Source organism: Anopheles coustani, chromosome 2 (assembly GCF_943734705.1).
Source record: "Anopheles coustani chromosome 2, idAnoCousDA_361_x.2, whole genome shotgun sequence".
Lineage (NCBI taxonomy): Eukaryota > Metazoa > Arthropoda > Insecta > Diptera > Culicidae > Anopheles > Anopheles coustani.
Genome location: NC_071289.1, coordinates 10,283,897 through 10,343,795, shown reverse-complemented (window position 1 = coordinate 10,343,795; position 59,899 = coordinate 10,283,897). Strand labels below are relative to the sequence as shown.

Sequence of the window (59,899 nt, the reverse complement as noted above, 5' to 3'; positions counted from 1 at the left end):
GTTTATACCGAAGGACCACTCAGTCCCGAACCGGAACGGGTACGAGAGCGTAAAATGCGCATCAAATAGAAGAAGAAACAATTCCACCACCAATTTCTCGCGATCGAAAGATGCGATCGACGCGCTGCTCCTTCGCCGCGAAGAAGCTAGCAGGAAGCTTTGTTAGTGTGAAGTGACGGTTCTAGAGCGACGAGAGCAAACTGTGGAAAAAAATTCACACGTTGTTCGACAAAGTGATATTCTCGAAGTGGCGCACAAAAACCGCGCGTACTGCAGCAGAGAGTGGGTGGTAGTGGTAGATTAAATTAGCGAATTTCATTAGCGCCAAGATGGACAGAACTGTAAGAGCTGTGATATTAGTCATTACGGGCGTCGGTATACTGAGCGTGCTCCAGAGTCCGGCGTTAGTTAGTGGTAAGTAGTGGGCCGTCCCGAACCCACAGGAACGTGCCTCGCAAGTATGCAAATTAACTCATTACTACAGTTCAAAGTACAATGAAATTAATTCTGAGGAAAGTTTTAAACTTTGCTTGAATCTTTATCAGTTTATACGCGGAGTAGTTTCTAAAAAAAATTTAAAAAATTTCAAACCTAGGTATACTTTTTTGTTCATTTTATATATTCACAATATTAAGAATCTCTGTTTCATATTTTATTAGATTTTACGATCAATCTTGAGTTAGTTAAGATCATCTCAAAAGTTCAAAAGTGTCCCTCGATAATTTACATAAATTTACAAATGTCAAAACAAAATCAATTTGTTAATTCTATTTGGTTGTTGTTGTCCAAAAATCGGAAATATAAAAAATCTCGGAAGCCAATGGAGGTATCGAATAATTTGGATATTATCTCAGCATAAATTAATTCACTATCTTGCCATTTGGAACTTGAAATACAATTTAATTGTTACATAGGAAAATATGTCTCGTTATCTTTATGATACCTCTAATGATACTTCCGAAGAGATTAGGCGTAACGTGTCCGGTTTGATTCGCTTTTTGCTCTTTTTGCTTTGGTGGAGCAATAGTCTACACTAACCGCGTCGTCAGTATGGCGCTCGGGGAGTGTTCTTAAATTTCACGCAAAACCGAGCGATCCGATGCAGAAGGGCACGCCACCAGTCCGCCACACGAGCGCACATCCGAACATCATCCATAAATCTCCAATTACCACCGGCGTGCAAAGCATCACTAGTTGCCCTAATTACATCACCTGAAGAAGTAATAAATAAGGCATAGCCATCCGTAAACCCCGACCGATAGGAGAGTATGCTGTTGGTTGCTTGGGTTTTATGTTTTCTTCTATTTTGCGTGGGGTTCAGATTTTGTGGCCAGCCACATCATGGGCTTCGGCGCGGCGTTTGGTCGAAGAAGCTCAAGCAATGCCAGCTGCTGCAGATGCTGGCGGAACACTCTCGAGCGTTGGCGGAACGTTGGCCGCCGGTTTGTGGCTTGTTGGAAAACGACCAGTCCATAGCAATCCGATCCCAAATAACCTCCATTCGATGGGAAGAAGACAAACTGTCTATGAACGCCCGGAGGAGGGCAAGGAACTTGCATGGTCGTCGCTGCAAGCAGTGTAAAGCGATCTGCACTGCAGCATATCTTCGCGCTGTGCTACAAGAAGCGGAAATAGAGAAAAATGATAAAAACGTGGTACGTGGAAGTGATAAAATCCCACTCCGCGTCCTCGACTTGGAAATGCATCGAATCTCCTCTTGGCCTGCCCGGGACGTCAACTAAATTCTCAACAACCCTCACACTCCGCAGACGACTAAATCCGAGCTGTTGAAATGTTTACAAACAAAACGCACTTATCGGCGAGCACTGCCGAGGAACGACTGGACTTCCTCCGGCACTAGAGCATAGTCAGTCAGTCTGTCCCTCGGTCGCTTGTATACGAATCACTTTCACTCAGAGGTCACATCCCAACGGGTTGAAAACATAACGGTTCTTTAGTATATGGGTTTGGAAAAATGAATGAATGATCAATGTTTTCTCTCACCCACGCAGCTTCCGACGATGAGCATGGCGCACCGGAAATTGAACCTGTCGACGAGACGATCTTGCTGTCGAAAGGTGCCGACATGAACTTCACCTGCAGGTCACACGAACCGATCGAGTGGACACACTACGCCTCGACGCATAATTGGGTAAGTCGATGGGAGGGTATTGCAAGAGCAATGAATATTGGTATACTTCCCAATACCCCTATCCCCAGGCACCGCCGTACGGAGTGGTTGACCAGTATGAGGCAGACGATCCAGATAAACCGTACGGAGCCGTACTGATGCTGACGAACGTGTCAGCCGTGACGGTAGGTCGCTACTACTGCGTGCACAAGAAGGCTTACAACGAAGAAGAAGTGGAAGAGCTCGAGGAAGGGCCCGGAGAGCCACGGGAGGACAGGTTGGACGAGCTTGTGGCCAACTACCAGGCCACGTCCGTTTATGTGTTCGTGAGCGACCCCGAGGAACCACTGGTTCCGATCGATCTGCCCGTGTTTCACGTCAACCAGTACGAAAGCTTCATCCTGCCCTGCAAACCGACGCATCCAGAAGTCGAGGTTGAGCTGTACAAGGATCTCGAGGGCGTAAGTTAAACTATCCACCACGCTGTTATTCGCACTTCATCTTCCCTCTTTTCCGGACGCCTTTTCCCGTCGCATTCGGAAAGCGCGAACAACTGTCTTTCACCGTTCGGACGCCTCTATCGAAATCTTTCTCCCTTCTTCTACCTTCCTTCTAGCGTGAAAGCTCTAGCCTCTTTAACACATCGTACGATCCGGCCAAGGGCGCTATAGTGCATAATCCTCAGTTCAATTCCGGCCATGTAGATTTATATTGCAGGGACATCAACGCGATCGCCAATCAGAGGATGGAAGTTTACGTCCAGCGTACGTTAAGTTGGGTTTTATACCTTCATTCCATCTCCGCTTGATCGAACCTCCCCCCCCCCCCGGGCGAAGTAAATAGAACAAACAGATCAACCAATATGTTCCTCTTTAAAAAACACGCCGTTTCCTTTCCATTTTCCTCAGTGTACAAAGTTTAAACAGCTCCCCCGTTCTTCTGTCGAGTAATACACTGAGCGGTGATCCTTTAAAATTATCTACACTAACGCAGCGCTTCTGTACATACATTCCCCGAGGAAGATCGGTAGTAGTACTATCCAGAGGAAGGCCGGGTTTGTTTTCTCCACAACTCGCCGTGTACAATGTGCAATGTGTACCTCGAAAACGCAATGATTTTTCTTAAAATAAAATTCTCTTCTTACCAGCAGAAACTCATTTCCTCCGACCCGAACGCCTGGCGGTTCAGGCCGGATAATCCGGGGGCCCAAATGATTTTGGCGTTCGTTGGGTTAATGATTTATGCACATGCAACCAACCCGACCGCATGTTGCGCGTCGACGGTCTTCTCTTGTGCGGCGTGTGGGACCGCGATGTGTTGTTTTTTGTTGTTGTGATCCCTAAAAAAAAAACAGGCTCGTAAACTATGCTGCAACAACAGCAGAGCATCGTTCTGCTAATGGGCTACAGAAGGGTGAGATTTTTCATCTTCTCGTCTTTGCCATTAATTAAGCTGAATGGGGTGTGCGTGTTTTCGGACGCAGCGTTCTCAGTCTTTGCATCTTTGTGCGCGTCAAGTTTAAGCATCAGTCAAGTCGTTTCCGTCGAGTGTTGCTTAAAATAAAGGCAAACGATATAATCAGTTGAGCAATTTTGTTAAGTTGAATGCATGTAAAAATGTATAAAGTTCAGATAATCCCTCGCCCGATCGTTGTGTAAATAAATGTAGGTGTATTTAAAAATTATCGCATTCGTAAATTGTCAACAATGTTTGAAACGCTTCGGCCCGATCGTCGATCCACGAAACCAACCTATCTTCTATCGTCTTCGCCTATCGATTTACTCCTTGGAAAATATGAACATTCTATCCAATACTTTCTATCACTTCAGGATTTGATTGACCAATATAAGTTCAGTTTCACGCAAGGATACGAACTAGAGTTTAACAGGCTGGAGGACGGCGGTTCCTATTACTGCCAGGCGAAAGGCCAACCCGAGCACCGCATCCACTTGCAGGTGACGATCAACGAACACTGTGAGTTTTCCATCCCGGGCGGCACCGAACGCCATGCGCACGGCGTTGTCGTAGCGCAGCGGGGCAACAATTCATTCGACGATGGTGATGGTGCAACACACGATGACGAACCGCATAACGACAGCACGACCGGCAACCGGGACGACAGGCAAGCGTTGTTGGACCACGTGGCGTTTTCCGAGGGGTGGCAAAATTCCGTACAATCCATATCGGATCTGGAAAGCAACGATCTCGTGGACGATGGAAAAATGTTGTCCCAAAAAATCATCGAAAAACGTTCAGTTACGCAAGACTTTGAGGTCAATTCCGAGAGCACCACGATTTCAATGGACCCATTCGAACAAACCGCCAGCGGAAGTAGTAACGCTACGGAAGCCCCAGGGACGGAACGGAATTTTTCCGACCCCTACGATTCGCTCGAAGACGCCAACGACACGGCCAATGCCACGGTTGCCGGGAGTAGCTCCCCTCGTTATGACCTCACAACCGAAGACCGCCACACGACTCCACCGAGTATCGCCAATGTCTATCCTCATAGCGAGAACTCGTCACATCTTCCATTGCCTTATCCACGTAATTACTCTCTCTCTCTTTCTCTCTATCTGTCTACTGTACTTTCTTTTCTAATCGTTTCGTCTGCACTCGTTGTCGGCTGTGACAAAGTCCGCTTGTGTTGTCTCCAATTAATGTTCTATCCTCTATCGTTTACTATTCGTTCGATTAATCTTTCTTTTTTATGAAACTATACTCACAATTATCGTTCGCTTTCGGTTCTTTTATAGCTGAGCCCTTCTTTAGCAATGTAATAGCATGCCGATCGCGAGATCGTGATGGAAAAACTACTTTCCACATTGTATCTTCTATCTATTGGCAAACCGTGTGTTTCAATGATTTTTCCATTTGCATTCCTTGCAATGTTATACAGTTGCTAGTAAATAATTTTCAAGCACAATCTAGCTGGGATCGAGTCAAAACTATCCCTTGCATGATGCAGTAGACTTTTTCCATTTACGTTTCTCTCACTTTTTAACTATAGCACAGCATAGTTCTTATGTCATATCTGAGAGTACTTCAAACAAGCGGCTTCGTCATTCGTTTTTGGTGTTGGGACGCAGAACTTTATCTATATCTTTCATCGTACGACCATTCGCTTCTAAATTGTTCTTTTGCGGAAAACAGAAATGGGGAAACAAACGTTAAATAATGATTTATTTTTATTTCTACCTTACATCGCAACATACATTTCTTATAAAAATAACCTCGATCCGTCGTGTGAACCGCCCCAAAAATGTCACAATAACGTGCTTCCTTCCTGTGTACCCGCGGTGTTCAGACGATTATGAAGAAGGTACGAGGTCTTCGAACTTACGCTTTAAATCTGTATTCTTTTTTTAAAAAAAGCTTATAATACACTCATTCACATCTCTAGAGATCGCTAACGAAAGCAATAAGCGACGTGCATCGGTGCCATGCACATACGCACACTCTTTTTCTAGATGATATAGGACTATCCCTCTTGTGGTTGTGTTTTCTGGGTTTTAGTGGTGCGCGCGTCTCCAATTGTTTTCATTCACCTGGTTTTCGTTTGTTTTCTTTATTAATCCTCACACATCCTCCTAATTTCACACACATCCTGACTTCCTGTGTCTTGTTTTGATTGTCCTTAAAAAAAAGTAATACCTTGGCTGCAATATTATCGTGGAACATTTCATCATTACAGCTAATGCGTGGTTTATCTAGAAATAGTGTAGCAGCTTGACTGAAAAGCAAACGAATGTACTTACCGGAAAGTTGATAAAATCCGTCGAAAAGCGTTGTAAAAATTGAGGCATTTATATTTTTTCTGAGTTGTAAAAATGGGCTCCACGTGGTCCATCAAATGAAGGGAAATTTATTATCTCTAAATTCATTGAGGGGGAAGAATTATTATCTCTAAATTCATTGATATGTATTCTCAATAGATGGAATATTTATTTACATACAAGAACAGTAATCAATGGTGTAATAGCTAGTCCAGTAGCTTAACTAAATATCATCGCCTCCAGGAAAATTAGATTTGCCAAAAACTAGTTAGTTATCCATCAAACACCGCTCCCTTCCCATCGGGTGATCGCTGGTGATTGGAAGTAAATTTTATGTGATCGTAAAACTCACTTTATGCGTCTGCCGTTGTGGTCAGCATGGACGCGTAATTGCATTGCAATTATCTCCGCCTGCTTCGATTGAGGGAGGAGTGGTTAAATGTTTCGCTTGGTCTACTACGCTACTACGAATGTGCCTGAACTGTTTTACTAGTTGTACCGTGGTTTGTTAAGCCATTTGTCCAAATATATAGGCGCATTCCGGGGACCCATTCTGGCTACCGTGTCCCATTGGCAATGGAAATCATTGAAACGGGTTTGTGTCTATTGGCGTCAGCAACTTGTGTCAATCGCATTGTTACTATCTGCATTTTTTTAGTTTCTAGTTGCATGTTTATCGCTTCGTGTAAACTCACGTATGCACCCTTTAATAATAATAATTTTTATAATATTAGCTCCCAACTAAAAACCTTCTTTCCGCTTGGTGTTTGTTTGTTGCCTGAAGTTAGTATGACAATTTCTTCTACCAACCCAACCGTTGAAAAACATTATAGTTTTTATTTTCATTTGTTTACGCATGGTTTTTCCTCGCACGATCACCTTATTTAAATGAGTGTGTTTTATTTGTTTGTGTGTATGCTTCTACAAGTTAGTTGAAGTCAATTTAATTGAAACATTTTTTTTCGACCACGTCCCGTTAGCCGTTTCCGAATACTTGTTGAAGCCCACCATTCACAGCGACACGAAAGATCATGTACCGCTCGGGAAGCGCATAAGGCTGGTGTGCCGAGTGAACATCCGTACTGGAGTTCGGTTCACGATGGAATGGGAGACTCCGGCGCCACAGGTAGGCGCGTCAATGTAACGGTTCTCGTTCAGAGATATGCTCAACTTTCAACCGTTTCTAGTTGCAGGATAACCGGATCGATATTAGACCGGTAAAGATGGAACCGGTGGAAAATGTCGATCATCGTGAGTACGGTTCTCGGGAGCTGATCATCGAAAAAGCAACGGCTGCCGACGACGGAACTTATAAGTGCGTGGTAAAAGATCATAACGACCATACGAGCAGCCACAGCTTCAAACTGAACGTGAGGAAAACACCCGAGGACTATGTGTTTCTGCGCGAGGAAAACAACCTCAACGATATCAACGTGAGACGGACGCCCAATGGACGCATATCACCGATTAACATCGTTATCGAGTACCGGTCGTTTCCAGCCAACATCTCCTACTACTGGTCAAAGGACTATGCATTGGAGATTTCAGAGGAGAACATCGGCATGTTTAAGGGCAAGTACGAAGTCAACCGTACAGATTCGTACGTTAAGCTGAAGATCAACAGTCCGATGGTTGAAGACACGGCAAACTACACGCTACACGTTATGGCCGGTAACGCAGAAAATACGCGGCGTATGGGTGTTTACGTTCACGGTAGGTTGTTAGAGAAACATATTTCGGAATATTTCCCTCCATAAAACAAAACCTAAAAATCTTATTCTTCCAGATAAACCGATTGTCTCGATGAATAGTATGTTTGTCAAATCGGGCGAAGACGTAACATTCAAATGCCGTGCCATCGGCTATCCACGTCCAGACATTTCTTTTATGTTTGTCCCGTGTCTCGAGTCGCCGTGGAAAAACTGCTCCATTGATGCCAGAAAGAAAAGTAGCAGTTGGGATGTAAGTACCTCGATTTTTAATCTCTACCATTGGAGAATGTTACAAGACGCCCAAATCGTGCATGTTGATCAGTTGCCCTTTATTTGCCCTTTATTTTACTTCTAATATTTCTGTTTGGCGTTGTGTTTGTCCATAGACTAAGAACTTAAGTTATCTGATTCTAATTTTTACCATCTCAAAAGAGGAAAAAAAGAGGTCAGTTTTTCAATAGAAATGTATTGTTCTAAAACACTAATCAAACTCGGTTGTTACCCCTCTACTGATTTTAAAGTATTATTAACTAATGGTTTAAGAGGAGCACGAAGGTAAGTAACACTAGAGATCACAGTGAATAAACTGGAAAGTCTTGTTAATTTAAGCAAATTATTTGAAACTTGACGTATTTAATTTTTTATGGCCTCCTCGAAGTCATGTTATAAAGTATCTTGAAGGAAGGAAACATACAGCTAAATAGTAAACATATTTGAAGCCTAAGTCTACTTCATACATGATCTCGATAAGATATTAAATTCTAAGAAAGCAGAATATGTTCTTCATAGTCCTCCTGCGAAGTAAAGGCACTGCCGGCATTGGCACGATTTGTTAGGATTTTGTAGCATGAAAGTGTACCGTGTGTTAATACTGTAAATTCTACGCTTGTCTCGTGCTTTGTGCTAACACTCCCGATTCCACTCGTTTCACTCTAGTCACCGAGCCCGGATAGCGTTTCGGAGCGAACTGCAAGAACGGTAAGACATTCTATGAACCTCTCCTTTGCTGCACTTCTAATTTTGTTAGTTATTTTTACTTGCTTCGATTTGCAAATATGGCGCAGAAAGTAGACGGGGTCAATAAGGCTAGTTGTGTTATTGAAGCCTCTTTTTTTGTCTTTCCCTCCCTACTTCAACAGCAACCAAGTGGAACGGGCGAATCGGTAGTCGCCAAATCCCGTACGTACTCCCTTAATGCTAATCAGCCCGGAGTTGTGTACTGTAGGGCCTCCAACTCGGAGGGTGATGTATTTACGCAGGCAGATCTGCTCGTCAGCCCCATGGAGGACGCGGTCACAATGAAACAGGTACGCCCAACGACTTCGGAGGTCACCGTTGGCGATCAGTTGATGATCATTTGCTCGGCACTCGTGTACAATCACACCAACGAGATCACGCTCGAGCTCAACGGCCGCGATTTACAAGAGTCGGACGGTGTGAAAATGGTGTACTCCGGTGAGTTGTATGCCTGGCAGGCTCAGCTCACGATCGATCACGCAGCGCACGAGCACTCCGGGGATCTGTACTGCAAGGTGAAGACTATGGAGAACAACTTCGAAACCAGGGTGTTCCATCTGGAGGTGCTCAATCCGGTGGCTCCGCAGCTACTGTCGGGAAAATCGAACGAAAGCATCTCGGTTGACCTCCACGATGCACTCCAGCTGGAGTGTGACATCGTCGGTACACCGAAACCAACCATCGTTTGGATGAAGGACGATGCACCGATTGTGTTGGAAGAAAATAGCAACCGGGTGCAGCTAACAAACACGACGCTGACCTTTGAGTACCTCAAGAACGAAGATTACGGTACATATGAGTGCCGAGCGGAGAATAAAATGGGCACGATCGAGAAGTACTGGAAGGTGGATATGCGCAGTAAGTAACCAACGATACCTTTCCCGTGGAGTTGTTTTGTGTTTAATAGTACCATGGTGGAATATTTAATTTGTTAAAACATCCTCCAACAGGTACCGTTGTAAGAAAATCTTTGCTTTACGCAACCGTGGGCCTACTATTGCTGCTAATCATTGCGATCGTGCTGGTATCACTGTTCTACTGCAAGAAAAAGAAGGAAGTGAAGGCCATGAAGGAGGCCGGAATCGTGAACTTCGAGGAGGGTAACCTTGGTGTTTACAACCCCGATCTGGCACTGGACGAACAGGCGGATCTACTACCGTACAACGCGGAGTACGAGTTTCCGAAGGATCGCCTCAAGCTCGGCAAACAGTTGGGAACCGGTGCGTTCGGTGTAGTGATGAAGGCCACCGCTACCCGCATAATGGTGAACGAGGACGAAACAACCGTCGCGGTGAAGATGGTTAAGAAGCAAACCGACAATGAAGTGATGCGAGCCTTGGTTTCCGAGCTCAAGATCATGGTTCACCTGGGACAGCACCTTAACGTGGTGAACCTACTTGGAGCGGTTACGAAAAACATTGCCAAACGTAAGTAAGCTACCGCTTAACCAAACGAAACAACCTACGCAACATTAACAATGTATGCGTCATTCGTTTTCAGGTGAACTTATGGTGATTGTGGAATACTGTCGATTCGGTAACATACAAAACTTCCTTCTGAAACACCGTCCCTACTTTATCGACCAGATAAACCAGGAAACGGGGGAAATTGATTCCTCCATCGATAAAAATCAGTTGCGCTGGTCAAAATGTGGCTACCAATACAACAGGTAAGCGTTACCGCTCTGTTTTGGGCCTTTTTCTTTGCTTGTCTAACGGGATAGGAAAGAGATTGTTTTAACAAAAAAGGACAGATTTGTTACTAAAACTGTTTTACCATATTTAAAATTAAGTTTTTATTATTTAGTTTAACTAAAATCGGTTAAAGGGAAACGTAACACTTGTTACACGAGTAACGTTACAGTTACGCTCGCGTCTAGGGTTAGTGTCTTGGCTGTGGTAACGCGTTATGATCGTTTTGAGGGTAACTACCAAAACTTTCGTATGATTTTATTAGATATCGAATTAGAAAAAGTACTTATTTTTCCCTATTATAAAACAAAATCTTCCAACAACAAACTAACCATGCATGAGCAGCACTTGCAACAACATATACGAAACGAAAGCAAATAGCACAAATATTTTTTGTACTAACAATAGTAACAACATGAGTAACAATGTCGTAATTCATTCTTCTTCTCTACTTTCTATAATCTCATTTACTCTTGTTTCATCCTCCGTGTTGTCTGTTCATGCAAATTGCTCGTACCTCTCTGCAAACGTGTTGTCTAACCTTACCCGGGTGGTCCGGCGGTATATTGCTTGGTGCTGGCTGGTTCAAAAATGGATCCTTTGCTGTTTTTGGTGTTTTGTGTGTGTGTTATGTGCTAACCTCTTTGTGGTAATGTAGTCAGGGCTTGAAATATGTAAATCTTTCGTTTTCCACCAACAATGTTAATCATCATCCGCTCCAACATCCGCCCGCTTTCTACCATAATCACATCGACAGCGGATCGACCCAGCAATACGTCGACCCGAAGAAGCATCTGAACTCGAAGGGCTACGTGCGCCACTCGGGACTACAGAACATGGCTATGGTGGACAGTTGCAACACGGAGGTGACCGCAATGACGTCGGTGGAAGGTAAGATGGGTTGCATTTTTCTCTGAAGAAAAAAAGGCTTATGACGCTGTGATTCGTATGTTTCCAGTGGAAGATCTGAACACTGCCAATTCGAACGAACCCCTGTGGCGGTCTAATTACGGCATGGATTACAAGGGTCCTGCTCGATCCGTCAACACGACCGATCTGGTCTGTTGGGCGTCACAGATCGCAAGCGGAATGGAATACCTTGCCTCGCGGAAGGTCCTGCACGGTGATCTGGCCGCCCGTAATATCCTGCTGTGCGATGACAATGTGGTAAAGATTTGCGACTTTGGACTGGCCCGGTCGATGTACAAGAGTGATAACTACAAGAAGAAGGGCGAGGCGCCACTACCCTTCAAGTGGCTCGCTCTGGAGTGCATCAGCGACAACGTGTTCAGCACGTATTCGGACGTCTGGGCGTACGGAATCGTGCTGTGGGAACTGTTCTCACTCGGGAAGGTGCCGTACCCGGGCATGGAGGCAAACCAGGAGCTATACAACAAACTGCGGGATGGGTACCGGATGGATAAGCCACAGTATTCGAATCAGGATATCTATGACATCATGCTGAACTGTTGGAACGTGAAGCCTGATTCGCGTCCATCGTTTAAGGATCTGAAGAGCCGTTTCAACGCAATGCTGCCCGACGAACTGCGGGATGTGAGTGATTTATCTAGGATTTTTATTAAACGATGGAGGTTAATTGTAAATGTTATCATTTTATCCTCAGCATTACATGGAACTAAACGAACCTTACCTGCAGATGAACGCAGAGAAAGTTGAACGTGGTGATACCGACTACCTAGCCAATCTGGGTCCTCCGGAAGAGCCAGCTCCAACAGCACCAAACTACGTGAATGGCATTATTTTACCGTTACCACCAAGTAAGTGCCTAACCTTAGGAAACTGGCGAGTTGAAACTATCCTTGTAATAATCAAATATCGTTTCTTTACAGTTTCAGAAATAAGAAATGAAAAAGATTACCTAAAAATGTCCCCCACCAAATCGGACTCGGACGAGGACCATTTCGATTTCACGAGGTTCAACAGCGAGCGCCATTCGCCCACCATTCGCAACAATCTCGACACTAGTCCACCGAACGGTAGCAAACGGCACAAAAAGCGTGGCCTCCCGGAAGAGATACCAATGCTGGAGGGGGGAGGCGGGGCGAATCGGCTCTCAGCGGTGGCCAACGGATTCAACTCCGACTCAGAAACGGAAGCCACCGTAGGCCCAAAGCCGCGGGAACGTACCAGCAAGCACAATCCCGAGCCGGAGTATATGAACGTGAAGAACCACAAATTTGGCGCTCGGGCGGGTAACGACGAGCCGACGGGTGCCAACCACGAAGCGATCAGTAATCCCGGATACATTGCATTAAGTATGGTCGACGAGAAACGCTGCTAGTAGTTAGAAGTATATTTACTTAAAAGGACAGATCGAAGCATGACGCGCTCCAAAATAGTCCACATGACTTTCGAACGATAACGTCGTGCCTGGTGTAGTAATGAGACTATTTTTGTATGGATGTTTCAGCTGTGTGTAGTATTTGTATGTGTAAATAATTTATATCCGGACAATGCTTTGAGCTTTTTTCAATTCGTTAAGCAATGGCCCATGCGCGTAGAACAAAAAAGCAACTTCCAACAATGGTTACGAATATTGTTAAGATTCGATAGAATAAACATTACTATTTTACAAACGTGCGTGTTGTTTTTTTTTACAAATTTGATAATTTAATAATATGTTAAATAGTTTTTGCTTTGTAAACGCCATCGGAATGTATATGAATCCTACGAAGGTTCCATATCCGCATAAATTGACGCAATCCTTCTCGAATATCCATATTGCATGATGGAGGCGCCTGGTGGCTGACATAAAATGTGGCGAGTTTCAACAAACGCACCAAATGAAAACTCATTTTGTTATTCTTTATACTGTAGGAATGTAGTATCGAATATATGCAAAGACGTTGAGGGCTAAACATTCGTAAAAAGAACAGATTTTGTACTAATTTTGTGCATTGTCTTGCCTTGTTAGTTTGATTTGTGCATTGTCTAGCCTTGTCAATTTGTTGTATATTTTCCTAGAACAATGAAGTATATTGAAGGTCCTTTTGCCTTTGAACGGATTTTTAAGGACGTTGGATAGGGAAAATTCGATTCGGGAACAAGCAGAATATGGAACATCAGTTGGGTTTGTTATTGTTTGACATCTGTTTTTGACAGTTCTCGTGTTGGTGCGTTTTGCGTTGTTTTTTTTTCTTGGTTGTGTAACGAATGTAAACACAAGGAATTTTAGAAACAGCGGTGTTTGTATCAATTTGTAGTGTAATATGAATTAATTATGGTTTTAACAAGTTACTCACCGATCCGAACACTGTGTAGAGTCCCGATACGGTAAGCATTGTTTGCCGCTTGATCCATTCGCTTCTAACATCGAACGACGCCTTGTTTGTAGATGGATGTTGAGCAGCTTTCGACACAACAAAATTCACAACTCCGCCAGTCATTTAGCAGAAGAGATCGAGTACGATGAAATTCCGGTTAGTCGAATACGTAACTTCAGTATAATTGCACACGTGGATCATGGCAAGAGTACCCTCGCCGATCGATTACTAGAGATTACCGGTACCATCGCCAAACATGCCGGCAACAAGCAGGTGCTGGACAGCTTGCAGGTCGAAAAGGAACGTGGCATCACGGTGAAGGCGCAGACCGCCTCCATCATCTACAAACGTGCGGGAGAGAATTATTTGCTTAATCTTATCGACACACCCGGTCATGTGGACTTCTCGAACGAGGTATCCCGCTCGTTGGCCGCCTGCAACGGCGTTATACTGCTGGTGGACGCAAACCAGGGCGTCCAGGCGCAGACAGTCGCCAACTACCATCTGGCCCGGTCGAAGAACCTCGTCATTGTGCCGGTCCTGAACAAGATTGACCTCAAAAATGCTCGTCCGGAAGCGGTATGTAACGAACTGCTCACCCTGTTCGACATCGATCCCGAGGAAGTGCTAAAGGTTTCGGCCAAGTTGGGTACTGGTTGCGACGAAGTACTGAGCAGTATCATCGATCGTCTTCCACCGCCGGTTGCCAACCGGAATGCACCATTCCGAGCGCTTATCTTTGATAGTTGGTTCGACAAGTACAGGGGTGCGCTTAATTTGATCTACGTGAAAGACGGGGAGGTGTGTACCGGCCAGGAGATAGTTCTATGCCACACGGGTCGCGCGTATGAGGTGAAAAGTTTGGCCCTCCTTCGACCGGATGAACGCAAAGTGGACCGTTTGGTGGCGGGACAGGTTGGGCTTCTCGGGTGCAACATGCGCACGAGCAAGGAGTCACAGATCGGCGACACAGTGTACCTCAAACGGGACAAAAGTTGTGTCCCACTGCCGGGTTTCAAACCCCAACAGCCAATGGTGTTTGCTGGTGTGTATCCACCGGATCAAACCCAGCATCCGGTGCTGAAGGGAGCGATAGAAAAGCTGGTGCTCAATGATTCCGCCGTCACCGTAATGCCGGATTCTAGTCCCGCGCTCGGACAAGGCTGGCGGCTGGGGTTCCTTGGACTGCTCCATCTGGATGTTTTCAGTCAGCGACTTCAGCAGGAGTACGATGCTGAACCGGTCCTTACGGCACCCTCGGTTACGTACAAGATCAAACTGAAGGGTACCAAGGCTATCGCGGCACACGGTGGCAACGAAACGGTGTTCATCAGCAACCCGGCACTCCTGCCCGACCCGACGTTCGTGGAAGAGTACCACGAGCCGTACGTCCTCGGCACAATCATTGCTCCGACGGAGTGTGTCGGGGCGATCATTGGCTTGTGCGTGGAACGACGCGCCGTCCAGAAGACATCCCTTAACATCGACAACGAGCGCATCATGACCACGTACCTCATGCCGTTGAACGAGATTGTGCTGGATTTTCACGATCAGCTGAAATCGCTCAGCTCCGGTTACGCCAGTTTCGACTACGAGGATTACGGGTACGTGGAAACAAGCATCGTGCGCATGGACGTGCTTCTAAACGGCCAGCTGGTGGAGGAACTGTGCACCATCACGCACTCGAGCAAAGCGCAGAACCATGCGCGAGAGCTGGTGCTAAAGCTGAAGGAACTAATCCCCCGGCAGATGGTGCAGATTGCCATTCAAGCGGTGGTCGGGGGAAAGATTTTGGCCCGAGAAACTATCAAAGCCTACCGGAAGGATGTTACGGCCAAATTGGTAAGTTCTAGGAGTCAGTACGCGCCATATTTGAAGTTTTAAAACCTCCTTTTCTTTGGCCAATTTTCTTTCTAGTACGGTGGGGATGTTACGAGACGGATGAAGCTGTTGAAACAACAATCAGATGGAAAGAAAAAGATGCGATCGATTGCAAACATAAATGTGCCGAGAGATACCTTTATAAAAGTGTTAAAACGATAGAAAAACTCAGCTGGAAGCCATTAAATTTCAACCGCACCTGAATGGCTAAATTAAAATTGCTTCAGCGAAATATTATGGTCCTGGAAAGAAAGTCAAACAAAAGACATAATTTGGAGTTTTACAAACCCACTTTCTCCCCCATCACAACTTAAAGCAGGTACGTTATTTTAAGTATCATTTATTTTTACTCTCTTTTTCATTTTGTATCAACACAACCATGTAAGATGAATGTTTGTTTCACTTTCGATTACTCCTTGCAAATCTCTCTGTCTCACTAAACAACTACTTTAAATGGTGATAGAACGATAGGAATCATCATGATCGGATCGACTCGGACGCTGTAATAACATCCAGCATTCGATCCTATAATAAGGGAGGGAGTTCCTCTTCTCTCGCCGTGCGTCTCTTCCGTTCCAATAGAGAAAGTATTCAACTACCTATTCGGCACGCTGGTCTGTTTTTTAACCGCCTCGTAACTTTTTCCGCTAGGAAGCCGAATGAATGAAAAATGAAGGAACAGAATGTGCTGGATCATAACCCGATTCAAAAATGCTTCAATGGTTGGTTTTTCCTGGTATTGAACCCATAAATGTGCTAAGTGTATCAAAAGCGGCATCGTAAAAAAAACATGAACGGTATAGATTTTGTTTGGCCACGTTCCGCACGCACTACATCTTCTTGGCACCTACTCGTCACCGGGTAACTTACACGGACCGGTCGTTCAAGACTAAACGTTAACTAGAAAATCTCTAATGCTCGAAAGGTTGATCGATTCATAGAAGAGGCATTGTTGCAAGATGCGTTGGTAGGTTAAACTTGTGGGTTATTTTTAGTGGATCTGTGTGTTTTAAGAGAGGAACTGTAATCGCAAAGTGCGAATGAAAGGCTCGAAACAGGAGTGAACCGCTACGCGAACATTAGCTACGCTACCGAAAAAGTTTAGTGTATAATGATGTGTATAATTCGTATGAACTGGAGGAAAAATACTTGTAATGCAAATATGCTTATCATACGCAGTAAATCGACGGAACGGAACGGAATCGTATCGTGATATGGATAAATGATCGTTTTCGCTCAAAGCTGTGAGCCTACTGCGATGTTCCTAATGTGTTGATGCTTCCATACCAATATACGATGTGCGAAACGAGGAAAATAATGCATTGGATCCACTACTCTCGGTGGCCACTCTCTGGTTTGCACGCTGCCCCACTTGCCTGTTGCCAATTGAGGTGTGAAAAATAATACCGATAGCATTAAGCTACGCCCGGGTGCTGATAATAACTAACACAAATATAAACACACCTTCGAAAACCGTTTGCTCTACTTCATGTGCTAATAATATGCCATCCTGATTCGCTCTTTACGTTCACTGGCTTCTTTAAAATGATTTATTTAATTTTTTGTTTTGCTAAAACTTTCGTTACCATTTTCTTTTGTCTCCTGTTTTGCTTGCATTTATATTCTGTTGCTAACGTGTTGCTTCTCGTGTGGAGAGTAGCATGCCTTGCTTTTGCTCTTCGGAAAAAAGTGTCCCCTGTTTTCGTCCGTCGTTGTCATAACTTCCCCTCCTTTCATTTTGCTAGCCAAAATGGCGTGCTAACCCTCTAGACCAGTAACTTCATCAGCAAACCGGAGTCGTACCACACGAGAAAGAAGAAACTGGACGAGGTGTGCGACAGCAGCTAACAGTGGCTGATGCCGTTGGTATTAACGATCTCGCTAGCGGTACCGGGAGCGGTATGGCCATTATCGGCCAGCGCCGTTGGTGGAGGTCGAAGAAGATCACAGTACTGCAGGAGCGCTTCACGCAGCGACCGGGACACTTCCGCCGAGCTGGTGGTTGTACAGTCCACCAGGTAAGGGTAGAGGTTGATCAGCTGCTCCCAGGCGGTGGTACCCACTTGGAGGAGGAGAAAGATAAAGAAAGTGTTATCCACGTTGTCGAAAGTGGAATACGAATGTGTTACCTTTGGCCGGTGGTGCTTTCTTCATCGATATCACAAGGGTGGCGACGGCCTTTAGCACGAAGGAAATTTCCGAAAGTCGATACCTGTAAGAAACATGGAAAATCCATTAATTAACCTTCCCGAAAACGGACACACAAAACACCGTCACACTGTGGCATACCTTGGCAACGGAAACTTTCCACTCAATCTTTCATCTTCGTTGAACTTTCGCAGCACCTCCTCGAAGCGATGCAACAGTGCCGTAATGGCCAGCTGTCCCGCAATGCCTCCCTCCGTCGTCGTGGCGCTGGTGTTGTTGTTGTTGGCCACATTGCTATCCTTTGCATCGCCGGCTCCCGTGACCGCGGCCGCCGCAGCCGCCGCATGCGATCCGACCCGATCGTCCAGCAGCGAAAACTGTAGTAACGTTTCGAAGCACGTCTTGGCAAACTCCTCGCGCAGCTTCAGCTCGGTTTCGCAACCCGCGAACGGTGTGCTGCCGGTGGTGGCCGAGTGGATTGAACCCTTGTTCAAGATTACCACCGCGTCCAGGATGAACTGCTGCGGGATCTCTTGGCTGAATGGGAGAATTTCGTCGCGTATCAACTCGATCACCTGACAGTCGATCGTTTCGTCGAGGATCAGCTCGTCCAGGCCACGATCTTCCACAATGCAGACACTGTTTTGGGGGGCGAGAAGGGGGGAATCAGTTTGAATTTGAATATTTTAAGGACCTGCTAGGATTTGCCAACAACAATCTAATGCCGATCTGATAAAGCTGGGTCATTTTTATAGAAGCTTCCATCATCTACCTTTGCTTCCAGAGAGTTTCCTACAAAAACAAGATATCTTCATGATTCAAGGAACGGGATTTTTCTTCGAGATAATGTTGTTTTCCCCAAAAGAACTACTTTGTATATATAATAATCGCGATCTCGCTATCAAAACAACATAAAATTAAATGTAGTACCTCTTGGTGAACAGGAACTGATCCAACGTGTCGGCCAAATCCTTCCACATTGGGGCGAACGGTTTTGGGTGCTTCCGTGCCACAGGCAACCCGGTATGCAGCACGCTGATTAAGCTCGAAATGGCCAACTTCCACGTGCTCGACGACATGCACTTGTACTTGAGCGACAGCGGTAGATGAAGCGCCCGGATGATCTCGTGCAAAATCTGCCCATCGATTACTGCCACGTCGTTGGCCGTCTGCTGGTAGAGCTTTACCGCCACCGTGAGCGCTTTCTCGCCGAACGGAATGTAGTTCATGCTGACCCACTCGACGCCGTTCGTGTTGGAGGACACGACGGGATGAACCAGACCGCCACCGGTGTTGCTTCCAGCGTTCGTACTCGCTCCTACACTGCCAGTGCGGGATGATTTCAACGGTCTAAGCGGGAAGATATAGAGAAAATTACCTCGACTGGACATGCCGGGCACTGGAGTAACGTTGCTCACCTCGTTTCGACCCGATCGAAGCTCGGTGGGGCGCAGGCAAACTTGCTGAAACTTAACAACTGCTTAAAGATGGCCGATATCATACTCTTCAGCCCACCATTGCCACCTCCACCGATCGCTTCCTTCTGCAGCAGCTCCATGCAGTCGAGTACGCCGTCGTGCAGGGGCGTTAGCAGTGAGTCCGAGATCGTGGACATAATGTAAGGCGTCGAATCGCTGTGCACCGGAACGGCCACGGCGTTCATCAGCACGGCACACAGTTGCGTCAGATCCTTGCTGTTGAAGCGTGCCCGGATGTGCTGGAACAGCGCCGGAAAGATGTGCACCAGTGCGGTCAGGAAGGCCTGGCTGGGAATGTACAGATCCTCACCGCCACCGCCACCACTACCACCACCAACGCCACCCTTATCGGACAGTTCACCCACCGATGGGGGTTTCGTGCTTTCCGCACCAATGTTTAACCATACGCGCCACGCAACATTCCAAATGTCGGCCTCGGACGTTTGGCCATCGGACCGCCGGGCAGGTTCGTCACCCGTCGGCCCCGTCGATGCGGACGAGGGGGCTGGCTGCGGTGCGGGGCGGTTGTAGAGGATTTCCTGGAACGATTTCAGTGCCGCCAGCGAAACCTCGTTACTTTTGCTAAGCGCCGAATTTTCAATGAACTCCAGCAGGAGTGCCCAGGCACGAGGAAAGTCTCCCAGCAGCTGCAGGAGGGCACGCTTGTTGTTGAAAACCTAAGGGAATAGAGATCGAGATTAATAAAATGCCATTCTGTTCCAAACACTTGCGTACATGGACTTACCCTCGAAACACCGGACAGTGTTAGCACCTGCGTTTCGGCCCACTGCTTCTGGGCGGTGTTTCGCGAATGGTGTATCAGGATGTTCCCGCTAGTGTCCACCTTCTCGTTGCTGGCGCAGCTCGATAGCGCCCTTACCTTGTCGAGCAGCGGGAACAGTACCTGCCACAGGACGGCCTGCCAGGTGGGCGGATTCAGCAGCCCACCGTGCGCGGAAATGGTGGAGAAAAGTGTCTGCCCGGCGGACTTTCGGACGGCCGGTCGCGGATCCACGCACAGATCGCCGAGTCGCGCATATAAACACATCCACAGCCGGTCGAAGTGGGGCATGTTGAGCGTGCCGGGGAAGTCGGGCAGCACCGACATGTCGTCGCAGACGGTTTGCGACAGTTTCTCCTGGTTTTGATTGAAATAGTCCGAAATGTTCCACTACAAAATGAAATCATAAAGAAATCAAATATAATTAAAAGGGAACGTAAAATAAAACCAGCATGTTTTTAACTGCGTTATGCGATTTGCAAAAATATATATAACTTGGAACCACTTGAAGGACAAAATATTGTGAAATCAAGCTGCGGAAACACCACGATCTCATCAACGATTCCTACTACTTTTCGTGAAGGTTTCGAAACAAGTTATTCGCCCCATTCTACAAAAAGGTTGATTTATCCTATCTATAAGATTTTATCCAAAAGTTCCCTCCACCCTTCGACCACTTACCATCAACCCGACGGCCGTCAGCGAGATGTTGAGTTCCTGCGTTTGCGAGCCAAACTTTGCCGCCGTATTGACGCACAGTGGTAGGCAACGCCAGGGCATGACCGGCAGAAAGTCGGTCACGACCAGCTGCAAGCACTGGAATGCAATACGGATTAGCGATTCTCCGTGATGGTCGCTCACCGCACCAATGATGCCGAGCACTAGTGGCCAACCGTGGGAGAGCGTTTCACCGGCACCGTTCAGTACGAGCAGCACGCAGTCGAGCTGACGCTGCCGGACATCGCCGTGCGGTACGGAGGAAAGTTCTGCCAGTGGACCGAGGAGCAAGGTTTGCAGTTTAAGGTTCTCCTTAAGCGGACGCTCGTACTTGTACTGTAGGGCGGCTTTCACCAGGTACGTGATCGCTTCGACGCCCCACTCGCGCATGCGGATGTGTGGATGCTGACAAATCTCCAGCAGGTGGTTGGTGAGGGGCCGCCAGAGCACTTCGATGCGCGCTAAGTTTACCAACCCGGTCTCGAGGAGCTTGGCCACGGCGAAGAGCGACGGTTCGCGATTGTTGTACGCCAGCTCCATCGCCTCGTGGGACAGCTTGCACAGCGCGTCGATAAGGTGGTGCAGGGCGACATCGTCCAGGTACTGGCTGGACTCGAACAGCTGGCTGAGCATGGTCGAGAGCACGGGCAGGTCGGTCATGACCTGCGTGATGGAGTTCGCGTCGGTCGGTGGCTTCTGGACGGCCTGCAGGCTGCCGCCGGTCGATGGCTTCAGCCCGAGAATCCACGCCAGGTGCTGCAGCGTGGTGAGCACGATGTGCCACGAGCTGCCCAGTATGCTGCCGTGGCAGTGCGCCAGATGCAGCACCGAGCGCATGCACTGCAGATTCTTGGCCGTCAGCAGCACCGGTCCCTGGTGGGCACCGACGGGCAGCGAGGAGGTCGGCAGCGGCGTCCCAACGGCCACCACCGGGTGCCGCTGCTGCTGCTGCTGGTCGATCTCCGCGTACGATGCTCCGTGCCCACCACCGTGGAAGCCACCGGCCCCCATACCACCCATGTCTGGCCCGCCGCCGCCGCCCAGGCCGCGCATATGCGCCGGCTTGAAGCCCGCCGTGCCCTGATAGTTCACGTTCAGCACCGATAAGGCATAGTGGGGAGGTAGCGAGGCGCGGCACAGTGCCGTGATGAAGGCGTCGCGAGGCGTATGCAGCTCCAGCAGCCCGCACAGGGCCGCATAGTTTTGAATCGCCTTCAGTACACTCTCGGTCGAGGACTCGTCCGTGGCGGCATCGATCAGCGGCCCGAGTGCCGTCAACAGTCCCAGCCAGCTCGAGTGGATGAGCTGGATGTGCAGTGCCTTGTCGGCGTCGCTGACCCGCTGCCCGTACGGGACCGGTTTCTCTTCGCCCAACTGCGACGGACCCTGGATCGAGAGTGAAATCGAGCGCACGATATCGAGCAGGCAGGCGTACGCCACCGAAATGCCGTACCCATCCGGGATGGGCGGCGGTTCCATCTTGTCCAGCATCTCCAGGAACGTGGACTTTGACTGCCCGCTTGGGAATGTCACCACCAGCGGAAGGAAAACTCCACGAAAGATGAAACCGGGCTGTGGAGAAATACCCGGCCCGACCGGCATTCCACCCATCAACTGCGATTGCTGCCCCGAAGCTCCTCCCGAACCTCCACCTCCACCTCCGCTGCCTCCACCACCTCCCCCACCGCCTCCTGCCGCGCCACCAGCACCCATCGACGCGCTGAGCAGCTGCGGGTTGATGAACAAACTTTGCACGTACGTCCCGAGCGAGTTGATAATGTCCTGGAAGATGTTGGTGGCGTGATCCTTCAGGTCGTAGCACCGGCAGAACGATATCAGCAGCTCCGGCTGTATGGTCATCTTGTGCAGCACCTCTAGGGCGAGCGACCGCTGCCAGGCCGGTTTGTCCGGATCGAGGAATTTCACGATCAGCGAGAGAAAGATCTCACACTCCGTCACCAGGAGGCCGTGGTAGCGTTGGATCAGTATCGAGACGACACGCAACAGGCGCATGCTGATCGGGAAGTAGGGTTTATCGTGCGGTGCGCCACCCCCGGGCCCTTGCACTCCCCCACCTCCGACACCGCCCGGTCCTTGCTGTGGAGCCACCGTGCGGTATTTGATGTTGGGAGAAAACAGCTTAATGACGAGTGCGCACACCCGTTCCTTCAGGAGGAAGCTGAACTCCGGATTCCGGTAGAACACCGACGTGTACTGCGTCAGCACGGACTCGAGCAGCTCCAGCCCGAACGTGCGTGTCATCTCCGTCATGCCGAGCAGCCAGTACGGCTGGTCGGCGTTCACCAGCTGCACCAGATCCTGAAACAACAGAAACGCATCGGCCGCACACGGCAGCAGGCCCTTCGGTGCGACGCCCGTCGCCAGCTTCAGCTCTTCCAGGTTCACCTCCCGACGCTCCCCCCCTGGTTCCTGGTTCGCATCGGCCGCCGCCACCGCCGCCGCTTCCGCCTCCTCGGCAACCACCCGCTCGAACACGAGCGACACCAGCTGGCGCACCGTCGCCCCGGCCGTATTGATCGTCGTCGAGTCCTTGGTGAAGTGCAGCCGAAAGCAGAGCACCAACGTTTTGGCCAGCGTTTCCCCGTGCACGACCGCGTTCGTTGTCAGCAGCAGCGTGACGCTCTGCAGCACCTTCACCTCCTCGGTGCCGTTCTCCATCAGCATCCAGAGCGTGTCGGTGATGTAGCGGGCCCCCTTCTGGTCCACCACCTGCTGCGTGATCAGCCGTTGCATCATGCCGAGGCAGAACTTTATTATCTTCACGTCCTTCGACTCGCAGCCCTGCACCAGCGGGTACAGGATCTGGTTGACCACATAGTAGACCGGTGTCTGCGGATTAGCGCCGGCCGCCTTCAGCTTTAGGATTGCTTCCTCGCACGACTGCAAAAAAGAAAAACCACGGAGTGGAAAAAAAGATGGAATTAAAAAACGATCAACAACTGAGGAAAACGAATCATAAACCACCATCGGGATGGGATAAAAAAAAACCCCAAAAAGGGGACAAATGTACAAACAAATCCGATAGAAAAATAAACAGCGCCAAAAATGGACACGGAAGCTACCCGATAAAACTGTCACAAACTGTCCGCGCCCCGTGTGAACGGTGGACAAATCTCGGGGACAGCTAGGAGCTCGAGAACGCTGGCAACAATGGCATAGCCGAGATTAGGGACGCCAGCTTAATTAGCATACAACACGATTTTCACCCCGTTTTTCTAGCGTGCAATAGAAGAACGAGAACCAAAAGAGAGAAAAAAAAGCGGCATCCCCAGCATAATGTGGCAGTAAAGGCAAAACCAATAGGGCGAAAAACCCACCCTCGCTTTTTCCTGGAAGGAAAAACAAAAGCACCTATCTACGGTTCGGAAAACAAACCACGTCCCGAAAACCGGTGCGCCGGTTGGATGGATTTACAGGTTAGCGCGCGCTGGGGCATGGGTGGCATTCCGTGTTCCGGGATGGATCGTCTCACTTGCGGACGAAGAAATGTTGCTGCCATTGTTTTGCACCTCATAAACCCCCACCGCCATCATACCCTCTTGGCAGTGATTCAAATCTGCAAGTGAGCATACATCACACACAAACACACAATTGGGGCAGCGCCGTTTTGTTTCTGTTTGACAATGTTTCCGCCGCCGAGCGCTCGTTTACCGCTTTTAGTCAGGATCGCGGTTCCGATCCGGTGGCAAAATCCGGCCGAAACGGACGGAGGGAAAACCCCGTTCGACGAGTTTTCCGTTTACTGAGCCCATTGTGTGGTGGAAAGCGGTTGAAAAGGTTAATTCAGCGTGTTGTTCAAAGTGGAGGCGGTTAGAGAATGGAATGCGAGAATTGTTCTTCCCATTGTTGTGGTTAATGTGAAAAAGATGGTGCATTTTAATTTCACACCTTCACACACACACACAGTAGGAAGAGTTTTTTGTGACGCAGATTTTGTTTTGTGTATTGCAGAAAGTTAAAAATAAATTAATCGAAACATCTAAATCCCGGAAGTTATAAATCATCTTCGATGGATGGATAGAAAGATTAACACTTTGTTTGTGTACATGTTCGTAGCAAGCGCACACAGTAGGCAGAGATTAGAGCAACTAGATACACGCATACTTTGATTCAGGTGACTGCAGCATATTTCTCCCATAAAGCGCCTGTCAACAAAGTTTTTCTTTCAATCAACTGATGTGGACTAAAATCAGAAATAATTTAATGCAGAATTTATGCAAGTTAAAATTTTCATGCGCGCAAAATCTTGGCCTACGAGCTCATTTTGTGCATATTGGGGAAATTCATCCAGTTGAAATATTTAAAAAATATTTGATTACACCCATCAATGGGCAATTTAAAAAAAAGCTCTGAACACTGAAGAAATATGGCTGCCTGTAAACCATACTATTTATCATCCTTCAGCTTGCGGAGAAAGGATCATTTGTTATGCAGCGGAAAGATTAACAACCCAAACAACTGCGCCAGGATTCACACCCACCGCACGTTGTCTTTGTGCAGATAAGGGAAAAACGAACCAATACAACAAAAAACAAACAAACAAGCTAGAATGTAGTGAGCATAACCTAAGACATACAAAACACTGCATTTTTCTTCGGTATGGTATTTATGTCCTTGCAAGTAAAACACCGAATGATAAAGCACGGGCTAATGGTACCGAGAGAGACCGAGGCCGACGTTCGTTCGCAGGGAAATAAATCGAGCGTAGGCTACAACAACAACAACAACAACCAGAGCGCGCCCCGGCTTGGTATGACAAATTTGAAAGTACATTTCCCGCCCCTTTCTGTAGCCCTCGTGTCTCGTCCGGAAGTGAGGGCAATTATTCTTCGACATTTTCCACCCACACGGTAGAAAGGGGAGGGGAAAGGGAGTCAGTGGGAACGGATGGAGGCGAGCAGTACCTTTGCAATCCCGTTTCGGTGCAGGTGTATTTAAATATAGATCCCGCAGCAGCAAGGTCTCAAGCAATGCAGCAACTTCCTGCCGATTTGCGGTGGACCAATAAATCATTTATTTATGGTCGTACGAAATGCATTCCCCGTCCGATTGGTGAAGAGTTGGTGGGAGGGGTTTTCCCCCCGGCCGGTGCACCGTCGTGTCGAAGATCTTCCGGTAAGCTGTGAAAATCGGTGCATTATGGAGTGAGCACTTTTAAAATCGAACAGAGTGCACACGTACACGAGTGTGCGTGTATCCGCAAGCAAAGGAGGATAAGGGAAAACCTTATCCACGGACAAAACATACTTTCCCAAAGCATTTGGCGAATGTGGTGCGCTAGCACACCGTTCAAGATTTACCTGGCAAACAAAGTTTCTTGAGTTCCCTTGTAGGAATAGAAAGCTAGCGGGAAAAGCGGAAAAGTGGACGAAGTTTTTAATGATCCTTACAAGTGGTGCACGATACAGGGCCAGCCTCCCCTTATCGTGGTTTGTGTGGTGTGAAGGTTTTCGGGCCCAGATTCGCCGGTACGACGTCTAATTCGCCCAACCACTTAATGCATGATCACGTTTCCGCATCTTGAACGGTACCGGCGTTCGGTAATCCTTAAGCAGCATCTCATTAGAAACCCCTCCCTCGGGTTGATTCTCAAGTGTGGTCTCGTTTTAATTACTTCAACCCTTTGCAATTCCATCGAAACAGGGCAGAAAACCCCAAACCCAGCGTGTGTGAGAGGGGGGTTTTCCAATAAAAAACGGATCGATTGTGACCGTCGTCGTTCCGCTAACATAACAATCTCTACGTACAACCGATTCAATTCAATGTAAAGCTCACCTAATTGAGATCGACGCAAGAAGGTGATTTAAAACGTGGTAAAACCGACAAATCCAAATATGTATAATTTTAACCAACGAGTGGAAAGAGTTCTGGTAATGATGACTTTCAATTAGCATCAATTGAGTTGCTACATACCACAAGTTTCGATGTTTAATTTCTATTTTAAAATAAATACTGTAATCTACAAAAAGGTTGGGGTAGATATTGAATGATTTTAAGTATTGCACAAAATTTTTAATAATCAATCAAAACTATACAAAGTTCCTCGAAGAATTTCTTATATGCTATATCTTTTATGTACTAAATTTTATGTATGTTTCATATTAACCAACGAGTGGAAAGAGTTCTGGTAACGATGACTTTCAATTAGCATTTATTTAATACCACGAGTTTCGATGTCGATTTTCTATTTTAAAATAAATACTGTATTCTGCATAAAGGTTGGGGCAGATATTTAATTAGTTTTGTGTTTCAAGTCAAATTCGACGAAGAATTTCTTAAATGCCATGTCTTTTTAAGTAGTTAATGTTATATTAAAATGGATGGCTGATTATTTATAATTTTGATAAGAATATCAAATATAATTTTCACACGTGTTTGATTGATTATAAATTCAAATTAAAACAATTTTACAATGCTGCAAATAAAATAATCAGCATTAGTAGAAAAAAAACAATCGAATAATTGGAAAACTCTCCACAAAGAATCTCAATTCCTATGACATCGAAACCAACCGACAAGGATACCGAAGGACGCACACGATGTGCAAAAACACGTCGTCACACTACTCATTCGGCTTCCTTTCCGGTGAAGTGGCGATAAACTCATTCGTTACGATAAAATCGTCCACTGACATGCGGATCCTTCACTCGTCCGTCGAGGTTAGCCTTCCCACTAGTGGCGATATATGCGTGATGATTATGATTTTTCCGTGCGCATTATCGTGCTGCACCTACGGGGGGTGGTGGCCAGCCTCGAGCTAGACAATGGGTACCCACACCCAGCTGGCCAGCTTCTCCGGGTTTGCGGTTTCAAGAGCCATTTACCATCGTCACTACTACAACGCATCGCATCGCTTCGTTTCGCAACCGGAAGCCACCGATGGGCCTCTCCTTGGGAGGTTAATGAAACCGATTCGTACGTCATCCGACGGAAAAGAGGTGGGAAAACGAACTCCTAGGCTACGTACTGTCGACATGCACGCGCACCTAATTTATTGCTTACCGGACAAAAACGGCCCGGGACAGTTTGTTTCAAACCAATCCCAACCCGGTTCTCGTCCGTCGTCGGTCGGATTTGCTTTGGTGGTCGTCTAGCACCTAATCTAATGCTTTTCACTTCCGTCGTCCATCTCGAAACGATGGAAACAGGTCCATCAACTAGACCGGGGGACCGGACCGTTGGGTTGTAATTAAGATTTCCACCGAAGAAGGGTTTTCCTCTCGAGAATGGAGGCTAGGAATTGGGACGTAAAGAAAAGCGCAATAAACCATTCGTGCTATTCCAGCCGGAACGGGCCCGAAAGTGGCACTTCCGTGGTGCTTTGTGTTCTTTCGAATTTAGAACTCTACATGCAACAACTCGTACGCCATCGTCATGTAACGAGTGTGTAATTAAACATTCCACAGAGGAACAGGTCGTCCGGTATTTAAAGCATCTCTGTTTTGGTTTGTGGAAAATTTTAATCAACACACGTTTACGAATTATGTTTTGTGAAACATATTGTTAACACTGTGTTTACCCATTGAACGAAATTCGGTTTCCAAGAGCCGAGGATACTTTTCAAAAGCTCTTCGCCACCAACTTGTCTCCTATCCGTGGATTAAAGTTTACAAAGGAAAGGATTCGCCAAAGGACACGCGCGTCGCAGGAGGACTGTCTAAACATTTTAATTAATTGCGTGAAACTTTTTCAATTTTCCTCCCAAACACACAAAACACCACCAGCGAGCGGCGTTACGACGAGGTGGATATTTTAAGCCCCCATTGTTTTGCGCGTCCCGTTAAAAAGCACGTTAAACCAATCCTTAAGCTTGGGCGCTCCACGGTCCAACGGTCGGTGGTTTTTGGGAACGGCCAATATCATAATCGTTTCATGATACCGAAAGCCTATCGTACCCACCAGGCCCGCGCGGAATTATGCCAGAACCTCAACAGGACCTCCAGGTGTTCCGGGTCCCCCCCCGGGGCCATGTTTTGTGGCTTTCGGGTTGGAGGCTTATTTTGCAGGGCGGACTTACACGGACAGGCTCTAAGCTCTCTCTCTTCGACGGTGTACGTTCACTGTAACGTCGGGAATTAGCCGGCGCATCATGGGTGCCATCTAATTAAACGCTAGTACGACCCGCAAAGGCTGCTCCAACGATGGGCGGTTTGGGTCAACCTCCCACCCCCTTAGTGACTAGTGTTTGTTGATGATGGAGACTGAAGGTATGATGATTGCAGTACGTCGCTCCAACGTACCCTTTCACCAGTATCGACATGATGTGTGGCAATTCGGTTTGGGAACGTTCGAATAAGCGGTTCCAACGAGCGACAGGATGGACGATAGGGCCACGTGTACCTCCGTTATAACTCATCGGGCGACGTACGCCCCCAGGGATTTTCTTCGGGAAATTTGTTTGCAACCGTGGGCGCGTTTTGATAAACGGGCTTTTCACCTCTATTGCCAATAACACATACAGACACTCGTAGAACTGAGTAAGGGTAGGATGAGTGATGGTGTACTGCGGTGGAATTAGCTGAGTCAACCGAAAGATGTTACGGCGGTAGGCCGCATATGTGCGGTTTCGGTTGGGATCAATTAACAGATCAACACGGTCCCCGGGCCGCTGGTGCTTTGAAGCCATTTTAATTGACAGTATTGTTTTTGATGTGTACGGTATACCGTGAACCGGTGGGTTGTTTGAGTTGGAAATTTAAAATTCCGGAAATACGGAAAAATATAACTTTAAAATGAAATTAAATAAAAATAGTGCAGTTATGAAATCTTAAGAGAATTTGTTAAACAAGTCAAGTTTGAACGATACAAACATTAATTATTTTTAAGACACACACAATACACATGCACTAAAACAGACGTTAAAATTCGCAGATTACAGCATGATCTGGTACAGCAATTTTAAGTGAATGTGAAATATTCATGGATGGATGGAGATATGTAATAAATAAATAAAGAAATGTCCCCGATTCACACACAAAACTGTATTTTTTTTTCGAAAAATTTTATCAGTGAATATGAAAAACAAAAATACGAAGCGGAAAAGAAAGGACTCGTTAGAACAAGAAAATTTCCTTCTACCAAGTTTTCCAAACGTTAATGAAGTACGGTTCAATAAATGAATGAATTGGAAAACAATATTGCGCATAATCAGATTTTTTGTCCCGTTTTTCTCAACACTTGCATCGCTTCATTTCATTCGTATCCGAAATGACTGCAGAGGGATGCGAAAATAAGTTGAACTGGTGAAGCTGTCATAATTTTTTACAATCTGGTCAAATAAAAAACATTACAACTCCCCGAACATGATAGCATACTCGGACATTCCTGCACAAAGCAAATTTGCATAAAAAGGTCGCAAAAAAGACCTTTTTTACGACTGTAAATGTTTTGCCAATCCTCCTTTTTTGTGGTGGTTTTAGTATTTTGACTATTTGCCAAACATAAGTGATGACAATTTTTTTAGTATTAGAAAATGTATGAGGATTGTTTTAAAATTTGAAACACCGGTTTTTCAATGATGAAACGCTGGTACAATCGAAATGAAAAGGGTACCAACTGTTTACGCATAAAAATGAATTGCTTCCATCAATTTGAAGTATCGTACGCGGGGTACAGCGCCCAGGAATGTAATTTACATTTTAAATATGATTATTTGTTGTAAACTGCTTTGCACGATTTGCCCGGGCTCATATCACTAGCTCTTGCATCTTTTATCACGCTGCATACATTACTCGGCGTGTGCTAGGTAGGATAAATGAATCCCCGGGGGTAATTATAATTTAATATTAATTACCGGCTCTGTCTCTCTTGAGTCCACCCTTGCCGAGTTTGCTTGCTTTTCCAAATCCAAAACGCCACCCCCTTCCCGAAAGAGCAACGGCAGAACGATATTGGGATGTGCTTCCGTGCTAATCTCGGCTCGGTTCGGAACAGAAAGCTAAAACATGTAAATCAGCTCAGCCGTAAAATCCTTTTACACTCATCATAGGGGCATCTCGCCCATCGCGTGGGCGTCCAACAGTGTTGCCCCACTGCGGAAAAACCTCACCCTTCCTACTCCACCAGCGAGTGTCTCAGTGTGGCCCCAAAACCCACATTTCCCCCGAAAACTGGAGAGAAGGTTGGTTGGTTACAAAAGGGTACACGAAGGGTATGTGTGATCTAAATCTCACCCCAAAAAGTCGGAAAAGGGCAGTAAAGATTTTCCACCGTCAGCTGAACAACACTAGAATGATGGCGGTGGTGGGGGTGGCGCTGGACGTTCCATCCCGTCCGTTCGGAGTGGAATCGGGCCATCTTCTTCGCGCGGGGATTTGCGGGGATTTTATGTGATATACATTCACGTCTTTCTTCCACCCCCCTCCTTGACGATCACCACCAGGACACGGAACCGAAAAGCCATTCACTATCAGCATCCCGAGCGTTCGTTGGCTCCAAACGTGTCTTTTCTTGGATTTCACTCCCACCCTCCCTGGTTCTAGTCGGCCGGACGGAAGAAGGACACGGGAAAAACTGGATTCCGTTCCGAAGGAAATAATAATGCCGGCGGTGGAATCAAATCTGATTAAATAAAAGAGGATGGCGCCGTGTCTTGAGTTTCGGTTCGTAGCTGTTGTGGTCCGGTTCTTTCTATCGATGTCAGTGTGTTTGCGGCAGCAGGATTTCTATTTATATTGTGCTTTATCACTATTTTATACGCCGGGCCAGGACCGACAGTTTCGGGAGGCCAGCGTACCAACAAAACACGGAAATAAAATTTACTTGAAACTAGAGTAAAACGAAAGAAGGAGCAGCAGCAGTGGCTGGGAATTCCAAGATCTTTTATGTCCCCACAAAACTCCTCGCCCAGTTGTGGTGGTGGTTGTTACACTGGAATTGTGTAACGTGCAACCAAATAAATGGCACCATAAAGTTCCGGTGCGATTGTGCCCTTTTGCAAGAAAACGACCAACGTCGCCGGGATCTAAAGGCATGCACTTTTCAATAAAGGACTTTCCCATGGGCTTTCCCAGTGCTTCTTCTTGCAAGGGCGGTAAAAACAACTTCATCCACCGGGACCCTGGCGAAAACCTAGTGCGCATCCTTTGCTAATGGTGTGGTAGTCCGTTGGCTCGCCCGTTCATTACGAGGTGCATTTAAAGTTTCAATGACTGTACACAACACTTGCTCCTGCTGTTTTGGGCGGGCCGTTGGTTTCAATTGGGCATGTTGTTTGGGGTTATTTTTTTCACCTCCCCAAACTACTTTCTTCTGCAACACAGTCTGCCAACAGTTGTAATACGTTTCATTGATAGCTACGATAAAATAGTTAAACAAAGTAGAGGGAGAGAGTACACTCAAACTTTCACTAACAAGGAAACGTACCGGCAACGTACGCCGGAGTGTTTAAATAATTAATTATAATTAAATTGTAGCAAACGGTAGAACGCTTCTGGGAAGACCAACCGAACCGAACCGAACCGAACCGAAATGGGGGAAATGTGTTTGGGTGTCCTCTTTAGTAGCTAAAAAGTCAACGAGTTATCACATCTCGTCGGGACGTGATAGAATCCTTCGCTCCGGTTCTGCTGCCTCTGGGGCTGCAGTGCGGATGCTCGAGAACTTTGCCAGCAAAGGATAGTTTGCCCAACTTTGCCGCCCTCCCCTCCCCCCGGAGGTCATTCTGATCAATTAGGTTCGGCATCCAACGTTCGGTAGGAAGTTTCGGTAGTCCCGCGGGGAACGGAGCGAACATATCGTTTAGGGTGTTTTATTTTTGTTTGAAATGGTATGTAGTCCTATACGCCTCCTTCTTTTATGTCTACGTGGGATCGTCTGGCTAAGATGATCTTTCGTGAGTTTTCAGTTTTTGATCCAGCCTGTCTTTACAATCCCTTTTCTGGAGAGAACTTTTCCCCCACAGGAGCCATTTTTTAACTCTTCCAAATTAGACAAAAGGTCACGAAAAGAACACGACGGGATATTCCGCCGACTGACACAATGGGTCTGGCTTTCTGTTTGACGGATAAATATTGAATTAGCAACAGCCGGTTGCCTTCGGGCCGGTGCAGACAGATCCTTGCGGAGGCTGCGGTTAGTTCCCCCAACGGGGGAAATGGCGCTAGGAAGCTCTACTAACTAGTTTACAGGCTACGGCAACACATTTTCCATTTTCTGCTAGACTAATTTGTTAAACTGCTAAAAAAGGGGGTTGTTTTCTGGGCTTTCCGTGCGGGAACGGACACAGAGCCCGGAGATAAGCGGTCTCAGGCGTGAAATGGACGCTCGGTGCTTCCAGGGAAATCTAATTTATAATGCTCGACAATGTTCCTATTATTTGCATCCTTCGCATCTACTCCCTCCTCCCTCTCTCGGCCATATGAACTCGCCAGGGGTTTCCGGTGGAGGGGGCGGGTGAAGTGTCCGAACTGGAACGAAAGCTTACGAGGGTGAGCGAGAGTTGTGTTTTAAATATTTTAACAGAAATAATCATTTTAATTAACCGCACACGCCATTTGCCGGGGCAGGATTGTAATGGAAAAAGGACCAGCGCGGCCAGTTTGCATGGCATACAAAATTCCCATTACACCGGACCGCCCAGGACCCACAACACCACCAAAGCAAGCCCTCTGTCCGAGTGTGGTTTTAAATTCGATTAAATTTCTTCATACACTACATCCACGCTTAAACCGATGGGGGCTTTATCTGCCACCCCATGGTGTGAGGTGTCCCAAGGGGAAGGAAAACTCCGTGAAAAATCCCCTTCCAAAGCCAGACACACGAAAAAAAAAGACCGGGGGAGAAAATCAACCATCATTAAACGATCGCTAGAGCTCAGCAGGCCGCGTCATCGCAGTAAACGCTTTCTTTCGTGGAGGAAAAGAAGATCGTAATCCAAGCCGAAAGCAAATTTGCACAAATGATTTAAGGCGCCTTGGCCTGTGCGACCCAAGACGGCCACTTGGCGGACTTGGCGACTGGTGGTTGTAAATTTTGTGTTCGTGGTTTTGTTTATCCACTGTTGTTTGCCTTACGATACTGTTCTACCATGTGATAAATTTCCTTCGACAGAAAAGTTTTTTCCTGAGTTTCCCAAAAAAGTTTTGTTGGTGTTTTTCTTTCTGTATACAAATATTTCAGCGAATAAACAATAAGATGAAAGAATGATAAATATCGGAAAAACGTTTTTTGTAATACGAAGAAGCTAGAATTTCCAAAACGAATAAATGTGGAGCTATGAAACATAGAAAATAAATAATTCGAAAGTCTTCCTCACTTTCACCACTCTTTCTTATGGCCACAAGCGAACGCCACCAGCGCACAGCTGTGCCACCGTATGCGCCGTATCATTTTATCAGATGACTCAAGTGTCGTGTACGAGTGATTAATAATGGATCGCAACGACCATCGAATTTTGGGAGGCATTCGTCAACCGGCACCAGCAGAGTGGGCTGATAAATGGTATGTGTGGTTATTTGTGTCGCATAAAATATACCTTTTCCATTCAGCTACCAATCTTCCGCGGTGTCCAAGGGGGACTGTATTACTTATTCTGTCACGTTTGCGTGGCCCTTGGCTAGGCGAGAACGTCCCCTCCTCTTCAACCCACCACCCTGCCGGGGCTATGGAGCCCTGCCAACAACGTACCTCTTTGATTTGTGGATATTTCTTCTTCGTCTCCAGCGAAAGGTTACGAAAATCATTCTGCAGCACCTCGAGAAACTTTTGTGCCGCCTCGGTGTCGGTCGTACCGCTGACAAACGACATTCTTGCGGCGTTCCCGGTGTCTCCGGTATGTTTTTTTTACCCCAAAGCGGACCACGAAGTTCACGGAAAGGTTGCTCTACCAAAGGGGTGATGGACGAGATATCTCGACGTCTTGTGTGGGGGAATGTGAACTCCTCAATATTGCACCTTTCGTGTTACACTGGCACACCTTACGTAAGGGTTTTCCCCCAATGCACTGCACTTGCTTAACGCCCACTGACTTTCTATGCACTGCACACGATGGGGGAGGCGATGCACTTTTGATTATTATTATCCAACAGTCAGGATGAGATAACCTTCATCACACAACCGCATCTTCCTTGCACAGCACCTCCATCGGGTTACGCACGAAAACAAACATCCCCTTTCTTGGCCCGTGGTTAGGTTGGGCGAATTTCATTCATAAGACACTATCGGGGCGATGTTTACTATGATTTGCCGAAGGAGGAGATGAACGTAGGGCCAAGCTTATCACCCGTAGTACTCGGTGACCCGTATTACTTTCGGATGAGGTACTTCCCCCGTTGCCACACGCAAACGTTTGCGTGCTCCGGATTGTGCATACGTTGCAATCCGTCGCACCAGCAATTATTAGGGCCAACTACACACGGGTACTACGGGAGCACGAAGTAATGGAAAGCACATCCAAACAACCGGGAACTAAGGACGACAGAAACCCGAAATACAATATTGCAGCAGCTTACGACGGGGTGAACTATTTTCACTGCGCGCTGCGCTGCAAATGGTTAATTATGTTCTGACACATTCACCGTCCCGCAAAGATTTTCACGATTTTTCTCGGGGATGATGTGTTTTTTCATCGCTGTCAAACAACATTCCGTCGTGTCGAGAATTTCGAACTGCTGGGTTCGTTCGGTTTTTGGAACTGTGACTTCGTGGACCCAGTAAGTTCAATCAATCCACAAATTTAGGAAGAGTTTTTGCGTAACATTTTATGTTGTGATTATAAAAGTACGACTTAAAATATTTCATGAATGGCAAGTCCATTTTAGTATGTTCCCAGAGGCAGCATTTAATTTAAAAAATATATTATTTCCATCTGGGTGCACCATTCCAATTAGTAGAGATGGAACTAATCTGTCAGGTGCATATCAAGAGACCCACCACTAGTCAACTTATACAACAGGCAAGTCCAAGATAGACGAGAAGATTGTTGCGGAATTGTGTGAGAAAAAGTTTTAATAAAATAACCTTTCAACCGCAACGATCGACGTTTGACTGTTTGCAAGCGCTTGCATCATTCCCGTCCGTGTGGTAAAAGTGCGTTCGACGTGCGCTCGGGGTCATTTCTAGCAGGCAGCATCCGAATTGATAACGCAACCATCCTGTGAGGATGTTTACCGTAAACACACATCAGCACGTAAGTATGGTGGTTAAATATCGAACGAGATTTCGCAAATCCGCGTAACGACTACGTCAGCCAAAACCAGATCGAACGTTCTACCCCTTATTGATCGCGAGTTTTGGTTTGTGTTTTCCCACCTCGCAGCAACTGTGGTTCCATCTATCGCAAATAACGCCACGACACAGTCACATCGCGTTCAAGAAGCAACACAAACACCACCAGCATCAACAGCAGCGGCAAGGAAAGGAGACCGTATCTCAGCTCGCCCAGCAGCAGGACTTTGTGCCCCGGTTGAAGCAATCGCTCGTACAGCTGTACACCGATGCGTTCCGGAGCACGGTCGAACCGTCGGCTGCGGCCCAGACGGTGCCTGCGGAGGAACTGTACCGGCTGAAGCTGCCCCGGCGGCTGGAGCGAAACCTGCTGAAGCACTTTAGCCAGGTGGAACTGCTCGGTAGTATACGAGAGAACACTCCGTGGAGTCTGAACGTAACACCGCGCGTCAAGAAGGGCAAAAATGTGGCCACGTCGACGGAGAAACTGTTCTTCAGCGGGGAAGCGGTACAAAAGCTCGTGCATGGATTACTGTCGCACAACACGTCCTGGAACTTTGCCCAGCAGCGAGGGTTCAAGACAGTCCGATCGATAAGCGCCGAACTGAAACGTAATCCGGCGTTGTACACGCGTATGAGGGATGCCTTGGGTAAGTGGCCGTAGGGCATTGAAATCGAACAAACGCTATAACTAGTGTATTTTTTTTAGGAACTCCACCGCCACCAATTGCTCACAAGTACGACCCGGTGGCGTACTCTGCACAATCCCACGTCAGTTCACAGCCGCACGGTGAACCGCTGAACAAACTGTTGGCAGACGATCCGACGCTCTCGGACGAGCAGCGCCAACGGCTGAAGATTGCGTTCGCCGAGGGCTACCTGACCGCGTCGCATCCGGACAGCCAGAACCGCTCGAGCAAGGCAATGAAATATTTAAAGTTTTTCCAACAACTGCTCATCATCGTCGTGTTCATTGGCATCTTCATTAGCATGTTCGCATCACCGAATGGGTCCGTCTTTAGGTAAGACCGAACGACAGTGAACCTTTCTTTCCTACCTTCGTGCGTTGGCACGCTCCCTTCCCTTCCGCTTTGGGTCAATTCAAACTGACCAGCGCTTGATGCTTGCTTCCCTTTAGTAGAATACAAATCGGCAACCAGGTGGAGGTCGACCCGGAGGACATCACCGTGACGTTCGAGGATGTGAAGGGATGCGACGAGGCGAAGCAGGAGCTGAAGGAGGTGGTTGAGTTCCTGAAGAACCCGGGCAAGTTTAGCAACCTCGGTGGAAAGCTGCCGAAGGGTGTGCTGTTGGTCGGACCGCCCGGTACGGGCAAGACATTGCTCGCACGTGCCGTCGCTGGGGAGGCCGGTGTGCCGTTCTTCCATGCTGCCGGGCCGGAGTTTGACGAGGTGCTCGTTGGCCAGGGTGCCCGTCGTGTACGGGATCTGTTCAGTAAGTAGCGGGAAGTGGGAGAGCCAACGAACAATTAAGGAATTTTCATACTTAAACGAACCGATCACTCGATTCCCTTTTTCAGAGGCCGCTAAAGAACGTGCACCGTGCGTTATATTCATCGATGAAATCGACTCGGTTGGCGCGAAGCGTACCAACTCCGTGCTGCATCCGTACGCGAACCAGACGATCAATCAGCTGCTGTCGGAAATGGATGGTTTCCAGCAGAACGAGGGAGTGATCGTGCTCGGTGCGACCAATCGGCGCGACGATCTCGATCAGGCGCTCCTGCGCCCCGGACGCTTCGACGTAGAAGTGGTCGTTCCGACGCCCGACTTTACCGGCAGGAAAGAAATTCTTACGTACTATTTGGGCAAGATTCTAAGCAGAGAAATCAACATCGATCAACTGGCCCGGGGGACGACGGGATTCACCGGGGCGGACATTGAAAACATGGTCAATCAGGCTGCCTTGCGGTAAGCCCATGGAAACACCCGGAGGCAGTACAGTTGCGTGATTAAAAATCTTTTTATTCGCAGTGCGGCCATCGATGGAGCCGAAACGGTCACGATGAAACACCTGGAGAACGCACGCGACAAAGTACTTATGGGACCGGAGCGGAAGTCGCGGCTTCCGGATGAGGAAGCGAACAAAATTACCGCCTACCACGAGGGTGGACATGCCATAGTTGCTTACTATACAAAGGTCAGTTGAAGGTGACCAACGGTTTACGAGAGGGATTGGTTCAGTTTAACATAATTTTCATTTCCGTTTCATGTGCCCAGGAATCGCACCCACTTCACAAAGTAACAATCATGCCGCGGGGTCCATCGCTAGGCCATACGGCGTACATCCCGGAGAAGGAACGCTATCACGTGACCAAGCAGCAACTGCTCGCCATGATGGACACCATGATGGGGGGGCGAGCGGCAGAGGAATTGATTTTCGGTGCAGATAAAATCACGTCCGGTAAGTGAGGCAGAGAGAAATGTTATTCACGAAGCATTGGGAGGTATCAATTTTTTAAATGGAAATTTTTACTTTTCTTTGACTTATAGGTGCCAGCAGTGATCTGAAGCAGGCCACCTCGATTGCGGCGCACATGGTCAAGGAGTGGGGCATGTCGGAGCGGGTCGGCCTCCGGACGATCGAGGGCCCGAAAGGGTTCGGCCAGAATGAGGTCCTCTCGCCGTCGACAGTCGAGAGCGTCGACAATGAGATCAAAAAGTTGCTCCAGGAAAGCTACGACCGCGCTAAGGCCATTCTCAAGCAGCACGCCAAGGAGCACAAGGCACTGGCGGAGGCACTGCTGAAGTACGAAACGCTCGACGCGGAGGACATCAAGGCGATCATGGGCGGGGAGAAGCTAGCGGCGGAGGAAAACTAAAGCGAAGCGAGCGAATCCCTGCCGAAACAAAGTAAACAAAGGAACGTAAAGGCTTAAACTTAGCTGTAAGCATACGCCGACGTTCCGAGGACGATAGTTTTACGAATGTAGGATTATACTACACCTACGGCACTCCCTTACTTCCTTCCTTCCTTCCCCTAAGCCTTGCATAATCGAACTAAAACTTTGCTACAGTGAGCGTGGTGGCAAAACGTGGAAGGGTTTCTACAATGCGAAAACTGAGTCAAAATGTTATCCAATCTTTATGAATTTATAAAAGTTCATACCACTATATATATATTTTTAAATGAATTCCTTTGGTTACTTACATACGCAACACCCATGCGTTCGCTCGCATGGAATTCTACTTGCCGAAGAACCCAGCGCTGGTGGAAATGGTGTTGGTGTGGAAATTGTATGTATGCATCCATGCATTGATCAGGCACGCTTCAGTATCGCATAAACGAATGAAAATAAATTAACTGTTATTGCTATTAAAATTAAAAATTGTTAAATTTGTTACTTTATGGTCGATTAGCACAAATTAAATTTAGTTAATAATGAAGTCAACAAATAACTGAACCAAAGTTGACTCGATGGCAATGGACCCGAGGTATTTCATCATACATTTCGTCATATGGCCATGGGAATCATTGAGCGCTCATCACATATTTCATCTCTTTCACAAAGGTTAATGTGTTAATTTATTCAAGAACATTTCTCCAACAGCAAGTTGTACAACACTGTCATTCAAACAAATCGTTGCAGTGTCAGAAATACATAAAATTTTATTCACTAGCAGCTCCTTTGACAAATGAAAAAGAAACGCTCGGTTCAGCTTCAGGTCTGCCCCTACTCGGCATCACGCTTATCCACGATGCAATCCGATAGCTCCTGCTCGCGATCGATCAGGCCCTCGTCGAGCTCGCGCGTTCCCTCGTTGCCGCAGTCACCGTTGCTGTTCTCCTTCTTGCACTCCGCGTAGGACTTTTCCGATTCCTTCACCAGCCCTTGGACGTCTTTTTCCAGCGAGCTGAAGCACGATTTGATCTGAAACGCACAAACACTCAATGTAGTCATGGCACCCATCATCATCATCCCGGCAGCGCTTACCTTCGAGTACTTTTCGATCGTGTTGACCAGATCGATCGTCGGGTTCATCAAACGCTCCTGCAGGCGGCCTACGACGTACGATTTAAGATATTTGTCCTTCATGTCCACCTTCATGATCTTCTTCAGCAGCTTGTGCACCTGGCGGTAGGTGTTCCGGGCCGTTTCCTTAGCACCTGTATGTTAAAAGGGTACGTATGGATTTTATATCGCATGATCGTTTCTGCGTTTCCGGCATTTTCCAGAAAACTTACCACCTTCTCGGCCTTCTTCGCCGTCACCGCCCTCTCCATCCTCACCACCCTCTTCACCATCTCCAGCCTCACCACCCTCTTCACCATCTCCAGCCTCTCCATCCTCACTGCCCTCATCACCCTCGGCAGCATCACCATCTCCTTCGGCATCGTCTCCACCTTCATCCGTGGCATCATCAGCTCCTTCGGTATCGCCAGTTCCTTCGCCATCCTCTGTTTCCTGGTCCCCGTCCGTTTCAGTATCGTCTCCAGCTGCCGCTTCATCATCGCCCTCTTGCGCACCCGCATCTGCTGGAACGTCGAAATGGAAAGGATTTAGTAAATCGATCAACGATGCCACAAAATTGCCAAAAAATTAGTAAACCTCACCATCACCTACGTCCGTTCCGGTCCCCTGATCGGCTTCCTCGTCCGCTGGTCGGGCGGATACGATCAGCGCTACGCAGAGCACACCGGCCAGCACTAGCAGGAACTTCATTTTAGCGGGTGGTAGGAACTAGCGGTCACTTTGGAGACAGTTTTGCAGAGATGAACAAAGTGTGATTCCAACTGATGATCTTTGCCATCCAACCGAACCACTTTTATATCACTTGCTGTTACCAGTCGGATGGAATCAATCCAATGGCCATCGGCATGTTGATTCAGCTTGCCGTTACAGTGCAAGCAAACGTTAGCCTTCGTGTGCAAACCATGGCACAAGCAAATATGCTTTCCTCGAGTGTGGTGCAATGGATGGGACAGATTTTTAATTCTTACTAGTGATCGTACGCATATTTACCTTTCATTATACAATGTCGTCACCGAAGGATGTAAGTTACTTGATGATTAAATGATTAAAGAAGACGGTAATTTTTGGTAAAATTTCAGCATGACTATAACGTGCATGAGTGTTCAAATTATTTTCAACTATATGTTTTGAAAAATATTTAGTAAACCATGAAAGAAATTAACAAGAAATTGCCGTTATAGTATTTTTTCTTTCATCACGAGTTACGGACAGATTAATCCTGAAAAATAGGCATAACACGTTTGCTTCCTTCTTTTATGGGTGCGTTTATTCGTTACAAGTTCCTATGGATTTGTTGTTTTCATTTTAAAATACAACCACGCGGGTGGTGAAGGGAGGGAGGGGGGGGGGGGGGGGTCACAATGCGGACGTACATAAATAAACAGTAAAACGCTAAAAACGGGCCCCTATGCTATCATGCACAGATAAAATACTTTTCCGTCATCAAACTCACCATTCGCACACTTTTGTAATCTACAATATATAGTACGGTTTTTGTTTCTTTATGCTACACTCGTAGAAGTCTCATTAGTTTACAATCGCTTTTACCTAAAACCTTTTTTCCGAACAAAATTTACTCATACTGATACTCATTGATAGCGGCATCACTGTTAACGTCACAGTTTTTTCTCGCAAGCATATGTCCTTATCATTCTATTTTGGCTTAAATCGTAGCAAAGTGGTGGGGTTAGTTACCGTTTAACAAAACAACCAAAAATACTCAAATAATACCGGTACAGGCGACAAAACGTAGGCAAATTTCTCCGTTGCACTTGCTTAACCATAACTACGGCATTACCCTAAGGCCTTAAATAGCAGCCGCGTCACGTTTTGGCGAATTTAAAACGAAACATCAAGTAATACAAACACATACAAAATAGTTAGCCTAAATCTATCTTACTATTGATCGCTAGCTAATAAACACTATCATCTCTGGTCAGTTAATTAGTTTCACTTTCGTAAAGAATTGGTTTGTCGCGCGAATGTGGGCTCCAACCAGCCACCGGCATGCACCTATCAGCTTTTGTCGTCGTCGAGACCCTATAACTTAAGGCACATTTGTTCTATCCTACCTAGCTCAGATATAATGTATTTGTTCCTTGCATCGCTTTTTCCGTTTTTTCCGTTTGTATAATTTATCATTTTCTAATGGAAAATTTTAAAAGATTGCTTTATGCCGTAACGTGATTAGTTTGATTTGTTGCTAAAACGGAGGATGATCCCGAAGGTTTCCGATCCCTCGAAGATATGTTAACTAGCCTTTCAAAATTCCGTAGCACCTTCCACGTATCCACCATAATAATAGCATTCGTCCGTGATTTAGATCAGTCTGTTTTGCTTCAAATAGTGTATTAACAGGGCGTGGATGAACTTGTACTGCGCGAGCGATGGTATGATGTTGTCACGCTGCTGCCGAATTTGTCCAATCAACCGGGGGATGTCGATGTCCTGTAGAAATGTAAACACAACATGGGTTTAATTAAAGCGCTCTTCTCATAGCAAACGAAAGGTTTGAATAATTCGTACCTGATTATGATCGAGCGTGTATAGCAGCAAGTCCGCGACGAGGGTGACTCCCGTACGGCCTCCACCTTCGTTGCAGTGTATTAACACCGGGGGATTGGTATTGTGGGACGGTGGTACTTCCGCGATCGATGCCAAACGAACGGAGTTCAGCTCCTCTAGGAAACCTAACGAGGGGCAGTAGAAATAACGAAACAAGATCGATTAAAAATGCCATTCTACACGCTGTGAGTTGTGTTTCTGTTACCCAAAAAATGTCCAACTTCGCCGGGACAGTTCTGATCGGCCCACTCGGTGTAGGACAGATGCCACACGGACCGGTAGCGGCGACTTTGTGTGTGGTAGACCCGCAGCTTGCTCGTCGTACATCGGTCGGTTTCTTGAGAGAATTCGCGCCACACTTGATACTGTTTGTGGAGGGAAATTAAACCTGTTATCTCCGTCTACTCTTGTGCCGTGCGCTATTTCTCCGTTACATACCTGTCCGTACTCCAGGCACCGTTCACTGGTCTGGGGAATATAGTTGAGCTCTTTGGATAGTTGCACCAGCAGGTAGACGTCCGCTTCCCAAACGCACTGCCAGAAAATGTGCGTCGTCAGCGTGTCGTTGGGACTTTCGGCCACGATGTAGAACCGTTGCTTATTGCCAACCGTACTCTAAAAAGGTAGAATGAAATGGGAGTAATTTTTTGAGAATTTGCATTCCTTTATTTAAATGGATGTTCTTCTAGGCATAACGACCATCTTGGTCATGCCTGCCCGTTAAGAGCTTGCAAGACTGTTTCCCTTTGTGTACGTGGATAGTCAGTCCCCTCTTTCAGGGGGGTCCCATCTCGGTTGGGATTCGAGAACCCACGCCAAAAAGTCTTGAGGGTTTGAAGAGTCAGAAAGCGAAGTTGGGATTTACCGCCCGAGATAACATAATCAGTTCACGCTCTTGCCTCAGTTTGTTGTACGAGCTAATGTGTACCATAAAGTTAAAGGTCACCCAGAAAAACCAGATTTTTCAAAAATATGTTCGCGATTAATTGGCTTAGTGTTGGTGATAATTGTGCACGCGTTATCACTCAGAACACATTATCAGAATTAGATCTTTGTATTTCTTGTCTTTCCGAGCCAAAAGTATCCGCACGATCCTCAGTCGCGTTACATCTTTCGTTCTCAGCCTATGTGTTTAAGTACTTCAAACCAATTTAATCGTCATGACTAATAGTAGATACATATTGGTGCTGTGTTTTGGTGTTGTTTTATCAGCCCGGCTGACGATGGCAATAGGAGGTTTCGAGATGGAGCTTTTAATGACAAAGCTCGATTACTTGCAAGATAAACTGCAAGAGGTGGAACACACTATGAAGACAGCTATGGAGAGTTCGCTGAAGGTGAATCTAAATCCCCAGCACAAGTTAAGTGAAAACACGATGTTAATGGAGAAAAATGTCAACTCTTTGTAGGAAACGGAGCTTCGCCTACAAGAGAAGCTTGAAAAACACGAAAAGAAAATCAACGAAAAGATCGAGAAGATCCAGGCCAAGATGAATGCAATCAACCCGTTTGAACCAAACACGATGGTTTCCGAAGCGGCGACTAAAATACCTGTGTCAAATGTAATGAAGTGGTCCTTCATGAACATGTTCATGCATCAAAGCTTATCTAGTCTACCAATCTTTCAGGAACTCGTAGTTTATGGCTTAGCCTGGGTTAAAGCCTCAAATGGAAATGTTCCTTCCGGAGCAGTAGTAGGTGGACGGACTTCGCTGGGTGAAAATCTTTACATTGGACGTGTTAACCATGATGGCGATCTAATTCCCGGAAAAGTTCATCCGAGTCTCAAAAGGCTATACGTTTCTTTTGGTAAAGAAGAGCACTATTACAATAACTACGAAGTACTTGTCGAAGTTCGACGTGGATTCCGAATGGATTAAGGGCATCAGTGAAAAACAAAACCAGGAAAACGTTCCATGCATCGAAAAGTAGCATATCGGCTATTACTGTAATAAAGCTCAAATAATCATTCTTGCACATATTGTTCGATTTGTTTGAGATGTGTAGTTGTAATCACTTAGACCAGACGTCTTCAAAGTCCGGCCCGCGGGCCAAATCCGCCCGGCCAGCTGATTTTCTCAGGCCCGTAAGAAATGTTCTGTGCTACATACGAAAACCATGCCATTTATCCATGCCAAGTTCATAAAAAAATATAATCTAGGATGAGTAAAACTGTAAACTTGTAGTATTTGTAAATCTAAAAGAGGTCTTTTTCTTCTTGGCGCAATGACCGTGTGGTCATGCCTGCCCGCGCCGTTAAGGGCTTACAACAAGACGTTTCCCATTGTGTACGTGGACAGTCATGACCTATGGTAGGGTCACCCAGAAAGAACAATTTTTTTGCCAAAATTATGTTCAGAATTAATTGGCGCAGTGTTGCTGAAAATCGAGCACGCGTTATCGCTCAGAACACATTATCAGAATTAGTTTGTTGTATTTTTTGCCTTTCCGAGCCAAACGAATCCGCACGATCTTCAGTCGTGTTTCATATTTCGTTCTGACTGTGCGTTAAAGTGCTTTAAATAACAGCAATTTTAGAGTCATGAATAAATGTAGTTGTATACTGGTTTTGAGTTTTAGTGTAGTTTTCTCAGCCCGGCTAACGATGGCGATAGGAGGTTTTGAGATGGAGGTTTTGATGACAAAGCTGGACTTCTTGCAATACAAACTGCAAGAGGTGGAACACACTATGAAGACAGCTATGGAGAGTTCGCTGAAGGTGAATCTATATTCCCAGCAAAAGTTAAGTGAAAACACGTTGATAAAAATATCGACTATTTGTAGGGAACGGAGTATCGTCTACAGCAGAAGCTAACCAAGCACGAAAATAATATGAACAATAAGATCGAGACGATCGAGGCCAAAATGAGTGCAATGGAAGACTCTTTGAAAAAGGTAAGGACTAGTGTTGTGCTTAATGAATCTTTCGATGAGATTCATTCATATGAATCTTCTGCAATGAGTGATTCGATTCACGAACCGAATCTTGAATGAAAGAATCTCCACGATTCATGAACCTCTACGATTCACGATTCTCCTCGATTCTTCGGCGAGGCGTTGATAATGTGACAAAAAAAAAAAAAAGGGGTCCTACCCACTTTTGACTGATGAGTTTGCCTTACTTTGTGTGTCTTCTGATTCATGAATCTTACACAACTTTAGTGCCCTCTCATTTCCTTCACGTTTGTTTTCAAGCTTCAAGCAAAGCCGGGTTTCTTTAATCTTGGAGATTCGTGAATCGTGAATCTCTAACATGGAGATTCATATTCATCGATTCTTTTCAAAGATTCATGAAGATTCGTGAATCTTAATCTGATTCGCACAACACTAGTAAGGACGCATGCGTTGGTGTTACAATCCTGACAATCATACCAGATCAATTTTGTGAAATTAATGTTTGCTTCTTTTGTAGAGTGTGGAGGCATCCGAAGAGAAGACACGGACTAAATTGGAAGAATTTAAGAATCAGTTGATTTCCAGAATTGACAATAAGCAGCTACAAATGACGACTGAAACAAAAACCATCCAGGAAAAAAGCCAAACTGAGCTCAAGCAGCTTGGAGAGAACAAAAAAACTCCTGACATCTTGACACATTCGGTACGAAATATTAGTATTCAAGGAAAACACAACACTAAGTTGCTTAACTTTTTGCATCCAGTGAGTTCATGTCGGCACGCTCTTAGTGTATCGGATAATTACATGATCAAAACTGGGGTGAATAGCGAACCATTCAAAGTATTTTGCGAACAACATAAGTTTGATGGCGGCTGGATTGTGATCCAGCACAGGTTCAACGGTTCAGCCGATTTTTATCGGAACTGGACGGAGTACCGTAACGGATTCGGGAATTTGGATGGCGAATTCTGGCTCGGGCTAGAATACGTGCATCAAATTACCAAAAACCGGCCGCATGAACTGCTGGTGGAGGTGAAAGATTTCTATGGAAACTACGGGTACGCTAAGTATGGAGAGTTTGAGATAGGGAACGAATCGGAGTTGTATGTGTTGAAGAAGTTAGGGACATACTCAGGGACTGCAGGAGATTCGATGAAGAACCACAAGAATCAAAAGTTTAGCACATTCGATCGTGACAATGACGAATCGAATAGCATTAATTGTGCTAAGAAATATCACGGAGCCTGGTGGTACCGTAGCTGTCTCCATTCCAATTTGAACGGGCGTTATAAGAACACAACAGATAATTATAGTGCGATGCTGTGGTACAATTTCAAGAACGACAAGCGTGGTTTGTCTTACTCGCGAATGATGATTCGCAATATCATTAATTAACGCAAACATAAAGCGATTACCTCATCAGTGAAGATGTTCATTACCTGCAGCATCTTTGTTCCCTCTCTCTCTTCTCTTCTACCAAATTAAAGTAATAACAGAAAATTTGATACAAGCACAGCAATTGCTTTTCAATAAAAACAGATCGTTTGATATCCAAATTTTCGTTTTCATTCAAATAGAAAAAAGAACAAAAAAGAAAGAAACAAGGGTGAAATAGATTCAACCAAATAAAACCTTCGACCGTCTTGGTCATGCCTGCCCCTTAAGGGCTTACTAAACTTAAATGGATATGGAAGGGAATTAAAGTTGTTGCCAGTAAGCTTTATCTCGAAAGCGGTTGGTGTTTGCTCGAAGGTATCAAACATTGTAGTAACTCATTTACTTTAGTCACTAAGCCATCTGGTTGTGCCTCATGGTCGTCTACTTTTGTCTCTAGACCAAAACAAGCAAAGGAAACAGGTAATCGTGGTTTACTCGTAGTAATACTTTACGCATAAAAACTAACTTGTGCCGATCATCTTGATTTATTGTTAACCGTTTACCGAGTACTTTTGATTGTCCATTTTAAAATCCACACAGAGGCGGTGAATTCGGAAGTATAAATGTATTTTCTCAGGTGTACATAATGTTTAAATTTTGCGTATGAGTAAGAGGCAAACCCAAGTACGTTAGAGGCGGGAGTGTATGAGCTAGTTCAAACCATAATGGCTTAGAGACAAAAGGTTGATCCGCTACTTCAATCATGGGTGAGGTAAGAGGCAAAGACACCTGGATTCGAGAGTAAAGTAGCAGAAACATATTTTCTTGCAACTCCATCCATGTAAGAAAATATTTTTTGAATTGAAAGAATACCCACCGTTATGTGCGACGCATTGACGTATCCCATCCGGTTATCTCGCGTCGGCGTAAGTCGCACCCGATTATTATCGTACGGCAGGAACGTAGGATCGAAGTTCTTGTTCTTGTTGTCCTCCGCCAGGGCACAGCTGTACGTCGCACTGTCGCTACGTTTCGGGATCCGCTCGAACTCACAGTACAGTTGCGGATCGGCCAGCTTCGATTCTAACAGCGAGCACTACGGACAGAGAGATCAGAAAAACAGGTCAGATTAATTAAATCACCCTCTCTGCTCAAATTGGCACGAGCGCTTACCAATTTCTCCTTGCTTATGTTCGCCGGCAGTGGCTGAAGCCGTGGAAGTCCCGTCGACCATCGGTGCCTCAGCTGCCCGCCGTTTGCACCCTCGTTGAGCGAAGAATTTGCACTACCACCGCTACCCCCACTACCACCCGTACCACCCAGGGCACCACCAACGTCGTTGCCCTTCTTTTTGCGATCCTTCTCTCGACCAAGGGTGGCACTCTTCTGCTTGTCCGACGACTGCTTCGACCGTCCACCCAGGATTTCCCAGATACGGCGCCGTTTCGTTTCCTTCACCGACGAGGTCGACGTCGCCGATACGGTGGTTGAGTTGGCTGGCGACGAAGACGAAGCGTAAGGAGCGGTCATTGCAGAAGCAGCAACGTTTGGTTGATGACGACTGGCTGTGCTGCCTCCAACGCTACCGCCCAGGTTGGTCGATCCGGTGATCGAGCTAATGCCGGAGTCATTGTGCCCGTTTCGAACACTACCTCCCCCCACGGTGCCACCGGCACTTTGGCCGGTTTCGTTCAGCGTGAGGTTGGAATACTGTGACGCTTCGAGCACGTTGTTAGACGAAAGTGACCGATTGATGGGCGTCGGAGGTGAGGGATCCTTGGCCACCGACGACACCGTGGAGGTGCTACTATTGAGTGAATTTTCCACCCCACCCACGGTTAGCTTTGCCGACAGTTTACCTGCACCGCCGTCGCTCTGACCCGGTGCCGAATCGGTCGACGTTCGAGCGGACGGTGAAGGCCCGGGTGGTGGTGCCATATCGACCACTCGCGCCTGTTGTTGCAACTTCTTGTGCTCCCTTACCATTGCCGTCGGGGGACCAGTAACTTCCTGTTGGTTTAACGCGCTAAACGACATCGCCGGTGCGTTGGTGTTCGTTGGCGTTTGTGGCTGTGGAGGGGATGGGGTCGCAGGTATTGGCCGCATCGCTGGCTGCTGCACACCGGGTGCCGATTGCACACTGGCAGTCCGATTCCGTATCTCCCCGAGCATCGTCGCATCACCTTCACTCTTCCACGGTAGGGGCACATTTTCGTAGATCGGTTCGATCGATCCGTTAATGTGTTGCGACGATCGATGCAGATGCTTCGTCGCCAGTCCGAGTGCGTGCCCGTTGGCCGTGTTGTGGTGATAGGACGAAGGACTGTCACTGCCAGAGTTGGTGTTTGCATTCGCACCGCTGCTAATAAGCAGATGTTCGACACCTCCCGGCACGTAGTAGTAAACACTTCCGGCCGGTTGCATACCCGTCGGTTTCGTCGGTTCGATGAAGTTTAGATTCTCGTACGTCCCGTGTGGCAGCATCGTTTGCGAGTGATGGAGCTGTTGCTGCTGGGGATGGTGCTGTGGGTTGTACGCGAACAATTGGCCACTCTGGGAGAGGTGGTGCGCGATCGGGTGTTGCGCGTGGTGTTGCTGCTGGTGCGCATGATGCTGCAGATGGTGCAGATGGGGGTGATGGGCTAGCAGGGGGCGGGACGAAACCAGGTCCGGGCTAGAGCCGGACACCTGTGCACTGCGCAACCCAAGCAGCGCCCGATGGGACGCCAAATCCGGTGTCGAAGTCGAGCTGAGCCGGTTCGCCGGATACGGAGGGGGAGGTTTCGGTAGGCGCATCATTTTAAACCGATGTGTCATACCGTACTCGGACGCATCGGAGTAGTGCGGACCGATGATGTGCGTCGTCGTGTGGTGCGTCACATCCGGGTACGGTTGCTGGTGAACTTGTTGTTGTGGTTGTTGCTGCTGTTGCGATTGCTGCAAATGTTGTCCATAGTATGAAACGTCCGGCTGGCTGCCGGTAATACTGTACTCGAGATGATGAGGTGCCGTCTGCTGGTGCTGCTCCTGCGCGTTGGCCAGCATTTGAGACGCGGAGAGGTGCAGCAAACTCCCGTTCACGAGCCGCACGTCGTTGCTGCTCGAGCGGTACTTCTGCTGTATGGCCGTTTCATAGTCCGGCGCTGGCCGGTACGTCGGCAGAAGCGCCTTCAGCCGATCCCGATCCGGAGTCAGGTTGTTATTGCTCAGGTCCAAGCAGGACGAACTTTGAGCACGATTTATAAGCGACGCGTTCGAACCGGCCGGATGCAAACCCCAGCTGGAACCGAGCCCGGAGCTGGCGTACTCCAATGGCACCGCGTTGTTGTTGTTGGTGGATGAGTTCAGGTTGATGTCCAGCCCGGAGGATGCCTGCTGCAGGGACGACCGGGACGACTGCATGATACTGTTCGCGTTGAGATTGTTGCTGCTTCCACCTCCGGCACCGGTTGCAATCGTCGCATTGCTGGAGGAAAGGTGACCCCCACCGCCTGGTTGCGTGTCCACCATCGCGTTGTTCCACATGTTCGCCGAGTGCGCCGCTAGTTCGTGCGTACTTGGCCAGCTCGTAGTCGACGGTGCCAGCTGGTTTGTGCTTCCCTGGTACGGATGTTGTGATCCTCCGGGTGATGGACTTGGCTGGTGTTGTTGCTGCTGCTGCTGTTGCTGCTGGCCATGCACGTACTGCTGTTCGTTGAGCAGATCGTCCCGACTGTCGTTCAGATTGTCGGCCATATTTTGGAACAGATTGAGGTTCATCTCGCTCGCCTGAATCTGGTTCTGCTCGTAGGTGACGAAGAACCGATGCTGCAGGGCGCACAGCTTCCAGATGTACCGCCCGGTTGCGACGTCCGCCACCGTAAACCCGGCACTCTCCTGCGCCACCGTGCACTCGATGTTGAACGCTCGCTTGTGGTTCACGACGTTCGTGATGTCGCGCCAAGGGTAAAACTTGTTCGTGTCGCTCGCCACGATGATGCCCGACACTGAGATTCCTAGCATTACCTCCAGCCCCGTCTCGTTTTTGGCCGTAAACGTCTCCTGCCCGTACCCGTCCAGCTGCTGGCAGGCCGAGATGTACAAGCTCTCCGCATCGCCCTGCGTGACGTTGTGCAGTTCGTGGGCCTGCTGGATGACCTGCTCGGTCAGCGCCTCGAGCAGATTCGCCCGCACCATCTCGTGCGGAAAGGCGAGCAGCGTCTTCAGGTACTCGACCGTATGCCGATCCTGATGATTGCCGTACTCCGCCTGCCGGCTGTAGTTGGCCAGGATGACGGCCTGCCGCGGATCGCAGCTTATCCGGCCCTCCACCACGTCGTGCTTGAGCTGCAGAAAGTAGTAGTTGCGCGTGCCCTCATCCTGGATCAAACTCACGCCCGACAGCACGTAGTACATGACCCGCAGGTGGAGCACCTTCGAGTTGGCGGAGTACTTCTCCAGCTGCCGGCTAAGTGGCCGCTCCAGATCGACCCAGCGCATCTCATCGTTCGTGCCCTTGACGACGTACCGCAGGCCGAAGAACTCCGGCTGCTGGATCGAGATCCGCTGGCATACATTGTCCAGACACTCCTGGCCGGTGCTCTCCGAGCTGAGCGTGCAATCGATCTTCGTCGAGGAGTCTAAAACGAGTTGGAGAAAGGGAAAGGAAGATAAATATCTAGCGCATAAGAAGAAATAATCTATCCACAAAAACAGTGATGTAACAATATACTTTCGTATGAACCTTAAATCATCCGATCACCTCCCAAGAAGAGAATCATTTCTTATCAATACGACCAACCAACAGAATAAGTAAGAGATTTGAAGCACCTGCGAAATTTGGCGCCAGATGTCCCTTGCACATACTGTTATCTTAACAAGTGAGTGTAATAAGCCTCGTCAAAATGAGGAAGAGAAAAAATAAACGAAGCAATTGACAACATTACGAGCATTGATGGATAAATCAACGTGATCGACAGGATGTCAACGAGGCTATATAATTAAAGTAACACAGTGATAAGAAAATTAAACCGACTGGCAGTTATCAAACATATCTGTTCATAAGCTTTGATGTTTTCTTTTGTGTTCTTTTATTAGAAATGCGTAAATTGAAAACTCTCGACTGCGAGGCGTAATTGAACGTTGCTTGAACGTCTTGGATTGCTGGCGCTTCTTAGGAATCTCGCGAATCGACCTTCCCGTACCGCTGTGCCACAATCGCGACCGAAAAACAAAAGACTCATTGTTGTGACTCGGTTTTATGACACTGCAATGACAAATCCCGCGCGTATCATCCAATTTGTGTGACGCTTCCGAACGCCACAAATACGTGATGATGGCATTCGTCGTCAATGCAACCGCATCGATTAAGCCCACCGACACTGGCTCACGGACCGGAAGACCAACTCGTGTTGTGTTTAGTCTTGCCCGTTCAAGGGCAACACTTTGCCGGCAGCAGCCCTCTTTTGTGATCTTTTCCGATCGGGCGGTTGTAGACTTTAGTCGATGCGCAAGGGTAACAATTAACGAGTGATTGTGCTTAATCGTACCGCGTACGTGCGTCTCGACAATTGCCGGGCCCCGGGGCGGTTTGCGGCAGGGAAAAGGGAACAAGGGAGGGGTTTATCCTCAACGTGGCCACTTTGTCGTGACGAACAACCGAATCACCAAAACGGCCTATCTGTGGAGTGTGCATGACAAAACGTGGCAAGTGAACCTTTTTGGGTCGGTTGATATTATCCGAGGAAGCGTTATAGTTTTGGTATTTTGGAAAATGTCCTATTCACGGAGTGTGTTTGAAAAATACGATAAACATTCAGCTGGTTTGGAACTTATTCTTTTAAAAGTTTACGGTAAGCAAAAACAATTGATAAATCAAATAGGCAAAATTTGAAAGACAAATCGCATAAAGAAAAAGCCATCATTTTGCTGACTTTGGACTATTTCTAGATTATTAACTAATATACCACATAAAAAAAATAAGAAAATCAAAAACATATTTCAGTTTTTCTATAATAAACAACATTTACAAAAAAATGATTATATTGTTTGTGGTATTTCTGAAAACTATTTCTAATATTATTGCTAAGTTATCTAGGTTAGGTAGTTTTCATCGTTTGCTAAAAACATTGATGATGAAATGTAAACTTTCATGTAGCAGTATACATACCAATTGATACCAAAACCTTAAAGGTTTGGAAGAATGCTAAGTTCACTAATTTTCCTTAACAAAAACAGCATTACCCCAAATAGGGCATAGATATTCACGCATTCCCTATGCGCGTAAGTTTATGGTACAGCTCGGGAGTCGATGGCCACGTGCACAGTCCGAGAGGGTGAGTACCGTTCAGTTTTACCGGTACCGAGCCATTCAAACATTCCCCCCCTCTTGGCACCGATCGTTCCCTTTTTTCCTTACCACAGTCACGATGATCTTCAGACCGGGAGAAGAAGTTAGTTGTACTATGTACCGAAAAAGCTGTGCACGGGAAAGATTTCCTTTGCCATCATACCGTTTATCGTGCCGGTTTTGCGTTGATATAAAAACGAGCACAAACACACAGTGTTGGGAGCCGAAAACAGTTCGGCCAAGAAATTAGCCACCCCGCCGGGGCCCTATGGGTAGAGCTTCTTATCATCGCATTCCAGTTCGGGAAAAAGAAAAACATACCAATAAACAGACAAAGAGACCCATACACATATGTGGGACACACAGCGAACCTCCTCTCAAGTCACAATCAGGCGGCAGTGTCAGTTTAGCGGGGGTTGTAAATTTGAATAATCTAAAGACGAGGCATAGGACGTAGGGTTTCGTGGGGGGGCGGAGACGGTTTGGGGCGAGAGCATCTTATTTGTCTTGGGAAGCGGGGAAGGAATGTTGTTTGACGCCCGCGATAAATGCAGCACAGGTTGGGGTTGTAAAATCACCACCACCATGGTATGTTAAATCTCTGTAGCTTTGACTAACGTTTTAATGATATTGACTCTCCGCAGTAAAGGAACGGGGAACCGTACGCACGCACGATCCGGAGGACACTGTAAAGTGAATTGCTCGCGACGGTTTCACGTAGGTTGGATCAACTTACTCAACACGGACACTGTTAACTGGAGCATGCTGACTGGTGGAAGGATGGTGGAATCACACGGCTCACATCAGAACAAGTTCTAAACTTTGCGTGAGTCCGAAGATAGTTCTCGTCCGACTGGATCGTGTAGGAATCCTCGTCGATCCACCTTACACACGGCGATCACGTTTCACGATCGCACTCCGGAGTGTATAACAAACCCGATTCTGGCTGTTCGATTATTGGCGTCGCTGCTCAATCACAATGACATCATCACCGGGCAGACCCGGTACCTTAGGCCGCGTATGGAACGACGATCATTAGCATCTCCACCGGCGACTTGGCTTATACGGCGCGAAGGATATGGCAACCGGGCCCGAGCGCGACTCGGGCTGGTTCCACGTGAGAATTATTCACCCACTTGAACCGGGGCGGGGAAAAAGAAACAAAATTCCTCCCCAACCACTTGCCACTTAACCAGCGCACCACTACCAACGACACCCTCCGCCACGGAATCACTGAGCTGCTGATCGCCGATCCGCGGTTCGGGAAGATGTGGCCACCCACTACACCAAACGGGACTGTGTTTGGATTGCACGTAGATCGTATATGTTATAAAAAGAAGCTAGTCGCGTCCGGTGGCTCGCTGGTCTGCTCGGGACTAACTACGACCTCACGCACATTCACGCTGGCAGCAACCCTCCGCGCAACGGAACGAACGAAGTTTGCCGGGGCGGATTGAGCTTGTGGGCGGCGTCGTCGGTGTCCAGTTGCGGCGGGTAGTGATGAGTTTGATTGAAAAGTTTCCCACCAACATCTTATGTATCATTAAAATAACAGAAATTTCATGGTATTTTTGGAGGTAGCATCTGATTTGCCATAGATTTCATTGCAGATTAACATGAATTGAATAATTTTTAAAAACATAATTGCATTGCATCGAATATTGCAGAAAATTGGGGAAAAAACCTTCCCAAAGCAAAAGCCAAAAGCTTCCTCCTGTAACACAACTGCAGAAAATTACGTTATTGTTTATAGGTGGTTTTTTTTATTTCAAATATTTAATATCAACATATCCAAATAAATATTAAAGAATTATATCATGACATTAATCACCCTATCTAAAAGAACCAAACCTACCATGGTAAGATCATATGATTATCACATCATCAACATTCTCTGATTTATTTAAAAAATTGAAATTGATTTAAAATGAAATTCAAGAAGTTGGAGTTATAAACCTTTCTTGATCTTTGATAAGATACTTCGGAAACATTTTTTTCTATGTCTTGAACTATGTGTTAAAATAGGTACAAAACCGTTCCAGCAACTTTTCAAAGCGTGTAGGTGTATCACCTTCCCGTACCCCTTCCGGGACGCCCCCTCGAACAGCTCATGACTCAGGGCTCGTACACTCATCAATGAGACGGTTCCCTGCCACCACCACACATCACACAGCGATACATTGAGTTTATTTATTTTTTCAACAACTGACTCTAGACGAAGAAAAAGGGACATATTGGGCGGCCGCCGATTTCCAAGGTTTTTCTAAAACGCCCCTACGATACGACGTTTGTCGTCACGCATTCCGTCGCGATTGTCGCCATGGGGCACGCGTAAGTACATGGCCAAGTCAACCGCGATTTGTCTGGACCGGGCAAGAGGCGTGATGGAGGTGCGGCTTTGTATTTCTTATCAGTATCACACCACGAAAGAAGACAATCTTTGAAGGTTGAAGCAAGCAGACAGGAAGGGGGCTGAAGGGCGAGTTTTGAAACCTTTTCTTTACCTTCCTCAAAACACTTTCGTGGGAGGATCTTGCACTTGTACGTTCATGATCTATGATACGCTTAAAGTTTGATCAACCAAGGATAGTATCGGTTATCTTCTGCAAAGGTAAAGTGCATAATGTCTAATTCTATAATGCATTCGTCGGAGAAGAAAAATGAACTAAACCAAGGCCAAGAACCGCCTCTAACAAAGCAATTCCTTGACTTGTGCTCCAAGAATAAACGGGTCAATGGGTCTCCGCCCGTTTGGAATGCGCCATCGCTTATCCTATCGAGGCAGGCCGTTTCGCAGCAGGCGTGTTGGCGGTGCGTTATCAAAGCAGGTTAAAAACACACAACCCTTAAAAAAGCATACACACAGTTACGTGATATGAGCATATGATAACGGCAGATGAATGCCCAAGAAGCGAGGGAAAAGAAAGGTGAAGGAGGTTCAAAACCGGTGGAGAATGTAAATATTTGTACATATTTGCACCGAACTCGCGGCGTACCCTGGTATGTGATGATACCGACCGGTGCCATTGTCAGCCCCGGGAACATTTATCTCGGAGCAGCACGACGTTTTACAAAACGACCGGTGGAGATCAGAGATTTGGGCAAAGATTTGTTTGAGTCCTAGGCTGATTTAGGTGTGGAATTTGATCTTTTGTTTGAAGCTCCACATGCCACGATCAAAATTAGACCAGCACCAGCAGTTTGTCTTGCAATCTTTACTCTTTGATAATTCAGTTTTGGTGTATTTGGATGGTCAGTAGTTGTGTGGATGTTAAACGAAAACATAAGTCGAAGCTCATACTTTAATTTTCAAGTTAAAAATCTGTTAGAGACCTTTGCGTTTGTAAAAAATTGAGCAAAAATAGTATTCCTCAAAATTCAAATCCAATCAAAATTGCTTCAAATTGTAGAGCTTTGAAGCATATAACAAACCTGAATTTTTATTTTGCAAGTTATGTTGTAAAAATAAATATGTTCAAACGAAATGAAATCCATTTGGTGCGTTAGCAATTCCTGTAATTAAATCCAAAGTGAAACTTAAAACAAGATATTACAATGGATTTATTAGTCTTTTTTACCGGACAAGACAAGAATTAATGACGAGAAAATTGATGTCAGACCATCTTAAGCGGTCTGATTGCGTATAGCTATGGATTTACAAAAATGTTAAGGAATAACTCCAAATGATTATTAGTAGTATTATTGGTAAACACACTTTATACTGCAAATTATATTTTGTAACCAATACGCCTGACAGTACAACACCGGAACACCTCACATTATTTGAAAATATTTGTCTCGGTCTCGGCCAGAAAGGGTAAAGGGGTTTCGTTGACAATTTAATGCCGATAGTATCGATTCATGGATTTCGTATCCATCAGCATTCTGACGCCCGGTCAACGGGAAGCCCGAGCCATTTTTCACGCACCAGAGCCAACCGGTTGGAAGGGAGGGTGGGTGCGCGGGTTGACTTGCCAAACAGCAACCAATTTGCGACATTTGCAACAACCGGCCCGAGCCGACCGGTTCTGCCGGCGTGTCCCTTCCGTTCGGGTTTAGCTGGGTTGCGAAAAGCAAACACACGCAGCGCGAAACCACCGACAAAAGCAGAACCAACTCACAGGCGTAACAGAAACAAAAATGCAAATGTTCCATGGTATGCGCATTTTAGCATGAGCACGTCACTGTTATTTGATTGCCAATTTGATCTTTCGCCTCGCGCGATCGTCGTGAGACGTTATTGCTGCGTCCAGATACCGCCGAGTGGCGGTGGGTTTATTCAGGCCAAGAAGCCAGTGTTTGGTGATCACATTTTTGCACGTCGGACACCTCTGCCGACGTGGCGCCACGCGACAGGAATTCGTCATCCGGCGTCGAAGTTTGGCTGGTTCATCTTCACGCGAACGATGATTAATCCGCGGCGTTCCGAAGAACCGTCCCCACCGGCCTAACGGTCGCTGCACTTTTCCCCATCGGAATCACTGGACGGTGACCGACGGCTGAGGGGGAGGGAACGAGACCGTGAGCCAAAGGTAGGTGAACCGAAGCCACCCGTGTACGTCGGGGTTGAAAACGTTGTGGCGTGGTCGGGTTTGGGGCAGGGGAGTAACTAATATTATACAATTACGTCCGCTTGTTATTCGGCGTCGGGGAATGTCACCGGTCGGCCGATGCTTCCGTCCACCGAGAAGCGGGAACGACGCAGGTTCATTTTGGTCACGGACCAGTCGACGGCGTGCGTAGTTGCTGCCCTGCGTGTCGACCGGACGCTTGCATTTGTAAAATAGACAGCATCCAATCCACCTAGTTCTACTGAACAGAGTTACTACACCAAATAATAGCTATAGAAGAAGTTTTCATTTTCTAAAAACCAATATATTTTTGAAGTGATATTTGGTGTAAAAGTAACCGATATTTCCCAATCCATTTGATCCAAATATATCAAATCTTATGTTGATCGTTGCATTGCTGTAACGTTGCATTCAAGGCAACTGCAGCTCAGGTAAGGTAAATTAATTTGTATGTTTTTGAACGACTAGAATGAACCCATTCGACCGTGTCGATCGCTCGGACCAATATTGTAGGAGTTTATTTTACTATTTTAGAATGCAATTCGTTCTTTGGGATGTTTTACAAACTAACCTCGGGGGCGTTTACATTGGGAAAAATAATTAAGTTTTAAACAAAACACCCTGATAAAGTGGGAACTTCATTACGTAGCCGTTTTGGAGGAGTTTTGTGGTCGTGTACCGTTAGCGGTGTTTGGAATTCGTCGCTGTGGGACGACGACGTCCTACCCTTACGGGGAAAGGGAAGCCTACTCACCCAGATGATCGACCGATATGACGAACAGACTCTTGGACATCACATTGTAGTGCCGGGACTTTTTCAGCTTCAGTCCGAACGGCATTTTGAGGGTGTTGGATTTTCACAGCCGTTGGCTGGATGAAGGTTTGAAGGAAGTGTAGTTTTCCCACTTCCCCACTTTTCGCGTTGTTGTTGTTATGTTGTTTTAAGGGTTCTTCCTCTGTCTCCCTCCGGTCAGTGGCCTGATACGCTTATTTCTCACTTTATTTCGTTTAATTTTTCACCACCGAAAACGCCTACGGCTGGCGTTCGAGAGGAATTTGATTCCCGTTGCCCGGGTTTTCTTCGACAACGCCGCACACCGATGAGGCACGCATAGGAATTACGTTCAGCTTTTTCGCCCCGGCGAGCATTTTCACCTTCCGCTTGTGATGGAACTAATGCTTGCGCTTGACATTCGATCGCTTCTCCTCTCATCCGCTGCACAGGTGTGCAGGTGCATACGTTGTCATATCACCGAAATGCAACCGACGGCGAGGGATCACCGATGACCGCTACCGCCGCGCACCCTTTGCTTCCTCTCTCTCACGGGAACACGGGACGACCTTCTTCGTTACGCTGCTAGTAGTTGATTTGCCCACTTTTGACACGACAGCGATTGCACTACTGGCATTGCATTTACACCGCATTTTTGCTGCACTTTCAACATCGACGGCATTTGAGCACGGCGACCACCGCCAAGCGTGGGGGAGCGCGGATAGGTAGGGGAATAATTTTCCAATTCCCGACGTTTGACCAACGCTTTACAGTGACACGCTGGCCATTTGGGGGGAGCACACACACTTTTCTACGAACAACGACGACGACGACGACGACGACGACGATGACGACCGCGACTAGACGGAATGCATTCCACGGTCGGTTTTGTGTGTCAACTGCCCGCTACATTGGGAAATGCAGCAGCCGATCGCGGACATTTTACCTAAAATGTGCTGGTCACTGTAACAGAAAAAAACGCACTTTACGCTTTGCACCCCGAGGGCTTCCTTTGCCAGCCGGACGGACGATTGATTTCTCTAAATTTGATCTAACCAACACACCATCTCCACGTCGTAACTTTCATCTTTTCTTCAGCGAGGATCGCGATCATCGCGGCGATCGGTGGTCAGTTGCGCGGCCAACGGCGACGATAGGCTATGGACGGAATGGCGTACGCGTATTCACGAAACCCATTGAATAAAACACCTCACGGAAGGGGCTAAAACATTGCCGAATACTAGATAACGGTGGTCGTCGGTACGGAACAGTTGCGTCAATGGTTGCGAAGGATGGAAGGACGGATCAAATTGTACACTGAACCGAGCAGCACGACATTCTCGTCGGAAACCAAAATAGAAATGATGCGAGCAAGCGGTGAACTAGTGTTGGCAGAATCGGGATCCGGAAGATTCGAAGATTCGATCCCTAGATGGATTCTAAAGATTCGAATCCCATTTGATGGATTCGGATCAGAATTGATTCGTTATTGTCTCGATTTGACTCGATCCAGATACGAGGTGTCTGTTTCAGTTTACTCGACTCAAACACTGAATGGAATGGATTTTGCCTAGATTAAATGTTTTGCGCGATT

General features: G+C 47.0%; 6 protein-coding genes across 10 annotated transcripts; 3 read left to right on the top strand and 3 right to left on the bottom strand.

Moving 5' to 3' along the window:
- Window positions 1-329: 329 nt before the first annotated feature.
- LOC131262089 (vascular endothelial growth factor receptor 1-like) lies at window positions 330-12,874 on the top strand. Its single transcript, XM_058264009.1, has 16 exons — window positions 330-414; window positions 2,013-2,152; window positions 2,221-2,592; window positions 3,961-4,105; window positions 4,529-4,678; window positions 6,888-7,033; window positions 7,095-7,620; window positions 7,694-7,869; window positions 8,556-8,597; window positions 8,759-9,494; window positions 9,587-10,063; window positions 10,137-10,305; window positions 10,986-11,218; window positions 11,286-11,881; window positions 11,952-12,105; window positions 12,178-12,874. Exons 1-16 carry the CDS (start codon window positions 330-332, stop codon window positions 12,627-12,629), a joined length of 4,599 nt encoding a protein of 1,532 aa, XP_058119992.1. The 3' UTR covers window positions 12,630-12,874.
- Window positions 12,875-13,513: 639 nt separating this feature from the next.
- LOC131263118 (translation factor GUF1 homolog, mitochondrial) lies at window positions 13,514-15,702 on the top strand. Its single transcript, XM_058265273.1, has 3 exons — window positions 13,514-13,621; window positions 13,683-15,453; window positions 15,529-15,702. The coding sequence occupies exons 1-3, from the start codon at window positions 13,569-13,571 to the stop codon at window positions 15,652-15,654; spliced, it is 1,950 nt and encodes a 649-aa protein (XP_058121256.1). The 5' UTR covers window positions 13,514-13,568; the 3' UTR covers window positions 15,655-15,702.
- Window positions 15,703-15,836: 134 nt separating this feature from the next.
- Window positions 15,837-34,383, bottom strand: LOC131267601 (protein MON2 homolog). The gene is made up of 8 exons (XM_058270519.1): window positions 34,264-34,383; window positions 20,581-23,517; window positions 19,864-20,289; window positions 19,059-19,795; window positions 18,571-18,990; window positions 17,782-18,279; window positions 17,622-17,704; window positions 15,837-17,554 (listed from the first exon to the last, which is right to left on the bottom strand). Exons 1-8 carry the CDS (start codon window positions 34,381-34,383, stop codon window positions 17,337-17,339), a joined length of 5,439 nt encoding a protein of 1,812 aa, XP_058126502.1. The 3' UTR covers window positions 15,837-17,336.
- A 1,167-nt stretch (window positions 34,384-35,550) lies between these two features.
- LOC131267510 (ATP-dependent zinc metalloprotease YME1L) lies at window positions 35,551-39,138 on the top strand. Of its 2 annotated transcripts, none has more exons than XM_058270405.1 (8): window positions 35,551-35,764; window positions 35,894-36,452; window positions 36,512-36,824; window positions 36,944-37,257; window positions 37,343-37,733; window positions 37,797-37,962; window positions 38,043-38,226; window positions 38,316-39,138. In XM_058270405.1, exons 1-8 carry the CDS (start codon window positions 35,738-35,740, stop codon window positions 38,642-38,644), a joined length of 2,283 nt encoding a protein of 760 aa, XP_058126388.1. In that variant the 5' UTR covers window positions 35,551-35,737; the 3' UTR covers window positions 38,645-39,138. The 2 variants fall into 2 exon arrangements, with proteins under 2 accessions (XP_058126388.1, XP_058126387.1); XM_058270404.1 differs by having other exon boundaries at window positions 36,941-37,257.
- A 268-nt stretch (window positions 39,139-39,406) lies between these two features.
- Window positions 39,407-40,548, bottom strand: LOC131263068 (30 kDa salivary gland allergen Aed a 3-like). Of its 3 annotated transcripts, none has more exons than XM_058265212.1 (4): window positions 40,378-40,548; window positions 40,009-40,299; window positions 39,758-39,930; window positions 39,407-39,694 (listed from the first exon to the last, which is right to left on the bottom strand). In XM_058265212.1, the coding sequence occupies exons 1-4, from the start codon at window positions 40,484-40,486 to the stop codon at window positions 39,497-39,499; spliced, it is 771 nt and encodes a 256-aa protein (XP_058121195.1). In that variant the 5' UTR covers window positions 40,487-40,548; the 3' UTR covers window positions 39,407-39,496. The 3 variants fall into 3 exon arrangements, with proteins under 3 accessions (XP_058121195.1, XP_058121196.1, XP_058121197.1); XM_058265213.1 differs by having other exon boundaries at window positions 40,009-40,296; XM_058265214.1 differs by having other exon boundaries at window positions 40,009-40,296; window positions 40,384-40,548.
- Window positions 40,549-41,059: 511 nt separating this feature from the next.
- LOC131262230 (tyrosine-protein phosphatase non-receptor type 14) lies at window positions 41,060-59,636 on the bottom strand. 2 transcript variants are annotated; one of them, XM_058264185.1, is made up of 8 exons: window positions 59,370-59,636; window positions 58,288-59,268; window positions 47,808-51,253; window positions 47,512-47,730; window positions 42,800-42,976; window positions 42,567-42,726; window positions 42,323-42,486; window positions 41,060-42,244 (listed from the first exon to the last, which is right to left on the bottom strand). In XM_058264185.1, exons 2-8 carry the CDS (start codon window positions 58,370-58,372, stop codon window positions 42,116-42,118), a joined length of 4,380 nt encoding a protein of 1,459 aa, XP_058120168.1. In that variant the 5' UTR covers window positions 58,373-59,268; window positions 59,370-59,636; the 3' UTR covers window positions 41,060-42,115. The 2 variants fall into 2 exon arrangements, with proteins under 2 accessions (XP_058120168.1, XP_058120167.1); XM_058264184.1 differs by having other exon boundaries at window positions 58,288-59,636.
- Between the last annotated feature and the right edge of the window lie 263 nt (window positions 59,637-59,899).

Coding starts and splice junctions, on each gene's coding strand:
- LOC131267510 (XM_058270404.1), top strand. CDS start 35,738: ATGTTTACCGTAAACACACATCAGCAC. Junction 36,453..36,511: donor GCGTATGAGGGATGCCTTGG/GTAAGTGGCCGT, acceptor TATTTTTTTTAG/GAACTCCACCGCCACCAATT. Junction 36,825..36,940: donor CCGAATGGGTCCGTCTTTAG/GTAAGACCGAAC, acceptor GCTTCCCTTTAG/TAGAATACAAATCGGCAACC.
- LOC131267601 (XM_058270519.1), bottom strand. CDS start 34,383: ATGTCGTTTGTCAGCGGTACGACCGACACCGAGGCGGCACAAAAGTTT. Junction 20,290..20,580: donor TGACGGCCGTCGGGTTGATG/GTAAGTGGTCGA, acceptor TTCATTTTGTAG/TGGAACATTTCGGACTATTT. Junction 17,555..17,621: donor GAAAGCACCACCGGCCAAAG/GTAACACATTCG, acceptor TCCTCCTCCAAG/TGGGTACCACCGCCTGGGAG.
- LOC131262089 (XM_058264009.1), top strand. CDS start 330: ATGGACAGAACTGTAAGAGCTGTGATATTAGTCATTACGGGCGTCGGT. Junction 7,621..7,693: donor TATGGGTGTTTACGTTCACG/GTAGGTTGTTAG, acceptor TTATTCTTCCAG/ATAAACCGATTGTCTCGATG. Junction 11,219..11,285: donor CGCAATGACGTCGGTGGAAG/GTAAGATGGGTT, acceptor GTATGTTTCCAG/TGGAAGATCTGAACACTGCC.
- LOC131263118 (XM_058265273.1), top strand. CDS start 13,569: ATGGTTTTAACAAGTTACTCACCGATCCGAACACTGTGTAGAGTCCCG. Junction 13,622..13,682: donor CTGTGTAGAGTCCCGATACG/GTAAGCATTGTT, acceptor CCTTGTTTGTAG/ATGGATGTTGAGCAGCTTTC. Junction 15,454..15,528: donor AGGATGTTACGGCCAAATTG/GTAAGTTCTAGG, acceptor TTTTCTTTCTAG/TACGGTGGGGATGTTACGAG.
- LOC131262230 (XM_058264184.1), bottom strand. CDS start 58,372: ATGCCGTTCGGACTGAAGCTGAAAAAGTCCCGGCACTACAATGTGATG. Junction 47,731..47,807: donor ACATAAGCAAGGAGAAATTG/GTAAGCGCTCGT, acceptor CTCTGTCCGTAG/TGCTCGCTGTTAGAATCGAA. Junction 42,977..47,511: donor TCAATGCGTCGCACATAACG/GTGGGTATTCTT, acceptor CTACCTTTTTAG/AGTACGGTTGGCAATAAGCA.
- LOC131263068 (XM_058265212.1), bottom strand. CDS start 40,486: ATGAAGTTCCTGCTAGTGCTGGCCGGTGTGCTCTGCGTAGCGCTGATC. Junction 39,931..40,008: donor CGAAGAAGGCCGAGAAGGTG/GTAAGTTTTCTG, acceptor TTTAACATACAG/GTGCTAAGGAAACGGCCCGG. Junction 39,695..39,757: donor CGATCGAAAAGTACTCGAAG/GTAAGCGCTGCC, acceptor TGTGCGTTTCAG/ATCAAATCGTGCTTCAGCTC.